This window comes from Lagenorhynchus albirostris, chromosome 8 (genome assembly GCF_949774975.1).
Source record: "Lagenorhynchus albirostris chromosome 8, mLagAlb1.1, whole genome shotgun sequence".
Lineage (NCBI taxonomy): Eukaryota > Metazoa > Chordata > Mammalia > Artiodactyla > Delphinidae > Lagenorhynchus > Lagenorhynchus albirostris.
This window is the reverse complement of record NC_083102.1, coordinates 82,793,546-82,865,634: the sequence shown is the minus strand read 5'-3', so window position 1 is coordinate 82,865,634 and position 72,089 is coordinate 82,793,546. Positions and strand designations below refer to the sequence as shown.

The following is a 72,089-nucleotide window of genomic DNA, read 5'->3' as shown; positions in this document are numbered from 1 at the left end:
TGTAATGTAATTGTTCTGCATTTCAGAAAGGTCATCCTGTCAGTTGGATGGAAAACAGATGGGAAGTGGCAAGAATGGATGGTGGGCGGACAGTTTAAGGAGCTGTGCCAGGAATCTCTGCAAGAGAGAGACTTGAAGTAGACAAGGGGTAGTGATGATGGAAAAAAAGCAAATAGTTAAAGAAATATTTAGGATGCAGCCCCATAGGCCTTGTTGAATAATTTGAGATGGGTAACAGGTGAAAGAAAAGAAGGGTAAAACCTGAGGTCTGGACTAAACAACTGAGAGATCACAGGAGGAGGGATAGATTTTTTGAGATTAATTAAACTTATTAAATCATGAGTTTAATTTTTTAATGGTATTTTATTAGTCTGTATATGTCCCCAAAGGCAGTTAAAATGTATATCCAGGGATCAGGAGACTGAAGCTGCCTAAAGAAAAATGAAGATGTGTAAGTACTTTGGATTTCTAATAGAGGGTATGTGGAGTAAGAAGACAAGATGGTCTAGATAAGTATCTTCAGTAAAAGTAACATTTACAGGAAAATCAGAGGAGTTTGAGAAGAAGCAAGAGAGAAAGGAGAAGGATCAGGGAAATATGGCATTCTGGAAGCTGAAAGAAAAGCAACTTTCTAGGAGAACCTGGTGAACAATCATTGGTGTATTGGTTTAATTCACAAATATTCTTTAAGTTCCCACTTTGCATCAAACACAACTATGGAAAACCCACATATGGGCTCCACCCTCAGGGAACTAACGGTAAAGTGCAGAAACAAATACACATCAAACAAGCACACACATAAATATTTCATTGTAAATGTAAGTTATAAAGAGTAAATTTATTATAAACAGCTATAAAAGGATGTAGCCTGTGATCTTGTGTCTGTAAGGTCTGGGAACCCCTGTCTCAAGATGTGAACACAGACTTAAAATTTGAAGAATAGGGCTTCCCTGGTGGCACAGTGGTTGAGAGTCCGCCTGCCAATGCAGGGGACACGGGTTCGTGCCCCCGTCCGGGAAGATCCCACACGCCACGGAGCAGCTGCGCCCGTGAGCCATGGCCACTGAGCCTGCGCGTCTGGAGCCTGTGCTCCGCAACGGGAGAGTCCACAACAGTGAGAGGCCTGCGTACCACAAAAAAAAAAAAAAAAAAATTTGAAGAATACGTAGGAGTCAGTAGGGCCTGGAGTGGGAGAGGGGCAGTCCTGACAGCAAGAGCAAAGGACGTACTGAGTGAGGGACCAGGGCCATGTGCCCTGAGCACTAGGACTTATCCTGAAACTATATTTTAGCATGAGAATGATCTAAGCTTTTAGGAATTTTAAAAAAGTAAAACTAATTTATTACTCTTAGGCAACCAACCATGCAGGGAGGGCAGACCTAGCTAGACAGCAATATTGGAGTTTAGAACTTGTCTGTTTCAGGTAGAGAGGTCATTGTGGGGAATGTGACCTTATTGCTTATTAATTTATTAAATACTTATTAATTCCATTACATGTGTGAGATACTATTGGGAAGGATGGGTGCCATATTATTTTTAAAAATTATCTTTATCATTATTATTGTTTTGATTTGAGGTATAATTTATATGTTCGTCCATTTCAAGTATGTAATTCAATGTGTGGTAACTTTATAAGTTGTTACATTAGTCTTTCATAATTTTTTTACGTTAATCAGTGCAGTTTTCCTCCCTTGGATGGCAAGGGATGATCTACCTGACTGCACTAGGAAATGTTCTTGTGAATCCTTAACTAGGGGCAGTGCTAGGTGCTAGATTCTTCTTCCCAGGAATAAATAACACTTCTGGCCCTCAACTGAACACTGAAAAGAGAAAGAAGTCACAAGTTTTACTAAGTCACATTTTAAGTGTTAATTAAAAATCCTTTACACATCATTCCTCTTCCTGTTTTCATTTTCTTTTAATTCTCAGTTAAGACAAGCTTACTCTGGTATCAGTATTCAAAGATGTGGCTGACTCAGAAGCTCAGGCCGGATTGGCTTGTGGGGATGGTTTACTCTGTTCATCTATAGATAAGAAAAGTAGCCACCTGGAAAAAATCAAGTGTTCGATGTCGCACACAGGGACAATTGGTGATAGAACTGAGATTTAAATGCAAGTTCTCAAGCACAGCCCAGGGTTTCCTACAGTGACCATGTCACCTTTCTTGGGGGAAAATGTAGTTCAGGGGGACTCGTGCCACAGATTCACAGTGAAATACCTGACGAGTAATTTGCTGTTGGAATCTCTGAGTTTAATGAAGAGAGGCCACAACAGTGAGAGGCCCGCGTACCACAAAAAAAAAAAAACAAAAAAACCCTCCCCAAAAACAAAGAAAAAACAATTGTACTATTACTAATGAAAAACGTGTTGGCAGTGGCAGTGCTGATAATAGCAAAATGTCACAGAGCACTCCTGTTCCTCTTGATGTGGTGGAGTGGCGGTTACAGAAAAAGGTGCAATAAACAGAATAATGGAATGGCTAATATTATAGCAGAATGGAATTTTACTCTGATTTACTGAAAAGATACACATTAATAGGCATCTAATTGATAACTATTCACAGAACATAAATGTTAGGCATCAAATTATTCTTTCACTGTAAGCTAATCAAGATTTTAGACACAATGCAGATGAATGGAAAACACACACTTTACAAAATTAATGGTTACTTAGATTTCAATAACAGTTTGAAAATGGCAGAAAATAAAAGCACGCAGAGACTAAATATCTGTATAATATCAAACAAATTTGGAGCTGTTTTAGTAGTGGTTTCTCACAAATTTGACTAAGATAGTGCAATTATAATTATCATGTACTGAGCTGGAAGCACAAAATGAGCTATGATTCTTAATAGGATTTTATTATCTGTTTCATTAATGTTATCGATCATCCAAATTCATTATGTTTGCAACATTTGTGTAGGAAAAAACACATGATGTAAGTGTGCCCCCAATGGCTATAGACTAGTTTGTAAAAATATAGAAAAGATCCAAATGTTTCAAATAAGGGCCTTAGCTGGTTATATTCTCCAGTGAATCCTGGCTCTATCTCAGGCAGAGGGTTCTCGCTCCTATTTTTAAAGTTATTCCAAATTAGAGGATTCACAATTTCTCCTATAGTTTTTACAAAGAATTTATTTTTAGCAGATACACGTTAACCAACGCTTCTACCTCTGATTCTGATGTAACAGTGAAAACACGTAAATCAACACAAAAGATTTATTTTTTCCTCATATACATGGTGTTTGATTATGTTAAGCCTGACTAATTCTCTGCAAGTACTTAAAAATACGTTTTGTGTTTAAAATAGGATATTGGATGAAGCAAGAAAATGTGTATTAGAACAGGCTTATAGCCTGAAAAAGTAGTTTGCCCATTTGTGTGATACACATGAAAACTATTTGTTTATAAATGTTGTTAATCAGTAGGATATTAGATAACTATAAGGTATGTTGTAGATTCCTCAGAATTTGAAACCCCCTTTCCATAGAGCATCTTCATAAAGTTGCCAACTTTTTGTATTTTGACACAAAGACATTGCCCAGTTAATACTCTTCTTCATTTAACTCTAGCCACTAGTCCCAAGATGCAAACACTTAACTTGATCAGTTCATGCTTCTGGAAAAACTCTGCAAGAACTAGTTGTTAGTGACCCCATTAGATGTAAGTCTGCACCAGATCTCTGAGGTAGTGCAGTGTGTCTACAATTGGGCAAATCTTAGAAAATAATGAGTTAGGATTAAAAATCTAAGGTAAGCAGGATTGTGAAACATTCTCAGGAAGAGAAGCTTCAAATAAGAGAAAAGGAAAATATCAGTATCATCACATTTGACCTTTGAATGACAAAGACTATTTCCTTGAGATACTATGAAAGAACACCACTAACTGTATAGTAAAAAGGTTGAATTGTCAATTGAAACATATATATATATATATATATATATTTTTTTTTTTTTTTGCGGTACTCGGGCCTCTCACTGTTGTGGCCTCTCCCGTTGCAGAGCACAGGCTCCGGACGCGCAGGCTCAGCGGCCATGGCTCACGGGCCCAGCCGCTCTGCATGTGGCATGTGGGATCTTCCCGGACCGGGGCATGAACCCGTGTCCCCTGCATAAGCAGACGGAGTCTCAACCACTGCACCACCAGGGAAGCCCTGAAACAGATTTTTTTTTTAACATCTTTATTGGAGTATAATTGCTTTACTACACTTTTGTGTTACTTTCTGGTGTATAACGAAGTGAATCAGTTATACATATACATATATCCCCATATCCCCTCCCTCTTGCGTCTCCCTCCCACCCTCCCTATCCCACTCCTCAAGGTGGTCGCAAAGCACTGAGCTGATCTCCCTGTGCTATGCGGCTGCTTCCCACTAGCTATTTTACATTTGGTAGTGTATATATGTCCATGCCATTCTCTCACTTCATCCCAGCTTACCCATCCCCCTCCCCGTGTCCTCAAGTCCATTCACTACGTCTGTGTCTTTATTCCTGTCCTGCCCCGAGGTTCATTAGAACCTTTTTTTTTTTTTTTTTTAGATTCCATATATATGTGTTAGCATACGGTATTTGTTTTTTCTCTTTCTGACTTACTTCACTCTGTAGGACAGGCTCTAGGTCCCTCCACCTCACTACAAATAACTCAATTTCGTTTCTTTTTATGGCTAAGTATATTCCATTGTATATATATGCCACATCTTCTTTATCTATTCATCTGTGGATGGATGTGTAGGTTGGTTCCATGATCTGGCTATTGTAAATAGTGCTGCAATGAACACTGTGGTACGTAATTCTTTTTGAATTATGGTTTTCTCAGGGTATATGACCAGTACGGGAATTGCTGGGTCATACGGTAATTCTATTTTTAGTTTCTTAAGGAACCTCCATACTGTTCTCCATAGTGGCTGTATCAATTTACATTCCCACCAACAGGGCAAGAGGGTTCCCTTTTCTCCACACGCTCTCCAGCATTTATTGTTTTTGGATTTTTTGATGATGGCCATTCTGACCGATGTGAGGTGCTACCTCATTGTAGTTTTGATTTGCATTTCTCTAATGATTAGTGATGTTGAGTGTTCTTCCTGTGTTTGTTGGCAATCTGTATATCTGCTTTGGAGAAATGTCTATTTAGGTCTTCTGCCCATTTTTGGATTGGGTTGTTTGTTTTTTTGATATTGAGCTGCATGAGCTGCTTGTATATTTTGGAGATTAATCCTTTGTCAGTTGCTTCATTGGCAAATATTTTCTCCCATTCTGAGGGTTGTCTTTTCATCTTTTTTATGGTTTCCTTTTCTGTGCAAAAGCTATTAAGTTTCATTAGGTCCCATTTGTTTATTTTTGTTTTTATTTCCATCTCTCTGTGAGGTGGGTCAAAAAGGATCTTGCTGTGATTTATGTCACAGAGTGTTCTACCCATGTTTTCCTCTAAGAGTTTTATGGTGTCTGGCATAACATTTAGGTCTTTAATCCATTTTTGTGTATGGTGTTAGGTAGTGTTTTAATTTCATTCTTTTACACGTAGCTGTCCAGTTGTCCCAGCACCACTTATTGAAGAGGCTGTTTTTTCTCCATTGTATACTCCTGCCTCCTTTGTCAAAGGTAAATTGACCATAGGTGCGTGGGTTTATCTCTGGGCTTTCTATCTTGTTCCATTGATCTATATTTCTGGTTTTGTGCCAGTACCATACTGTCTGGATTACTGTAGTTTTGTAATATACTCTGAAGTCTAGGAGCCTGATTCCTCCAGCTCCATTTTTCTTTCCCAAGATTGCTTTGGCTATTTGGGGTCTTTTGTTTTTCCATACAAATTGTGAAATTTTTTGTTCTAATTCTGTGAAAAATGTCATTAGTAATTTGATAGGGATTGCATTGAATCTGTAGATTGCTTTGTGTGCTATAGTCATTTTCACAATGTTGATTCTTCCAATCCAAGAACATAGTATATCTCTCCATCTGCTTGTATCATGTTTAATTTCTTTCATTAGTGTCTTATAATTTTCTGCATACAGGTCTTTTGTCTCCTTGGGTAGGTTTATTCCTAGGTATTTTATTATTTTAGTTGCAGTGGTAAATGGGAGTGTTTCCTTAATTTCTCTTTCAGATTTTCATCATAAGTGGATAGGAATGCAAGAGATTTCTGTGCATTTTGTATCCTGCTGTCTACCAAATTTGTTTTATCTAGTAGTTTTCTAGTGGCATCTTTAGTATTCTCTATGTATAGTATTATGTCATCTGCAAACAGTGAAAGTTTTAATTCTTTTCTGATTTGGATTCCTTTTATTTCTTTTTCTTTTGTGATTGCTGTGGCTAAAACTTCCAAAACTATGTTGAATAAAAGGGGTGAGAGTGGGCAACCATGTCTTTTTCCTGATCTTAGAGGAAATGGTTTCAGTTTTTCACCATTGAGAACGATGTTGGCTGTGGTTTTTTCATATATGGACTTTATTACGTTGAGGTAGATTCCCTCTATGCCTATTTTATGGAGAGTTTTTATCATAAATGCGTGTTGAATTTGGTCAAAAGCTTTTTCTGCATCTATTGAGATTATCATATGGTTTTTCTCCTTCAGTTTGTTACACATTTACTGATTTACGTATATTGAAGAATCCTTGCATTCCTGGGATAAACCCCACTTGATCACAGTGTATGATCCTTTTAATGTGCTGTTGGATTCTGTTTGCTAGTATTGTGTTGAGGATTTTTGCATCTGTATTCATCAGTGATACTGGTCTCTAATTTTCTTTTTTAGTAGTATAGTTGTTTGGTTTTGGTATCAGGGTGAAGGTGACCTTGTAGAATGAGTTTGGGAGTGTTCTTTCCTCTGAAATTTCTTGGAAGAGTTTGAGAAGGATGGGTGTTAGCTCTTCTCTAAATGTTTGACGGAATTCACCTGTGAAGCCATCTGGTCCTGGACTTTTGTTTTTTGGAAAGATTTTTAATCACACTTTCAATTTCATTATTTGTGATTGGTCTGTTCATATTTTCTATTTCTTCCTGGTTCAATCTTGGAAGGTTATATCTTTCTAAGAATTTGTCCATTTCTTCCAGGTTGTCCATTTTATTGGCATATAGTTGCTTGTAATAATCTCTCATGATGCTTTGTATTTCTGCAGTGTCAGTTACTTCTCCTTTCTCATTTCTAATTCTGTTGTTTTGAGTCTTCTCCCTTTTTTTCTTGATGAGTCTGACTAATGGTTTATCAATTTGGTTTGTCTTCTCAAAGAACCAGTTTTTAGTTTTATATTGATCTTTGCTACTGTTTCTTTCATTTCTTTTTCATTTATTTCTTATCTGATCTTTATGTTTTATTTCCTTCTGCAAACTTCGGGGTTATTTTGTTCTTTCTCTAATTGCTTTAGGTGTAAGTTTAGCTTGTTTATTTGAGATGTTTCTTGTTTCTTGAGGTAGGATTGTATTGCTATAAACTTCCCTCTTAGAACTGCTCTTGCTGCATCCCGTAGGTTTTGGGTCGTCATGTTTTCATTGTCATTGGTTTCTAGGTTATTTTTGATTTCCTCTTTGATTTATTCAGTGATCTCTTGGTTATTAAGTAATGTATTGTTTAGCCTCCATGTGTTTGTATTTTGTACAGTTTTTTTCCTGTAATTGATACCTAGTCTCACAGTGTTGTGGTCGGCGAAGATACTTGATATGATTTAAGTTTTGTTAAACTTACCGAGGCTTGATTTGTGACCAAAGATATGGTCTATCCTGTAGAATGTTCCATGAGCACTTGAGAGGAAAGTGTATTCTGTCCTATAAATATCAATTAAGTCCATCTTGTTTAATGTGTCATTTAAAGCTTGTGTTTTCTTATTTGTTTTCATTTTGGATGATCTGTCCATTGGTGAAAGTGGGGTGTTAAAGTTCCCTACTATGATTGTGTTACTGTCGAGTCCCCCTTTTGTCGCTGTTAGCATTTGCCTTATGTACTGAGGTGCTCCTTTGTTGGGTGCATATTTACAATTTTCCTGTCTTCTTCTTGGATTGATCCCTTCATCATTATATAGTGTCCTTCTTTGTCTCTTGTAATAGTCTCTATTTTAAAGTCTATTTTGTCTGATATGAGTATTGCTACTCCAGCTTTCTTTTGATTTCCATTTTCATGGAATATCTTTTTCCATCCCCTCGCTTTCAGTCTGTATGTGTCCCTAGGTCTGAAGTGGTTCTCTTGTAGATAGCATATGTATGGGTCTTGTTTTTGTAGGCATTCAGCCAGTCTGTGTCTTTTGGTTGGAGCATTTAATCCATTTACATTTAAGGTAGTTATTGATATGTATGTTCCTATTACCATTTTCTTAATTGTTTTGGTTTTGTTGTTGTAGGTCTTTTCCTTCCCTTGTGTTTCCTGCCTAGAGAAGTTCCTTTAGCGTTTGTTGTAAAGCTGGTTTAGTGGTGCTGAATTCTCTTAGCTTTTGCTTGTCTGTAAAGGTTTTAATTTCTCTGTTGAATCTGAATAAGATCCTTGCTGTGTAGAGTAATCTTGGTTTTAAGTTTTTCCCTTTCATCACTTTAAATATGTCCTGCCACTACCTTCTAGCTTGCAGGGTTTCTGCTGAAAAATCAGCTGTTAACCTTATGGGGATTCCCTTGTATGTTATTTGTTGCTTTTCTCTTGCTGCTTTTAATATTTTTTCTTTGTATTTAATTTTTGACAGTTTGACTAATATGTGGCTCGGCGTGTTTCTCTTTGGGTTTATCCTGTATTGGACTCTCTGTCCTTCCTGGACTTGATTGACTATTTCCTTTCCCATGTTAGGGAAGTTCAACTATAATCTCTTCAAATATTTTCTCAGAGCCTTTCTTTTTCTCTTCTTCTTCTTGGACCCCTATAATTTGAATATCTTGGTGCATTTAGTGTTGTCCCAGAGGTCTCTGAGACTGTCTTTAATTCTTTTCATTCTTTTTTCTTTATTCTGCTCCCTGGCAGTTATTTCCACCATTTTATCTTCCAGGTCACTTATCTGTTCTTCTGCCTCAGTTATTCTGTTATTGATTCCTTCCAGAGTATTTTTAATTTCAGTAATTGTGTTGTTCATCACTGTTTGTTTCCTCTTTAGTTCTTGTAGATCCTTGTTAAATGTTTCTTGTATTTTCTGCATTCTCTTTCTAAGATTTTGGATCATCTTTACTGTCATTACTCTGAATTCTTTTTCAGGTAGGTTGCCTATTTCATCTTCATTTATTTGGTCTTGTAGGTTTTTACCTTGCTCCTTCATCTGTAACAATTTTTTTTTCATTTTATTTATTTATTTTGATGTGTGGTGCTGTATTTCTGTCTTACTGGTTGTTTGGCTTGAGATATGCAGCACTGGAGTTTGCAGGCAGTTGGGTAGAGCTGGGTCCTTGGTGCTGCAATGAGGACCTCTGGGAGGCCTCATTCTGATTGATATTCCCTGGGGTCTAAGTTTTTTTTAGTCCAGTGGTTTGGACTCAGAGTTCCCACCACAGGAGCTTGGGCCTGACCTACAGCCTGGGAACCAAGATCCTTCAAACTTTGTGGCACAGTAAAAAACAAAACAAAACAAAAAAACGAAAAGCAGTACAGTATCAAAGAATAAAAAACAAAAAATAAAATTAGAAAGATAAAGAATATATTAGGAAAAATAAAACTATAATTGAAACAACTGCAACAAGGTCTGCAACTACGACAGAAAAAAGAAAAGAAAAAAAGAGTGGGAAGAGAGCAAGCCAAAAGGAGAGGTCACTAACAAAGTATAAAGAATAAAATAAAATTAGAAAAATATTTGTTAGGAAAAATAAAAATATAAAAGAATCAGCAAAGTAAAACAGACTGCCAATTTAAAAGAGGAAAAAAGAAAAAAAAAAGCCTTGGCTATGGGTGGGGGGGGCAGCATAACTTAGGCAGGAGTGGGGTTTGATGTGGTGTGGGACCTAGGTGAGTTGGGGGGGTGATGTTTGAGCATAGTGCGGGGCCTAGGCGGGGCCACGTGCAAGCATGGGGTGGGGCCTCTGCTTAGGACCTGCTCAGAAGGGGAAAGGAGGGCCTCTGGAGTGTGGGGTTCCAGAGTTTGGAGGTAGGGCCCTGAGTGAGGGTGTGTGGGCGGGGTTTAGGCCCGCTCGTTGGAGGGGGTCTCTGAGTGTAGAGGTAGGGCTCTGGGTGGGGGTGTAGTGGCGGGGCTTGGGGTCTGCGCAGCACGAGGGAGGCTCCAGGGCAGAGGATTAGGCCTGGGAGCCCAACAGGCTCCCTGATGCCTATGTGGACAGGGAAAGCGCTGGCCCCGTTCCCTTCCGTTCCTTCATGCGTCTCCCCCAGGGTCTCCCCTGTCGCTGCTGCCACTGGACTCCTAACCGTGGATGGGTCCCGCTGGGTGTAGAAACTCCTTCCCTTCCCCAGCCACCCCTCAGCGGTGCTGGTCCCAGACGTCCGGCCTTTACTTTTGCTCCCCCTTCCGTCCCTCCCACTCCCTCAGGACCTGCCGGCTGGAGGGGGCCTAGGTGGGCAGAGGCTCAGGCCTGGGATCTCAACAAGTTCCTGGGGGTCCAAGTGGGCAGGGGAAACCTGGCCGTGCTCCCGTTTGAGCCTCTGCCCTCCCAATGGTTCCCCCACCATCCCCCTTTGGGGGTGGGATCCCTTCCCCTCCCCCTCCCCCAGCTGCCCCTCAGGGGCGCCAGTCCCGTCCCACCTCCACTTCTCCTTCCCCCTCACTCCCCACGCCCCACATCCTATCTGGTCACTGGGGGTTCCTTCCATCCCCTTAGGTGCCCTAGTTGTGAGGAGACGCACATTTTGCGTCCTCCTAGTACGCCATCTTGACTCCACCCCCAGAAACAGATGCTTTGATTCTAACCAACTTTAATGTTTCTGGTCTCAGGGTGAGTTTCTTCCAGCTGAAGTGTATCTTCCCATATTTCCCATTTTGCTGCTTGCTTTAATTAACCCAAAATGCTGTGTATCCACTCCAACCCCTTTTTTATTAAAACATTTAAAAAGTAAAATCAGAAATAGACTCAATTTTTAAAGAGTGCAATCATTAAAGAAATAATGGAAACATTTATTTTATATTTTCCAACTAAAAATTTCTCTTAAAGTTGTCGTTTAGCATAGCAACTATTTGATTGTGAAGAAAAGTTTTTTAAAGTTCAATTTTAGGATTGGAAGGAATTGAACAGGTTTTTTTAAAATAAATAATCCAAACTGATCTCTAAATTTAGTTTGGTAATTTAACATTGTTTAAAGTTCTCAGAGAACAATATTCATAAATACATACTGATGCCTGTTAATTTTTGCAAAGATTGAAATGAGTTATATTTTTTTAAAAGACCATTTCTGACCTCACCCTTTCTACCTATGTTATCTAAAAGAGGAACCCTAAAGGTAAGTCAGAGTCAAAATCTAAGTTATAATAGTAGTATTTCAAAAAATATTCTTTTCTGGAACATTCTTTTCACACTGTTAGAGAAAACAGATTAAAGTAAAGCAGGAGAAAAAACAAAGCAACGGATGAAAGGACAGAATTTCTAATCTTAATTTAAGGTCTCAAAGCATTGACTAGCTCCTAGCAAAATGTTGGGTTGTTGTCCTATAGATAATGGATCTTAGCCAGAAAAATTTACTGAATACCTGAACTAAATATTTTCTCATACACTTTTTGTCTCTGGTATCTTAGGCTCCTTAATAACTTATATTTTGCAAAGAAATTTCAAATTAATTGTTCTTACTATAGTAACGTTTTTATTTGACTGTATTTGTTAATAACTCCTTGTGTTTTTGAAAATAAAGCCAGAAACACTCTAGTCAAGGCTACTGATCGAATAATGATCATTCTTGCATGATTAGAATGGAAATGTGTTACAGAACAGTGAAGTAGTGACACTGAGACAGGGCTACCGAAATCCGCCTGAGCTACAGATTCACAAATTGCTTAATTTATGTTCCTTTCTTCTCATCTAGTTACACTAACCTAATTAGCTGTCTTTTCAAAGAAGTTATAGATCTTAAGCACTGATCTCCTATTCTGATCTATATATCACCTTCTGCAAGTGGAGAGAGTAAATGATATCACACATGCTTAACAAGTATATGTTGTAAATAGTGCACACTTTAAAAAAGAAAAAGTCATCTTTTCTGTTTATAATGATTTTGTTTGTAAAGCACCAAATTAGCTTTTAAAGAGTAGGCTTTGACCACTAGCATCTGGTGTAACGTTTAGACAGCACAATACACTACTAACAAGAGGTTCAATGTTTCTCTTTTAAAAAAGTCTCCTAATTACTCACTCTTACTTCCTACTTCTTATTCACAAAGCTAAAACACACTAGTGCTAAGACATTGAATTATTTTTTTCTCTTGAGGTCTCGATTTATTGTCCCCAAACCATCAATTACAATAACGTTCCATGCTGCTCTGGAACAAAATGTAGGAAACAAGTACTCCATTGAGGACTTCGTTCAGCCTGAGCAGCCTTACACTGTGTTCTTGACCACACGTGGTCCCCTGTTTTCAGTCAGATTGGTACAAAAATATATCATTGGAATCCTCAATTCTAAAGGTAAATTCAGCATTAATGAGTTTTTTCTAAGGAAAAGTAGCAAATAAAAATTGGATGCATATGAAATTTCCATCAATAGATACATGTATAGTGAACATTGCATTTGCAGGTGGCTGAATAGGAGCAGTCAATAAAATAAACACCAGTAAAACACCACATGTATCATCTTTGAATAGTTTCTACAGTTACAGGCATGGTTACATTATCAGCAAAAATGAAGGCCTCTCAATGTCTGGCCAGTGGAAGTAATATGGAACACCTTGCTTTTTTTTCCATTGCTCTGTCATTAAAAATAGGCCACAGTGCAGAATTTACTTCCAAGCAAATTCAGTGTCACTGATATGTACAGTTATAGTGTTACCACAATGTATCAGTTTTCAGAACTGAGGACATCAAAGACACCCCAATCCTCAATATTTCAGAGAAGTCAAAACTCATCCACACGCAGGTGACAATACATTAAAATTTTTGTGTGAAAAATTTTGCCTTACAACACTAGTTATACAAGTTAATATCTATTAAAACTAAACACACAGCACCTTTTATATGTTGAAGAGTATACATCAGCAAGAGTGGAAGAAAAAAGGATTGATTAGAAGAGCACACAGTCTTTCAGATTCTCTTTATTATATCTGTAACAGCGTCAAACACGAACTTGACATTTTGAGTATCTGTAGCACAGGTCATGTGGGAATAAATTTCCTTATCTTTTTTTAAATCCAGGTCTAGAAACTGGTTCTTGATGTAGTTCCTTGCCTCTTCAAATGTATTTGGACCTTGTTAAAAAAAAATTAAAGAAGTAAACTTTAACTGCATTTAAAAAGCATCAAATTATAAGTAATATCAATAAGTTTTAGGATTTTCCTTTGCTATTTGATGTTCTCAGGATTGAAAAATCAAAATGGCAGTGGTTAATTATCAGAGGTTTACACAACAAGTTCCTGGGAACTATGCTTACCTCCCTGGGGGCTTCAGGTGGCTAAAATGTAACCTCTGTGTCAGAAAGCTCACAGTAGAGTAGAAACACTAATATATTTATATAACAAAGTGAGTGAGTAAAACCCGTATGTATGTCAAAGATTATGAATGTAAATGTGTGCATGGGTTGGGTGCATGGGTATTAATATGAACTAAAAGAAGAAAAGAATGGAAATTATAGATGCGTGGACTACATAATGAGGTGTTATTTGAGCTGGACCTTGAGGGATAGCTAGGAGAGACGAAAAACTGTGTGAATGAAAGCCAAAAAGTGAGAGGCACTTATTGTATGATTTCAGCTCTTCGACGTTCTCGGAAGGGCAAAACTACAGAAACAGTAAAAAGATAATGGTTTCAAGGGTTGAGGGCAGCGAAGACGTGGACCACAGGCATTTTTTAGGGCAGTGAAACTAGTTTGTATAACGCTGTAATGGTGGGTACATTGACATGACTTTGGCATAACCCATTGAATTGTGGAACACAAAGAGTTAACCCTAACCTGAAATACAGACTTCAGTTAATAATATATCAATATCTGTTCATCAGTTGTAGCAAATGTACCACACCCCTTCCAGATGTTTATATTAGGGGAAATTGTGGGAGCTGGCCAGAGAGGGAGTATGTAGAAACTTCTTTCTGTTTGTTTTTTTCATAAATTAAAAATTGCTCTGAGAAATAAAGATGATTACTTAAAAGAAAACATATAGCCCTGAATTATGATTCTATATTTAATCGGTAAACTTTCCGTACAGAAGCATGGTTATATTCAATCATATAATAAATATGTAAACATAATGTTTACAAATAAGAAAAATATAAGTACTCATTATAGATGAGCACAAACAGCTACTTTGACACAATTCAATACCTTTGGCACATCTGGGCTAGCCACATATCTAAGTGGTGAAATTGGGTTTATATTTGTGTTTAAATCATAAGTATTTCCATCTTACACAATTTCATTAACAACAGGGCATATAACTATTTACCAAAAAAAAAAAAAAAGTCTCCAAAAGAAACACAACCCTTTTAGAGAAACTGACATTTATATTCATTGGCTAAGAGGGTCAGTAATAAAACTCTAGGAGTTAGGAAAATTGGAAAAATAGATGTCACTCTTCTCATTCATTCAAGCTATTCCTCCGGAAACTTAATTCTGACTTTGAAGAGCCACTGAGGTCTAGTACAACATTACAAGGTTTCATTAGGAAATATATTAAAAAACGCCAATTTGGAATATAATTTACACTCCTATTATAATGTTTAAGATAATATAGTTTGCAATGTCATTATACATTACACAGAGTAACAACCCTGGTCTATCTAACGACCTCCCCTTTATTCATTAGAGCTTTGCTTTAATACAGGCAGTGTAGAGAGGGTTTCCTCTTTATTTGTAAGATTCTTCCCAGGTTGGATCATATACATGACTCAGAAAAGTATCATAAGCCTCAACCTCCTAAATATTACACATCAAAATCCAGATAGAAAAAATGTATCTCTATACACAATTTTACTACTATGGAAGTAAAAGGAAAGTATCTTATCAGTGTACTCTGGAAAGCAGATACCAAGATGCCCTTTGGTTACTTTTTCTTGAAAGAGATCTTTTTTATTGAGAAACAGGACAATGGAGATGGTTGCAAAGTACTTGTGATTACAGATACTGTTGAACAGGTGAAGGCTTTCATGCATTCTGTTCTGTTAGGTATAAAAGATGAAAATGTGTAGGATTGTTATTTGCAAGATATTAATGGTGGGCATTATGAACAAGGATGTAGAAGTAACATCTGTCTTTGGAAGGTCTTAACTGAGTTGGGAAATGGGGTATTCATATTGGAAAGCACAATTGCTTATTTTTTACCTTGACCGTGTTTTCCTTTTAGACTTACCACTTCTTCATCTTCCACCAAGAGCATATCATAGGCACTGACTGCAGCACAAAATATAATTCATGTAACTCCTTCAAGGAGGGAATCCATTTCTTTCTCTCAGATCTCTGTCCACCTGCATCAAGCATTCTTTAAAAAAACAAAAATAACAGAATAAAGAATCATACAAATATCTTCCAAAATTTACATTAAGATGAACATTTGGACTTATAACTGAATGCTCCCATCTGTTTAAAAGGTAGTCTTTCAGTTTTGACTGTTTATAAAGTAAGGCTTGTTTGACCAATTTGCAGCTCAAGGACTAGAGAAAAAGAGAACATTTATTTACTGGTTTTGGTATTCATGCAGCCTGGAGCAAAATAATTCACATACTGACTTTGAGCAACTGGAAAATTTACAGCAGTTTAGAGTTTTAGTAAGACATCTATTGGTCTTAGGGATTTTGATCAAAGTCTATGCATATTCTTAAATATCCAGAGCCCACAAGAAGATTGGAAGCTACCACAGTTCTGATACTATGATTCTTCCCTCTTCTCTTAGCTCCTCTTACCTCCATTCATTCATTCAATTATCATTTGTGTTCTATGTACTAGACACTGTGCTAGGCCTACCAACACAAGGATAAAAGGACATAGTCACTCTGTCCCCTATAAGCTGGGTAACCTTGGGCAAGTTACTTAACCTCTCTGTACCTTAGGTTCCTGATGAATAAATGATAATTGCAGTACCTATATTGTGAGGTTGCTTTAATGATTGAGTAAATACAGCATTTGTCTCAAGCGTTAAAAGCTTACATCATTTGAACTCCTTTCTGTAAGGTTCTTGGACTTTTCCTAACATAAAGTAAGGGAATTAACTTTTTGTCCGTGTTTTCACAATTTATCTATGTATTCCCTGTGTGTTGTCACTTGCTATTGTGTATGGTGGTTTTTTCCCATATACTTTTATTTTTCTATAATTTTATTTATAAATGTTCTTTTCTCCTTTATGGCTTCTGAATTTTGAATTGTTACTAAAATTGCCTTTCCCACTTAAAAAAAAAAAGGACTGGTCACTATCTTCAAAGAGCTTGCTGTCTTGTAAAGAGAAAAATACATTATTATAATATTATGTAATATTCTAATATATAAGGTAAAATGTGAGCCCAGAGGAAGATTTACATCAGCCTGAGGGACCATGTAACAGTTCCTTTAATATAAATCTACCTTTTTGCTATCTCAGGACTTTTGCGTAATCCATCTCCTTTCCACGTGACACAGTTCCTTTCTTCCTTCCATAAGGCTGCTTCTTTCCCAACTTTCAGGTCTTAATGTCAATATCTCCTTCACAAGTAACCACCTTGAATGTCCATGTAAATTCTTAACTCTTTTTATTGCCCATTTCCTTTCTATTGTATCACTCTCTTTATTTCTTTCACAGTAACTGCCACAATCAATAAATAAGTGGTTTATTTTTTCACATGTTTAATAGCTATCATCGCCCTAATAGAATAGTAGCCTCATGAGGGCAGGAACCTTATCTATATTAGTGATGCCTATATTCCCAGTACCAGGCACCGTGCCTGACACATAATAGACATTCAATAAATACTTGCAAATAAATGAATAGAATCCATGTTAATGGAATGGAGGGAGGAGTTTTACATAAAGTGCATGTACAAGTCATCAAGGAATGAGAGAACATGGCATGCTTGGGGCAAATAATTATATTTTTGGAAATGTGAAGATTAAGGTAAAAACATTGAGGTATATGGCCTGATACTTATTCATTTATTCAGCAAATATTTGTTTATTGAGCATTTATTATATTTCAGGTACCAGTCTTGAGAGATGATTCAGTCTTGAGAACCTTGTAAGTGGATGATGGTGGTGTTTATGTGTGTGTGTGTTTGCGTGTGGGTGTGTGAATACACTTAGGATATCAGTATCTGATAGGAAGTGTAGAGGGTGGGTTGTAATTTGAAATGGAGTGATCAGAAACTGCAGAAGATGATAGTTGTGTAAAAAGAATAGAGGCAGCAAGGGCAAAAGTTTTGAGCAGGCAGGAGTAAGCCTGAGGTGTTAGGCCAGAAATAGATTTACTATGTCTTTTACATTACATGAGAAGATTAGTTTTTATATTGTAGTCAATGGGGATCTCTAGGAGATTTGGGGGTAGGGAATTAACATTTGTTTGTTTTTGTTTGCTTATTGTTATGGTAAGTCACTTTGATCTGAGTTCAGAAGATAGATTTGATGAGGAAGAGACCAGAGGCAAAGGAAAAATTATGGGGCTTTCATAATAGCTTAATCCTAAGATATTAAGTACCAGGGAACATCCTAGCTGTACAGAGATTTCAAAGGTAATAACTATATTGGGATATTAAATGTCAACCAACTGATTTACTGAAGATAATGAAAAGTACAACACATTGTAGTGTTAGTACTTTACCTTTCACATAATCAAATGGAGAACAGATATATAGAACTAAAATTCCTCAAATATATATGTGTACCAATGCAAAATCACTCCATTTAATAGTAGATTGAAAGAGCAGTTGCTCACAATATTGAAAACAACCTTTAGGAATTCAATCGTTGTGTGGTTTGGAAATTTAAATTCAGTGACACTAAACCCTATTTTAAGTGCTGCTAATTACCAAATCCTCTGCAGTTTCAGACTTGTGATAAAAGTGGAGGAAGAGGACGGTATTGACTTTAGGTTATATTATGTAAAAATTAGCCAACAAATTTAATTTTTAAAATTCAGTAAGCATTCTTATGGAAGCAAGGATAATAAATACGCATTCAGACTTTTAAACTTTTAGCCAACAATTATTTAAACTTCACCCTAAACTTATAAGATAGGTACAATTAGTATTCCTGTTTTTTCATGAGCCCTTTAAGCAACTTGCCCGAGGTTTATTAATTCAACTGATATTTGAGGCTGCTGTGTGCCAGGTGCCGTGACAGGTCCTTTGTGTATGATAGTGACTCTGTGAACGTTGTTAAGCTTTGTTGTGAAGCTCGGTAAGTCTACTTAATTAGATTAGAGGTGTCTAACTAGTACTACATAGTGTCTACTGTTAGCTCTCAAACCCTCACCAAGTAGATTGGAATTATCTTTGTTGGGGAGTCTTCTTTCCCCAGGTCAGATAGTAACTCTTTGTGTTATCGAACAGGTGACTGGGCAAAACTTGAGAACTTTCCCCTTCCCAGTGGTTTTGTTGCATTCTTTATTTATTTTTTTGGAGTTTTTAAACTGTTTATTTTATTTTATTTTATTTTTATTTTTAAAATTTTTTTAAACATCTTTATTGGGATATAATTGCTTTACAACGGTGCGTTAGTTTCTGCTTTATAACAAAGTGACTCATTGTTGCATTCCTTAAGTGGACCATCTAGCTATCTCCTGAGTTTGATAATTCAGCTTCTCTGTAGCCTGCTGTTGATATTAACACCTATGTGTAAGAGATAGCTATTCTCCTCTTCAGTCAAATATACACAGTTGGTAAGGGGTATAAGTTATGTAATATGACCTTTAGCCTACTGTTCTCTCAACACATCTTACAGCCTCTAATAAGCATGTTTAAATATACTTAGCTCTCTCCCAAGGAAGGGAGGACAAAGTTTACTCAGTCTTTGGGTTTTATTCATGTTGGTAAAACGGCTTCTGAAAGTCTATCTTAGATTGCATGCTAACAATCCTCTCATGACTCACTTGATAAATAGTTTTTTTTTTTTTAATTTTCTGTGCAGATTGACATTAGGACATAGGTCCAGGGAGCATTGACCAGGTTTCTCTAATGCCATCTGCTATTATTGAACTGAAATGCTCATTAGCAAATCAGACCAGTGGCTGGAGTTTTGCTTTTATATTGATTCTCCTGCATATTACGTTAGGTCTAAGAAAGGTTACATTTTGTCTTGCTGCTGTTGTAGTAATTTGTTTTTTATACTTCTCTTTTCATGTTTAGCTCTTCATCTAAATTTTAATTTGGGGCTTATTTTAGAGGTGTAAGGCATTATAACGACTGAAAAAATTTGGAGATTCCCAAAGTGGAGCATGGAAGAAATGCAAATATACACTCCACCATAACTATTCTGAGAAAAACAGTAATAGAAATCAGAGGAAAGCCTGTATACTTGCTGACTGAATATCTGGATTGGTCAAATCTACTGGGGTAATTAATGAGGTGAATGGATATGTGATATAGCTTGAATAACCTTAATTCCCTGAGTAGTTAAGATAACTAGAGCTTTAGAGACTTTAAATGGAACTTGGAATTCTCATTTTGGAAAGGTTTTATTTATTTATTTACTTATGTATGTATGTATGTAATACATGTTTCCTTAAGTCTGATATTTAAGTAAGGATTCCTAAATAGTAAAGAAAACGGTTTTAAATGCCTGAAATGTATGATGTAACTAAAAATTCACAGGCTAGGCTTTTAAGCGACAAGTGAACATCAATTATTTGTTAAACTGCCCATGATATTTATATATTGCAAGCCATCAGTTTTACGGATTTATATTAAACAGTTGAGTTTTATAGTCCATTTTAAACAGTTGGGAAAATTACTGAGTTTTATTAGTTTATGTTAAACAGTTGGCTAAATATTTGGCCACACAAGATTATTTACATTTCATATCAGAAGAGACTATTATAGAATAATATGCCCTTTATAGTGTTTGCAAACTCATTGAATAGTCTAGGATACCTAAAAATTAATAATGTTACTGCAGCTAATTTATTTGTGAGATGTCTTTGCTCATCCTATAAGCATGTGACTCTCTTGGAAAAATAACAATTTCTGACATCATTTATATATTTGAGCACAGAAAAATAGGATCTAATCTGAGTAGAAATTTATTTTAAACTATTCTGTTGAATGGGATTTATTCAACATATTTGACTATATCAGCAATGGTATAACTTTTTAATTTTTTTATTGAAGTATAGTTGACATATAAAATTATATTATTTCAGGTGTACAGCACAGTGATTCAACTTTTATATGCATTATAAATTGATCAGCACAATAAGTCTAGGTATAAAATCCTAAGGTGGCTACGTATGTCAGGGCCAACAGGTAGATCTGTGTCACCACTACACAGCCACAGCAAAATGGCTTAACCAAGTCTTTCCCTGGTACCCAGTTCTGAAAATAGATTAGGGCAGATGCTTGCAGATAAAAAGTATATGCACAGAGGTCATTCTAAATCCCTTAATTGCTTTTTATTAAAAACAGAATCAAAAGGATTTACAACCACAAGGGAAGCTGGGTCTCTAGACTCCCGTAATTGTTAATACCATCATATATTTCCTACTAAATGTGTGTGTGTAACTTAAAATACCCACTAGATAATTCTCTGATTATTGAATAATATAATTTTTAAAGTCATCGAAGTAAATTCTATCATGAGAATAAATTAGACATCATCTTATATAGCTTATAATTTTGGTAACATTAACCATGAACATACCTGAAACAAAGGTATAGTTATACATGAGTTACTGCTCTGTGAGATCTAATAGAGAACAACAAAGCTAAGTTGGGATATAGCTGCTGGGTAGACAACCAGACTCACTGCTAAGCTGTCTCATACTCCCACAGAAATGAACATAGTGCACATGATTCAACTTGAAATTCAAAACAATTATGATTCATTTCATATCATGGATCCACTAAACACTGTTGCAAATAGTTATATAACAGGTACAAAACCTAAAGCTCTATGTTGTAATGGTTGCTGACCTCTTTTCCCTAGCTTCCGTATAGTTTTATGTCCTTTCAGTTCTATTTTTTAATCGTAAAGCAATTAGGAAGAAAGGACTTCTCTATAACTGATAAATCCTTGTAAATATGTAAGTTCTTTGCCCTGCAGAATTATTTTATAGCAATAAAAGGGCTCACGTTTGCTTTGCATTTTCTGTTTACTTCGTAACTTCTGTAAGGAGAATTAATTTTACCAGTTTGACAGTTGGAGTTCTGGTTTGATAAGAGCTCTAAGGAAATTTGCATTAAATTAGGTGATACATGAGGATGATACAGTACTTGGACAGAGAGCATTTTTTCATTTCGATGTTCCTGTTTAAAATTCTATAGTTCTTGAATTTAATATGTAAATTAAGTCTTTAGTTTTAAATAGTCTTAGGATGATTTATGCTATGTGAATACAAATCAGTGCTAATGTGAGTACCTGGGCACTTACAGAAACGAAGTTGTAAGGTACCTTATTTTTTACAATTCCTATTTTGAAATACTATGAAATGTTACACTGCAAAAGCCTGTGTGCTTTAGGATAAACCTATTTAACACTTGAAAAAAAGTGATTTAGCTGTGAGAATTTATTAACGGATTAATATATCTCAATTGCTGTGACTAAACTTAAAAATGTATTTAAATGATTAAAATAGTTCCTTAAAAGTACGTATAGCTGTGTTTTTTGTTTTATAGTAAAATTTAAGTATTTTCAAAATTTTATTGTTTAAATATTTGTTTTTAGAGAAATTCTCCACATTCTCTTCCTCATAGACAGTGCCTTTAATAACACACCCTCTTAAGCCAGAGAGAAAGCAAAACCTATTAAGAAAACAAAAGAGCTCAAAACCTGTTTTAGTGGGTGCGAAAGAGGTAATAGTTGCATAGTATAGAAAATGTTATGTCAAAATAAGTCTTAACTGAGCTTCACAATCCAATTCACAAGCATCTTACATTTTAGCATCAATACTGTAATAGAGAATTAGCAAGACCTTTCTCATTCCTTCATAAGGGCCGGTGATACATGAAAGTAGAATAGATCACTTACACAACTTAAAATGCTTTACAAAATTAACCAAAGACTTATAAAAGGACAGGAAAATGATGATACACCAATGAAAGTCTAGCATCCTAATGCAAATGCTGTATAATATTCAAAAATTGTTTTAAAAAATGTATGAATATGATATTGGTACTGAGTGAACTTGATGTTTCAGGAAATGAACATGATTTTCTGAGGTTTTGTGTGATTGGCAATCGTCGCATCTAGCCTCGTTTTAGAAGCACAGAGTGGTGAAGTACCACAGAGCCCTGACAACTGAGAGATGCCTCCCCAATAGACTGTCCTTTTATTCCCCCTTCCCTCTTCTCTTTGAAAGGAATTGTGAATGACCAACAACACTGGAGGAAGCACTTACTGTACAGAAAAGGAATGGTTTCCAGCCCAATTTACCTTACAGCCCATCAGTGATAAGCAGTGTAAGAAGTGTGATATTTGAAGTTAGGAAGATATGCATTTTAATCACATTTCTAGCACTTCTGTGTATGATCTAGGGGAAACCTTTTACTATGTTTTAGCCTCCATTTCTTGACCGTTTATCCTACGTAAGGATAGCAATGCCCATTCATCGTGTTACAGTAAGGGTGTGAAGGTAGTGTTCATAGGTGCCTGGCATAGTACCTTTATTCCTCCAGCCAGGATTGACTGTGTGCCTGCTCTGGGTTGGTCGGTGTGATAATCACAGGAGTTGTAAGCAAATATGGCCCCTGGCCTTCTGGAGCTCAGAGCACATGACGCAGAAATAGAATCAAAAAGAACAAACTGATAAAGAAACAAGGCAATTTCATATATTGGTATGTTTAAAAAGAGAAAAATAGTGTGATATTATCAATGGTGTAATGGTACTGGCTCACATTGGCGAGGCTAGAAAGAACTGCTTGTTCGTATTTCTTCCCAACTCTACATTTAGTGACATAATGTTGGTAGGTTGAAATTGGCTATTGTCAGGGTGTTTGCACCTGGGGACTCATCAAGGGCCAAAAATCAGGCTGCCCTCCCTCCCCCCACTCCTGAGAGCTTGTTCTTATGTGCTTACCCACACTCTACAGGGTATAGTAGTGACAGGGATATTAAGGGATGGTTAGTAGATAGGATGGTCAAGGCTCCATGAGGAGACAGCCTTTAATTTGGAAGCTTAATGATAAGAAGAGGCCAGTCTTTGCAGAGATCCAGGGTCAGAGCATTTTAGACAAGGAGAGCAGTAGGTGTGAAGACTCTAAGGCCTGGAATGTTCAAGGAATAGATGTATTAAAAAGATAATTCATGCTAGTGACTATTTCTGACAAGATACTAAATTGGTTGATGTTGTAGAGAATGACCAGGATTGGGTCATTCTAGGTGTTCAATGTACGGCATTAAGTGTTAAAATTGGCTTATTATGATCCAGACAGTCTAGGATCCAGAAAATTCCATTAACTTATGTAAGGTAAGCGAACACCAAGTTATAACTCTGTGCTGGTACTTCATTTCAGATAGTCTTCACAACAACCTCATGAGGCAAGTAAAGAAAAAGTAGCTTTATTCCTCAAAAACTGCTGCTAATTAATGGAGAACCTGGGATTGGGACCCTGGTAGGATTAGCCCCAAGGCCTACACTCAGCTTCTAGTCTGTTTCAGTGAGAAATTTGGAGAGGAGAAAGGAGAGTAAGAAAAGTGAGTGTGCCACAAATGCATGGACAGGCTTAGGAGGGGCAGAGAGGAGGAATTGGACTTGGGTTCTCAAAGGAAAACTCTGAAAACTGGACCAAAGATCACGAGTCTGGAGAAAGTAGTTGCTAAAGAGGAACTGTACCACAGTGATGACAAGCCCGAAGACAAACAGCTTACATTTGCCAAGAGAGATGTCCATCCCAGTCTTTGCAGTTCCTTTATCCTGGTTTGATCTTTGGTTCATCTTTCAGAAAATTAACTATTTGTGGGCCTGAAAATGAGGGGTAAATTTTGAAGGGCTTTCTTCCATATTAACTTGAAAATATCCTGGCCATCCATGTAATAACTATTCTAATGAGATATTATGTGTCAGTAGTTTTAATACTTAAAAAATATTAAACTTTGATCCCAGTGAAACAAATTTCCCTCATAAATGGATACAAATAATTCATGTCACATTTTTTTCATTTTTTATACTTTAAAAAAATATTCCCATTATCTCATACATGAATGACTGAACTATGTTTTTACTGACTTTTTTCATTACCGAGGGGTACATCTAAAACATGGTTTTAATGTTGAATATTCCATCTCATCCGAAATCATAGGGAGAAGTACTTAAGTGTCAAGGGACATTTTCTAACACTATGGTATGGATTTCGACTTCTCGGTATAGTAAATGAGTCATTTTACAGTAGAATTTCTAGGAGTGTCTTGATAATGCAACAGCAATGAAAATAATGGACTCATCTTTATACCCAAACCATGCTTATAAAATAGGCTTTGTTATTCCAATAAATAGCGTCACATTCAAATAATTCTCAATTATTTTCATTTTTTTTAAACTAAGAAAACAAATTAAGAATATTTCAAGCAAATGGGAGAGTAGGAAGGCACAGGAAATAGGATCCCTGGCACCTCTTGGTTAAATGTTATTTTAAATATATTTCCTTTCTTTTTTTTTTTCAAAGTAGGATATCAGTTTCAACTATGAGGAAAATAAAATCTAGCTCCCACCTACTCAAGACAGAGTCTTTTTTTTTGCAGTACGCGGGCCTCTGACTGCTGTGGCCTCTCCCGTTGCGGAGCACAGGCTGCGGACGCGCAGGCCCAGCGGCCATGGCTCACGGGCCCAGCCGCTCTGCGGCATGTGGGATCTTCCCGGACCGGGGCGCGAACCCCTGTCCCCTGCATCGGCAGGCGGACTCCCAACTGCTGCGCCACCAGGGAAGCCTGACAGGCATTTTTACTGGAGGGAAAGGATGAGGCTCAGGGTGAGGGTTGGCATGTAGAGCTACAGGAGGGCAATGAAAGACAGTGGTACTGAAAGTACCTGAGGCCTAGTGAGCACGCCCAAGGACTCACTGCACTTGACCATGGGTTAGAGCTCTTCTCCATGAAGAAATAATGTGTCTGGTGCATGTTTCTGTTGAGAGTTCAAAGAGACATTGGATCATACCTGAAATGCAAGTCTTTAACAGGAGAATTGAGTTCCAGTGATTCTAGTTGTTTTCACTTGAGAATGTGGAACATCTTGCTCATTTGGGACGTAGCCAGGAGCTGCTCTTCTGTCCAAATCGTTCAGGTAGCTAATAAGAAAAACAAACAAAATAGCATATATAATTTTAACTTTGTACTAGAAGATATCAGTATTGAGTACAAATGAATTTTTAGTTTAGAGCCCATTAAAATTTTGAAACTCCAGACTGGTACTTTTCCAACGCTGCTCCTCAGAATTACAAGAACATGGTGGCTGGGGTGTTGCAGAGCACTGGGTGTGACACACAGCTGACCTGTGGGACCTTTTTTTTTAAAGGCAACTGGATGAATGTTGCCTTAGCTTGTATTTTATAAGGACGATGTGATGGATTCACTAGCGTCTGAATAGACATTTGAGAAGAAAGCTCTCCTTATAGGACTTAGATCATCCCCCAAAATGCTACCTTGTAATGATAGTCACTAGACTAGTCTCAAAAGGCTGTTGTTTGTATGTAGACACTTCAAATTTTAAGAGAGAGACTGGTTTTAATATCATAATTTGATGGTGGTTGTGTTGTTTCTCCTGGATTGTTTCGTTTAAGAATCGGAATGGTTTTCATTAAGAGCCATGACTATATCTGGTTAGCTCAGTAACAGAAGAAACTTTTGACTTTCTTGCTGGTTCATGCTGGAACTAGTTCATGAAATTGCTGACCCACTCCCAAATCACACTCCTGGGGATAGAAAGCTGAATTTCCACACTGTATCCTCTCCAACCTCTTCTTCGCTTCCATCAGTGCCTCAGTGTGTCCTTCACTCTTCACCGGAGGCCATATTTAAAAACCCTACTGTTACCAGGAGAAGTACTGTCCTCCTCCTGCCCACAGGATCTCTCACAGGTGGTGAGAGGCAGGAGTGAATCCGATTAAGCTGTGTGGTCTAGAAGAGTCTGTTAGATTAGAGGAAACAAACTGTTCTTAGCTTCATCCTTCAAACCAGATCATGTCTTTGGACTAAAACAAACTGTATCACTGCTTTAAAAACAGTTGAAAATCACTTATTATACACTTTTGATACTAAGGCTTTAGGAGCTGAGCAATATGGCTATTTCTATAAAATTGTTAAATAGAGATAGCAATAGCCTGGTAAGGTTTTTATGACAAAATTGCCCATTATATTGAACCAAGTTTATACATATAACCTAAATAGGAAGATCATAATGGGCATGTATCCATCTAGACAGAATTTGAGAGGTATAATCTAACTGAATATTAGTTATTACTCAACAGTTGACGTTTTCAGGGAATAAGCTGAAGGGCTGTTATGCGTGAGCGCCTAGCACAATGCCTTGAAAGCCAATGCTACTTTATTTTATTTTTTAAATAAATTCAACAGCAATATAGATAATTTATTCTTGGAGGAACTTTCTGATTTTAAGCTGAAATAAACTAAGAATTGCCAAGTACCTCAAAGGGATTTTGGCCGAGGACCAATAGACAGTCACACTTCAGAAACACATATATGTATAATGTGAAAATTTATCACCATGTTTTATTCTAATAAAGTTTAATTTTATTAAAAAAGACAAAGAAATATCAGAAGAAAGTATTGGAAAAATGTTCTAGTTTATCTCTTTTCGATTTTTGAAGCCAGGTCCTTGGTGAATTTCCTGTTAACTCAGGGCTGCATATGTGGTAGTATACTACTGGTCAGCTCATGCAGGAGCAAAAACCAAACCAAACCGAACCAAACAAAAACATACCTGCCATGATAGAGATTAAATTCATTTTAATGATAGCTGAATGAATGCTTTGGTAAAGACACATTTTAATGTACTTTTATTTGCATGCATAAATGATCTCAAGCAAAGCAGAAGCAGTAGCAGGGTGACAAATTTGCATTTAAGATGTTCATTTTAATAAACAGATACAGAATTTGGGTGCTCAAGCCTGTGGTCTAAAACAAACCAGAGGCCCTGAATACATCCAGCTTAAATCACTTAAAAAATATCTGATTCTTTTTCTAATCATATAAAAATAGTATTCTCCTAGTAAAGTCCATGTTGAATCTTAAAACGTGGAGTTTAAGTCACACACTGGACAGCCCAATCAGCAAACCATGAAGTATTAATTAAATGTTTCCCACTCTCATGACCCTTTTCTTTCAGTTTGCTAGTACTGATTAGGGGAGAGGTGTTACGTAGCCAACAAACAACATTCTCTGATTAGGACTCACCTCTTTGCTGGCCTCAACTTAAAGGGTTGCTAGGTTTGAGAGAATAACAGATACCTCACTTTCACACAAAAAAATGGATGGATGGATGGATGGGTGGATGAATAAATAGACGGAAGGAAAGAAAGGAAAAGAAGGAGGGAGGTAGAAAGGAAGAGAGGAGAAGGAAAAGAAAGACCCCTGCCCTATATAATGCATATGAAATAAAATGGATGTGTTATCAATCTGATAGTGTATTTAGTTTTAAAACGTGAATGTAATTAAGTATTTGAAAGAAAAAAATTGGCTGTTAATTTTTGGAAGAAAGCAATGGCCATTTAACTATTTTTCTTAGCAGGCTTTTACTTAATCTTCCCTTTAAGAATCCCTAAGGGAAAAGAAAGTTAACATTTAAATTTTTAAATTTTAAATGAAAACTTTCTTTTTCCTGTCGTTATTCTAGGGTTCTTTGCAAATCGATGTGGGTGGTTAAAAATCATTACATTACTGGCAACGTTCACAAAAATGGATGCAAATAGGTATTGTGTAGATTTGTTAAACTTGAAGAACAGACAGATGCTTTTAATATGAATCTGAAATGTGATAGTCCCAGTGTAAAATATATTTTATGTGTCAAAACAAAGAAAAAAGCTAAAATTAAAGATTAGAAAGTCTAGGAAAAACAATAAAATGTCGTTCTATTTGCCCATTTTGGGTATACAATGTGTAAAATTTTTTGTTATCAAAGAGCAAAGAATTTGGTAAACATAATGATAATATAATTGCAAATACAAGTTACATTATTTTAAGGGAAAATGTTTAACCAGTAATGTGTATCTGAAACTAAATGTATGAATTACAAGTGTTGAACTATCCTTCTCTTCTTCTCTCCTCAGAACATTGCTAAGCAACATTTTATGAGAATATTCCATAATTCAGTTTCTGATTGTGACTGCCTTTATCAATGATTCATATCAAAAAGCAATGTTTTATACTATAGCTTAGTATTAAAACATTGTTGATGTAATCACAGGATGATATCCATTCTCTAGGTCATCAGAGAGATAAGAGCAGGACTTTTCTCCAAGGGCAATATGTCCATTGGATTTTGGAATTTAAAATGAAAACGAATGAGCAATCACAGAAGACTGTTGTTATGTTTTCCTAGAACTTATATGGTTTGTTTTCTCTCCATAATCCTCCTACTCGTTATGCTTAAAAATCTGAAGCATCATGCACGTCTTACTGTTCTGTCCTCAAATAATCTTTCATTTGTTTAACTTTTACTTAACTGCTTTTTAAAGTACTGCTAGCATGTTCTGTTGGGAGCCTCAGAAGAACTGCTATTTTTACCCTTTTACACATTCATATGCATGGACAGAAATATAGAATAAGTATTTACATTATATTTACATGCATGTGCACACGTGCTTATAAGCATGTAACTAGGGGACAGGTCAAGGACCACTTACTAAAATGGAAATTTAAAATTGTTTTGATAATGAAATTATAAACATTGTTACAACATCCTAATTTCCTTATGGCTAAAAGTTGTGAAAATTATATAATCTTGCTTGAGACTCAAAGAATCCCACAATATACAAATGTTTTTCAAATCAATACATAACTTTCTTCTAAAATGCTATATCATGCCCATCAAACCAATGGAGCTAAAGCATGTATCATTAATAAGGTTATTTTAGAAGATGATTTTAGTAACTTGAATAGAGATGAAGTGAATAGCCCAAGACCTCAGTGTGCATGTTACCAGTCTGTGTTCATGCTGACCTTAGTGTGTAAGGATTAAATCTTTTTATTTGGGAGAAAATATTTACAACATATATATCTTCTCAGACATAGAGGTTCAAAATTAGTTATTTAAAATGCTCCTGTGGTTATGTTTTTTACATCTTATTTACATCATCTTGATCTTTTTTTCTTTCTCTTCACTTGCTTTTTAGTATGATAAAATGTAAAGCCATTTACTTTCATCATTTGTGATTACAAATGTAGAGCATACAGAGTTACAATTCTTAAATGTAAATGTTTCAGCTACAGTTCCTGTCAAACCGCATTCACTTGCTAAGCTGCTGAGTCATTGACCTGATATTCAGATGCCCTTTCAAAGCAGGCCTGAATTCCTGGATCTCTCCACAGTCGTTTTATTACCTCAGCCAATTCAGGCATCATGCTGCCATCTTCCAGGGTATTTGTTATCGCATAAAGTTGTCTTTGGTCTTTCTATAGCATTGTTTTTGTGAGAAGGATAAAAATACGTTGTTATTTGGGATCACATATTCATTTTCTTCCAATAGAGCATTTCAATTTGTTGATTCTTATTTCATTCAGTAATAATTTTATTGAGCATCTAGTCACTATATTTTCAGGTTAATACGTTAGAACTCAAGTTCCGTATAAGGATTGGCTCATGTCCAGAAAAGTTTTTCATTGCAAAAACTGTGAACTATTACGTGGAGAAATTAGGATATTTTGGTATATATCACTGACTTCTAAATGTGATGTAAAAAGGGATAACAATATTTTAGTGTGAGTCCACTGAGCTTCTAGACAACCAAAATGCTAGTGTCAAAGGGTAATGAACCTGATCTCGTCAGACACATTGTCTTCCTTTGATTATGGCCATATATTTTCCAGGAAACAAAAATACCAAGTAAGAATTAGAGTAAAAAAGGAAATTAAAACTCAGTACTCTAAAATTATAGTTTAAAAAATGTATTGATGTATAGTATTATTTGCGATCATGTACCTCTTTGTAATCATAAAAATTAGCAATGGTAAACTTTTTTAAAAAATTAATTTTATTTTTGGCTGCGTTGAGTCTTCGTTGCTGCAAGCGGGCTTTCTCTAGTTTCAGCGAGTGGGGGCTACTCTTCGTTGCGATGCGCGGGCTTCTCATTGCGGTGGCTTCTTCTGTTGCAGAGCGCAGCCTCTAGGCGAGCAGGCTTCAGTAGTTGCAGCGCACGGGCTCAGAAGTTGTGGTGCATGGGATTAGTTGCTCTGTGACATGTGGGATCTTCCCGGACCAGGGCTCAAAGCTGTGTCCCCTGCACCTGCATTAGCAGGCAGATTCTCAGCCACTGTGTCACCAGGGAAGCCCAGCAATGGTAAACATTTTGATCCACCCAGTTTTTGAACATCCTTGTGTGTTGTCACTTGCGTGCCTTTGGGGCAAATCGATAGGGCAGAGTTGAGACATCATTAGGAAAAGAGATGGGATGGAAGTAAAGTAAAAAGAGGAAAAGGAGAAAAGAAAAAGCAAGCATTGTGTTACTCCTGATGGGATATTTGGAAGTGACAAGGGCAGAAGGAAATAAAAGTTTGAGTAAATAATGTAGTCCACAGTTTACTTAAACTAATAATCAAAAACTGGTTTATGACAAAAATTTTTGATTAAGAATCTGGATTTCAGACTAATTCAGTTATTGACCATGATGCTAGACCAAGCAAATGAAGAAATCTGGGCTCAAATCTTGGTTGTCAGACTCCAAAGCTCATGCTCTTTCTTGCTCAAACTCTTTTGAGTGCATATGATTATAACAACTCACATGACATTTAGCACTTGTAATATTTTAAATAATCCTGACAACAGTAGTCACATAGACACAATATTTTCTCCGTCTTACAAATGACGAATCTAAAACTTGGAGGTAAATTTGCCAAATCAGTGAAGACAATAAGCATTGAAGAGTCAAACCCAAACGTATTCTCTGCAAAATCAGGTGGATACCAGTGAAGTATGTCCAATAAGAACCTGATGACTTTCTGATATAATTCAATTTATTATTATTTGAAATCTATGACAGGCTTCTGTCACCATTTTACTAAAAATCTGCTCTTTGCATGAAGAACTAAGGGTATAGCTCTCATTGTTAAAGAGAGGCTCTGTTGAGACTAAAAACCTTACTTCATCTTTCTTCAATCGGATTTTATTGCCAAACCAAACTGATCAGATGACCACTAGGCCACAAACTTTAACTGGCCCAAATCAAGGGCTTTGATCCTATTTTATTGCATCAACAAAAGGTGAACTTTAAAATCCTTCTTCCCGATTAGTTTGATGTGATAGGAAAGTGCAAATTAGTGAAATATGATCCGATCACTTTGCTGGCATCATCCTATTTGCTTCCTTCCACACTAAAGTGCGATTTAGGACAAATGATGCAGCACAACAGCTGCTCAAACAGTATTGTCCCTAAAGGGAAAAAAATCACATGCCTTGTAAGCTTTACAAAACAAGCTATTATATACTCTTTCATTCTTTTAAATGGTCACCATTTTTAATTTACATATACTTTATTCGTCGAGGTATCAAGAATATAGTCTCACCATGAGCATTTAAATGTCCTGAAGTCCTCTTTGATCATCATTTATTATTAGTTTCCCCAAGGGCAAGCCATCCTGTCAGTTTGGTTTTGTCTTTCAAGACCTTTTATATTTTAGTGTACTGCATGCACAGGTAAAGTTGATGGTAGTGACTTTCAAACCAGGCTGCACATTGTAAACATGTGGGGTACTTTTAAAAAAATGTCAGTACCAGGACCCCAACCCAAACAAAATGAGTCTGAATCTCCAGGTGTCACGGTCTGCAAAGGTAGCTTTAAAAATCTCCTAGGTGTCTCAAATGTGCAGCCTGAGTTGAGAATACCTGGCAACGTATTTTTTTTTAACCATAAATAATATTGTATTAGACATACTGCAATTCAATTCTTGAAGTTCTTCTACAGTTATCAAAGGGTTGATGATAATTAAAGAGTCCAAATTGATATTGTTTAAGGGAATGGGCCCACCAATGAAATTTGAATTTTTGAAATGCATCACACCAAAATTAACAGCTATTATGAAGTCTTCTATATAACAGCCAAGTTGATTGAACATCAAACTCCTACCTATTATCTTCTAGATTAAAAAAAAAAAAAAAACAAAACTCCAGTAATTTCCCGTCAAACTCAGAATAAAATTCCAAATTCCTTACTGTAGCTCACAAGGCTCTACATTTTTAGCCACGTCTTCCTTTCTGATTTTATTTCCTGCCTCCCCCTTACCCCTGCACTTTTGTCCCTCTTTCCTCAAGACACACTGGACTCCTTACTACTCCTTGAACTCTCCAAGCCCCCATTTCAGAGCTTTTGAGAATGGCTGATCTCTTCGTGTGTTTGCTGTGGCTCACTTCCTACTTCACTGAAATCTTCCCAAATCTTCATCTCTTCCCAAATACCACCTCCTCAAGAATGCCTTCCCTACCACCCTTTCTTTCATTCTTTTATCACTTTCTAGCCCCTTAACCTCCTTGATTTTTCTTCATAGCACTTATTGCTACCTATATAGTACACAGTTCTTTATATCTTTTATATTACACTATAAGCATATGAAGGCAGAGATTTTATTGTTTTGTTCATTTCTATATCCTTAAAACCAAGAACAGAACCTAACACATAGTACATGTCCCTGAAATATTGTTGAATGGATGAATCAGTAAAATGAATATACTAATTAGCTCAGACCTTATGTTCTAGAGAAATTTTAAGGAATGTCTAATAATTTTCCAAAAGTTTCGAATAATTCACAGTGGGTATGAGTGGCATCCTAAAGAAATTTGTTTTCCCTATCATGTATTTGGAAAAGCTTGGGAATTATGGTGGTTCTAGAATAGCTCATTCTCTTAATGTTGGATAGTTCTAGAATTATATTGCGTAGAAAGTGAAATACATGTTTCCTCAACAAGTTACTCAGACTTTCTTCATCAACATTAGTGACCTCAGATGATCCTAGAACCTTGTGGAACTCATTCTGAACCCTAGAATCATATTTCAAAATGTTGCAGAAAAAAATATTGATATATCAATGGAAGGAAAGGATATCATAGCCTAATAATTTTCAGAACTGTCAGGTTCAGAATACCAAGTTTTAACTATAGGATTTTCAGAGCCGTTGCTTACAAATACTGTTGGTAAATTTCCAGTAAGTTGTTATAGTACATATGTATCCCAAACTTATTTGATTACAGAACTTTTATTATAGAACATCTTGAGGAATCAGTGTTCTTTAGTTGAAATTATAGGATTCACTTCATAGGGTGCTATGTCGAAGATGGTCACAACACCCAAAATGTGTAATTAAAGTGGTGTTAATTTTCAGCATCCTTTTATGTTGGTCTAGTGATTGCTTTAGATGCTCTAAAATAGAATATAGGAATATTCAGAGAGAGTAAATGCCTTTATTATTTCCCCCTCTTGTTTCTTCAACTTTACCCTCTTTAAAGTTATATACTCATGAAATTAGTTTATCAAACATTAAACCAAAAGAAACAAGAATGACCCCCCTTTAGCTGTATTCCCCTTCAACTACAGATTCTTTCTCTCTCATACTCTTCAGCGATAGTTCTTTAAACTCTATTCTCATATCTACTCATTTCTGAACACACTTCATTGGAGTCTGCATTCACAACTTTTCTGAAACCTCTCCCATAATCTCTACATTATCAAATCCATTAGATTCTTTTAAATATACTACCTTCTGGACCTCTTCAGACCTTTCAATTTAGATCACCTTCCTTTGGAGCACTTCACTCAGATTCCATGATTCCATATTCTCCTGGTTTTCTTCTTACTGCTCCATCATTTTCTCCAAAGTTCCCTATTCCTCTCAAATGACCGGAAACTGTTGGAGTTTTTCAATATTGTTACCTAAGTCTCCATTCTCCTTAGTGCCCTTCTCTTCTCAATCTGAGCACTTGATCTCTTCCATCCCATCCCCTTCCTTAATGTAAATTATATGCCTTAGTGTAAGCGTATGGCAGTAACACTGAGACTTAAGTCTCTAACCAAATATCCCCTTTGAACTTCAAATGCACATTTTCAACTGTTCATACATGTGGATAGCTCGCAGAATTACAAACTCAGTATTTCCAAAGGGAAATGTATTAGTTCCGCCCCATCCTCATTAGTACAGTCTTCCCTTTCTCAGTCATTCTCTCTGCACATGACAAGGATTTAGCTCCATAGCCAGCTGTGCTGCTCTTTTGAAATAGCTCATGCTTTGTAATTACTTGTTCAACACCAGACTTTCTTCTGTAGAGGGCAAATACTATTTCCATCTCATTTACTGCCGATTCCTCAGTATATTCCTAGTCAGATGTCTGCCATATCAATAATAGTTTAATGAAAAAAAACTTTTTCAGATGGTATTGGATGTGTAGACTTCAATACGTAAGTGTTAACGAGCCTCCATTCAGTGCGATTATTGGAAAGTAAAAATACCTCATATTTACTGGGAGCTTAACGTTCTTCAATACTTTGTGTTTATGTGGGTTTCTTATGGTTTTGCTTCCTCCTGTAATAGTCATTGTAATTTAATGATGAAAGCACTAACACTGTGTGGATGAAAAATCTGAAACCTAAGTAACGTGTCCAGACTTACAGAACCAGTGACTAATAAAGCTCATGTATATTTTCGGTTAGGATACTTTCTGTCTTTGAATGGCAATCTGTGTGATGATGTACAAACTGTATAAAATAAATTGAAATATATAAGCTGTATAAGTAAATTGAAAGCTAAATTGAAAGCCATAGGACACCAGATCTCTGAAAGCCACACGTAAGCAAAGTGCTTAGCAATTATCTGTTGAATAAACAGTTTAAGCCAGGTAGAGAGTGTGTTAATCTTAAAATCAGATACTGAAGAATGCGATTGAAACTGCTATCATCTACATTAATTGAAATCAAAATATGAGCTATATAGTACCTGAAAACTGTGATGCTTGAGGACATAAGTACTCCTAAGGAGTTATGTCAATTGCTTAGTGCTGCTTAAGTTACTGTTTACACATTTAATGTAGGGTTTGAATAAATGACATTTATTTCTATTTTGTAGTTAGCATAATGGCAGCCATGTACAGAGTCTATTTTCACTCCACCTGCATGCCAGATCATTAAGACTCTTAACCAACACATTTCAGGTATTTAGTGATGACTGGCATCACTGATTGGCAAACATTGGGCTGCATGAAACAAAAAATATATTTAAGTAGCAGTGGGCAAGGTAGTGATGCAAATAAATGCAATATTACACATGCAAATTCAAACATTGCTAAATCATCCTCAAAGGATTGCAGAAGGAAAACCTGTTTGAGGAACTATTATTGCTTAGAAGGGAGAAAATAAAAGAAATAATCCTAATTGTTAAAAATCCTTGTATAGGGAAAAGCACTATAGTGGAAGCCAGGAGAAGCGGGTTTTGCCCTAAACTCTGCCTATTTAATGCAGGTCAACTTGCTAATCCTCTCTGGCCCTTCGTTTTTGTTTACATCTTTAAATAAGGGGATTATACTTGGTTGTCTCTTAAGGGTCAGTCATTAGCTTTTTACTTAGCAAGGTTATTTCTTTTCAAGAGAAAGATTTCAATATTCCGAGGACAAAGATATACACAGAGTTCTGAAACTTTTTGTGGTGTTTATAACATGACGTCTAGAGGAAATGAAGTAATTTAACATAACATTCACATCTTGTCCTATCACTTAAGACGCACTGGAAAATAGGAGTGCCTACTTTCTATTTATAACAGTAACGAAGGCATCCTCTTTAATGGCGGTAATTACCCTCTGTTAAATCCATTGTCGCTGTTCCATGGTGTGTACCTGCCGCTGAGTTCTCAAAGTTGAAATGCCTAGACGTTTAATTTGGCTGAACTCTTCTTTCCCTTCCACTCATTCAAACAGAGCTCAAAGTTTTACCACTAGTTTTGGAATACACACCTATTGAAAGTTAAGGTCTTTGTGTACGCTAATCACTTTTTTGCATAATATGTTCTTGTTGCTTTCTGGTTTTTTTTTTTATTGCTTTTAAAAGTGCTTGTGTGTTCATTAGGCATCATTTGAATGACATATTACTAAGGATTTGCGTTGCATCCATACACATAGAGGCTTTAGCATAGGGGGGAAAAAACAACACAAATGCCTCCCAAGATATTAGAACCTTCAAATACAAGAACTCTTAGTGAAAGGAGTAAAGGCAGTACCTATACCTATTATTTATTGTTTTTAATATTTGATTGCCAGTAATGGCTGTATTTCTACTTCAAAAATGGCCATGTTTGTCCTGCTGTAGCAAGCAATTAAATAACTTAAATAAGTGAATAAAATAGTCAATTAAAGGCTGTAGAAAAAAAAACAGTAAAATGTCTTTATGGATAGATCAGGAGTAAGTTCATTAAAGAAATCCCAGTTCTCTGTCAGAAATTGAAATTAGAATATTACTTTAATTAGTAAATTTAAATGGCAATTATAAATAAACCTGGCATCTAGGTTTTCTTCCTGGAACAGATTCTGATCGCTATACTTTTCTCATAGGATGAGGAAATACCTTTCACCAGGCAAATTGACAAAAGCACAGTTAACAAAATCCAGTTGTAGTGGGACTTAAGCAATATTGCTTTTTAAGGGCTGCAATTGATGTGAGACAGAGCTCTCTACCTGGAAGTTCATTCCTAGATCTGTTCAAATTAATAAGTATTTACTGGGCATTTTCAGTAACATATTTCATGCACTGAAGAGAATGAATGAATTATAAAAGTCCCTCCTCCCTAAAAACAGACTAGTGCACCATTGCCCCATACAGTAGCCACCAGACACGTCAATTAAAATTAAGTAAACTTAAAAGTTTAGTTCCTCAATCACACTAGCCACATATGGAGAGCACAGGTGTAACATTCCTGTCACCACAGAAAGTTCTACTGGAGAGTAGTAGATTACAGGAAGATAGGGCATGAAATTCTATTTTTGTACAGTGTGATAATGTTTAGCAAAAATACTGGCAGGTGGTATGATGAACTAGAAAAAGTGATCAACTCTGTTGGGAGTGGTTGTAAGCGATCAGGGAGACTGCCTGGCAGCAGTGATGATCAGCTGATTTTTCAAGGATAAATAGTTACTTCCAGAGAGTCAAAAGGAAAACGAACATTTTAGGCAGAGGGATCTGTGTGACCAAATAGATGCTGACAATCGTCAAGCTTTCAGTATGTGCCAAACATTGTTTTAAGTGCTTTCTATGTCTTATTTCTTACAGTAAGCCTTCATTTAAAGTAGGTAAAATTATCACCTACATTTTACAGGTAAGAAACATAGGCATAGATACATTAAGACACTATCCCTGACTTAAAATGTTAGTGTGTAGTACAGCTGTTCAACAAACACAGTCTGCTTTTAGAGCCTGTGATCTTAGCCACTAAGCTGTATTGCCACCCATAGCATGCTAGTGCACAGGACTGTTTTAGTCCAGCATTTCTGAAGCAGGAAGTAGGAAGGGGGAAATTGTGGGATGTTAGGATGAAGAGATAGGCAAGAGCTGGATTCTGAACTGTTGATTTACCACATCTAGGAGCTTCATCTTGATAGTATAGGCGAAGCATTGAATTTATGAAGGAGATACAATCATTTTTTCAGGGATCGGTTGGTGGCAGTGTGGATAATGCAGTGGAAGGAAGAGAGGGGGAAGTAGAAACAGCACAGCAAGATGCCGTTATTAATCCAGGTCAGAAATGCTGAGGTTTTGAACTAAGGCAGTGACAGTAGAGTTACGTGACATGTTGGGAAACATACCTTATGCAGATGTAGCATAACTTGGTAAGAGAGTGAGGGGTCAGTATAACTACACCTAGATTTATTTCTTTAGAGGCTGTGATTTCTTTAGTTGCTGTGATTCATTGTAGGGGACTACAGGCCAGATGGGCAGATAAGTTTAATGTTGTTTATTCTGATTTAGACCTATCCACAGAATATAGAGGTAGATATTATCTGCTTCCCTAGTTCAGACAAAGTTGTCTGAGTTTGGAAGAAATATTCTGGTACAGTCCCCTTGAAGATGATTGTGAAAATCAGTGGACTTCAGCGATTTTCATGTGATGAAGCCGTAGAGTAAGCAGACAAGAGGGCCTGATACAGTAGAGACACCAACAATGAAGATGTAGTCAAAGAATCGCGGAGGATAGTAGAGTTTGGAGGTGAACTGGGAAAGGGAGTGAACCTAGAAGCCAGGGTAAAGTTTTAGGAGGGAAAAACTCAATGAAGTCAAGTGGAATTAAAATAAGGACTCATCACTTCCTGAAAAATGGCAATTAGGAAATCATAACTGACATTTATAAGGGCAATTTCTGTGACGTGCCAGAGGCAAGAGCAATGGAAATGGTTGAAGGACAGATGGAAAGTGGAAGAAGAGAGCTAGTGTTCACTGTGCTTTTGTTTTAAACATCTTTATTGGAGTATAATTGCTTTAAAATGGTGTGTTAGTTTCTGCTTTATAACAAAGTGAATCAGTTATACATATACATATGTTCCCATATCTCTTCCCTCTTGCATCTCCCTCCTTCCGACCCTCCCTATCCCACCCCTCTGGGTGGTCACAAAGCACCGAGCTGATCTCCCTGTGCTATGCTGCTGCTTCCCACTAGCTATCTACTTTACGTTGGGTAGTGTATATATGTCCATGCCACTCTCTCACTTTGTCACAGCTTACCCTTGCCCCTCCCCATATCCTCAAGTCCATTCTCTAGTAGGTCTGTGTCTTTATTCCTGTCTTACCCCTAGGTTCTTCATGACTTTTTTTTTCTTAAATTCCATATATATGTGTTAGCATACGGTAGTTGTCTTTCTCTTTCTGACTTACTTCACTCTGTATGACAGACTCTAGGTCCATCCACCTCATTACAAATAGCTCAATTTCATTTCTTTTTATGGCTGAGTAACATTCCATTGTATATATGTGCCACATCTTCTTTATCCATTCATCCGATGATGGACACTTAGGTTGTTTCCATCTCCGGGCTATTGTAAATAGAGCTGCAATGAACATTTTGGTACATGACTTTTTGAATTATGGTTTTCTCAGGGTATATGCCCAGTAGGATTGCTGGGTCATATGGTAGTTCTATTTGTAGTTTTTTAAGGAGCCTCCATACTGTTCTCCATAGTGGCTGTACCAATTCACATTCCCACCAACAGTGCAAGAGTGTTCCCTTTTCTCCACACCCTCTCCAGCATTTATTGTTTCTAGATTTTTTGATGATGGCCATTCTGACTGGTGTGAGATATTATCTCATTGTAGTTTTGATTTGCATTTCTCTAATGATTAATGATGTTGAGCATTCTTTCATGTGTTTGTTGGCAGTCTGTATATCTTCTTTGGAGAAATGTCTATTTAGGTCTTTGCCCATTTTTGGATTGGGTTGTTTGTTTTTTTGTTATTGAGCTGCATGAGCTGCTTATAAGTTTTGGAGATTAATCCTTTGTCAGTTGCTTCATTTCCAAATATTTTCTCCCATTCTAAGGGTTGTCTTTTGGTCTTCTTTATGGTTTCCTTTGCTGTGCAAAAGCTTTGGAGTTTCATTAGGTCCCATTTGTTTATTTTTGTTTTTATTTTCATTTCTCTAGGAGGTGGGTCAAAAAGGATCTTGCTGTGATTTATGTCATAGAGTGTTCTGCCTATGTTTTCCTCTAAGAGTTTGATACTTTCTGGCCTTACACTTAGGTCTTTAATCCATTTTGAGCTTATTTTTGTGTATGGTGTTAGGGAGTGATCTAATCTCATACTTTTACATGTAGCTGTCCAGTTTTCCTAGCACCACTTATTGAAGAGGCTGTCCTTTCTGCACTATACATTCCTGCCTCCTTTAACAAAGATAAGGTGACGATAGGTGTGTGGGTTTATCTCTGGGCTTTCTATCCTGTTCCATTGATCTATCTGTTTTTGTGCCAGTACTATACTGTGTTGATTACTGTAGCTTTGTAGTATAGTCTGAGGTCAGGGAGCCTGATTCCTCCAGCTCCGTTTTTCATTCTCAAGATTGCTTTGGCTATTCGGGGTCTTTTGTGTTTCCATACAAATTGTGAACATTTTTGTTCTAGTTCTGTGAAAAATGCCATTGGTAGTTTGATAGGAATTGCATTGAATCTGTAGATTGCTTTGGGTAGTAGAGTCATTGTCACAATGTTGATTCTTCCAATCCAAGAACATGGTATATCTCTCCATCCATTTGTATCATCTTTAATTTCTTTCATCAGTGTCTTATAATTTTCTGCATACAGGTCTTTCATCTCCTTAGGTTGGTTTATTCCTAGATATTTTATTCTTTTTGTTGCAATGGTAAATGGGAGTGTTTTCTTGATTTCACTTTCAGATTTTTCATCATTAGTGTATAAGAATGCAAGAGATTTCTGTGCATTAATTTTGTATCCTGCTACTTTACCAAATTCATTGATTAGCTCTAGTAGTTTTCTGGTAGCATCCTTAGGATTCTCTCTGTATAGTGTCATGTCATCTGCATACAGTGACAGCTTTACTTCTTCTTTTCCGATTTGGATTCCTTTTATTTCCTTTTCTTCTCTGATTGCTGTGGCTAAAACTTCCAAAACTATGTTGAATAAGAGTGGTGAGACTGGGCAACCTTATCTTGTTCCTGATCTTAGTGGAAATGCTTTCAGTTTTTCACCATTGAGGATGATGTTGGCTGTGGGTTTGTCATATATGGCCTTTATTATGTTGAGGAAAGTTCCCTCTATGCCTACTTTCTGCAGGGTTTTTATCATAAATGGGTGTTGAATTTTGTCAAATGCTTTCTCTGCATCTATTGAGATGATCATATGGTTTTTCTCCTTTAATTTGTTAATATGGTGTATCACGTTGATTGATTTGAGTATATTGAAGAATCCTTTCATTCCTGGAATAAACCCCACTTGATGATGGTGCATGATCCTTTTAACGTGCTGTTGGAGTCTGTTTGCTAGTATTTTGTTGAGGATTTTTCATCTATGTTCATCAGTGATATTGGCCTGTAGTTTACTTTCTTGTGACATCTTTGTCTGCTTTTGGTATCAGGGTGATGCTGGCCTTGTAGAATGAGTTTCGGAGTGTTCCTCCCTCTGCTACATTTTCGAAGAGTTTGAGGATAGGTGTTAGCTCTTCTCTAAATGTTTGATAGAATTCGCCTGTGAAGCCATCTGGTCCTGGGCTTTTGTTTGTTGGAAGGTTGTTAATCACAGTTTCAATTTCAGTACTTGTGATTGGTCTGTTCGTATTTTCTTTTTCTTCCTGATTCAGTCTTGGCACGTTGTGCATTTCTAAGAATTTGTCCATTTCTTCCAGGTTGTCCATTTTATTGGCATAGATTTGCTTGTAGTAATCTCTTATAATCTTTTGTATTTCTGCAGTGTCAGTTGTTACTTCTTTTTCATTTCTGATTCTATTGATTTGAGTCTTCTCCCTTTTTTTCTTGATGAGTCTGGCTAATGGTTTATCAATTTTGTTTATCTTCTCAAAGAACCAGCTTTTAGTTTTATTAATCTTTGCTATCGTTTCCTTCTTTTCTTTTTCATTTATTTCTGATCTGATTTTTATGATTTCTTTCCTTCTAACTTTGGGGGTTTTTTGTTCTTCTTTCTCTAATTGCTTTAGGTGCAAGGTTAGGTTGTTTATTCGAGATGTTTCCTGTTTCTTAAGGTAGGATTGTATTGCTATAAACTTCCCTCTTAGAAGTGCTTTTTCTGCATCCCATAGGTTTTGGGTTGTCGTGTCTCCATTGTCATTTGTTTCTAGGCATTTTTTGATTTCCTCTTTGATTTCTTCGGTGATCACTTCGTTATTAAGTAGTGTCTTGTTTAGCCTCCATGTTTTTGTATTATGTACAGATCTTTTCCTGTAATTGATATCTAGTCTCATAGTATTGTGGTCAGAAAAGATAGTTGATAGAATTTAAATTTTCTTAAATTTACCAAGGCTTGATTTGTGACCCAAGATATGATCTATCCTGGAGAATATTCCCTGAACACTTGAGAAAAATATTTATTCTGTTGTTTTTGGATGGAATGTCCTATAAATATCAATTAAGTCCATCTTGTTTAATGTATCATTTAAACCTTGTGTTTCCTTATTTATTTCCATTTTGGATGATCTGTCCATTGGTGAAAGTGGGGTGTTAAAGTCCCCTACTATGAATGCGTTACTGTCAATTTCCCCTTTTATGGCTGTTAGTATTTGCCTTATGTATTGAGGTTCTCCTATGTTGGGTGCATAAATATTTACAATTGTTATATCTTCTTTTGGGATCGATCCCTTGATCATTATGTAGTGTCCTTCTTTGTCTCTTCTAATAGTCTTTATTTTAAAGTCTCTTTTGTGTGATATGATAATTGCTACTCCAGCTTTCTTTTGATTTCCATTTGCATGGAATATCTTTTTCCATCCCCTCACTTTCAGTCTGTATGTGTCTCTAGGTCTGAAGTGGGTCTCTTGTAGACAACATATATATAGGTCTTGTTTTTGTATCCAATCAGCCAATCTGTGTCTTTTGGTGGAAGCATTTAGTCCATTTACATTTAAGGTAATTATCGATATGTATGTTCCTATTACCATTTTCTTAATTGTTTTGGGTTCGTTATTGTAGGTCTTTTCCTTCTCTTGTGCTTCTTGCCTAGAGAATTTCCTTTAGCATTTGTTGTAAAGCTGGTTTGGTGGTGCTGAACTCTCTCAGCTTTTGCTTGTCTGTAAAGGTTTTAATTTCTCCATCAAATCTGAATGAGATCCTTGCTGTGTAGAGTAATCTTGGTTGCAGCTTTTTCTGCTTCATCACTTTAAATATGTCCTGCCAGTCCCTTCTGGCTTGCAGAGTTTCTGCTGAAAGATCAGATGTTAACCTTATGGGGATTCCCTTGTGTGTTATTTGTTGTTTTTCCCTTGCTGCTTTTAATATGTTTTCTTTGTATTTAATTTTTGACAGTTTGATTAGTATGTGTCTTGGTGTATTTCTCCTTGGATTTATCCTGTATGGGACTCTCTGTGCTTCCTGGACTTGATTAACTATTTCCTTTCCCATATTAGGGAAGTTTTCAACTATAACCTCTTCAAATATTTTCTCAGTCCCTTTCTTTTTCTCTTCTGGGACCCCTATAATTCGAATGTTGGTGTGTTTAATGTTGTCCCAGAGGTCTCTGAGACTGTCCTCAGTTCTTTTCATTCTTTTTTCTTTATTGTGCTCTGCAGTAGTTATTTCAACTATTTTATCTTCCAGGTCACTTATCCGTTTTTCTGCCTCAGTTATTCTGCTATTGATCCCATCTAGAGTATTTTTCATTTCATTTATTGTGTTGTTCATCATTGTTTGTTTCATCTTTAGTTCTTCTAGGTCCTTGTTAAATGTTTCTTGCATTTTCTCTATTTCCAAGATTTTGGATCATCTTTACTAGCATTATTCTGAATTCTTTTTCAGGTAGACTGCCTATTTCCTCTTCATTTGTTAGGTCTGGTGGCTTTTTACCTTGCTTCTTCATCTGCTGTGTGCTTTTCTGTCTTCTCATTTTGCTTTTCTTACTGTGTTTGGGGTCTCCTTTTTGCAGGCTGCAGGTTCGTAGTTCCCGTTGTTTTTGGTGTCTGTCCCCAGTGGGTAAAGTTGGTTCAGTGGGTTGTGTAGGCTTCCTGGTCGAGGGGACTAGTGCCTGTGTTCTGGTGGATGAAGGTGGATTTTGTCTTTCTGGTGGGCAGGTCCACGTCTGGTGGTGTGTTTTGGAGTGTCTGTGGCCTTATGATTTTAGGCAGCCTCTCTGCTAATGGGTGGGGTTGTGTTCCTGTCTTGCTAGTTGTTTGGCATAGGGTGTCCAGCACTGTAGCTTGCTGGTCGTTGAGTGAAGCTGGGTGCTGGTGTTAAGATGGAGATCTCTGGGAGATTTTCGCTGTTTGATATTATGTGGAGCTGGGAGGTCTCTTGTGGAGCAGTGACCTAAAGTTGGCTCTCCCACCTCAGAGGCACAGCACTGACTCCTGGCTGCAGCACCAAGAGCCTTTCATCCACACAGCTCAGAATAAAGGAGAGAAAAAGTAGAAAGGAAAGAAAGCAAGAGAAAGAAAGAAAGAAAAGGAGGGAGGGACGCAGGAAGGAAAGAAAGAAAGAAGGTAAAATAAAGTAAGATCAAATAAAATAAAGTTATTAAAATAAAAAATAATTGTTAAGAAGAAAAAATTTTTTAAAAGAAAAAAACCCAAAAAGTGGATGGATACAACCCTAGGACAAATGGTGGAAGCAAAGCTATACAGACAAAATCTCCCAAGCATACACATACACACTCACAAAAAGAGGAAAAGGGGAAAAAATCATAAATCTTGCTCTCAAAGTCCACCTCCTCAATTTGGGATGATTCGTTGTCTATTCATGTATTCCACAGATGCAGGGTACATCAAGTTGATTGCGGAGATTTAATCCGCTGTTCCTGAGGCTGCTGGGAGAGATTTCCCTTTCTCTTCTTTGCACAGCTCCAGGGGCTCAGCTTTGGATTTGGCCCTGCCTCTGCGTGTAGGTCGGTGGAGGGTGTCTGTTCGCTCAGACAGGACGGGGTTAAAGGAGCAGCTGCTTCGGGGCCTCTGGCTCACTCAGGCCGTGGGGAGGGAGGGGCACAGAGTGCGTGCGGGGCAGGTCTGCGGCGGCGGAGGCCAGCGTGACGTTGCACCAGGCTGAGGCGCGCCGAGCGTTCTCCCGGGGAAGTTGTCCGTGGATCCCGGGACCCTGGCGGTGGTGGGCTGCACAGGCTCCCCGGAAGCAGGGTGTGGAGAGTGACCTGTGCTCGCATACAGGCTTCTTGGTGGCGGCAGCAGCAGCCTTAGCGTCTCATGCCTGTCTCTGGGGTCCGCGCTTTTAGCCGCGGCTCGCACCCGTCCCTGGAGCTCCTTTAAGCAGCGCTCTTAATCCCTTCTCCTCGCGCACCAGGAAACAAAGAGGTAAGAAAAAGTCTCTTGCCTCTTCGGCAGGTCCAGGCTTTCCCCCAGACTCCCTCCCGGCTAGCCGCGGTGCACTAACCCCTTCAGGCTGTGTTCACGCCGCCAACCCCAGTCCTCTCCCGGCGCTCCGACCGAAGCCGGAGCCTCAGCTCCCAGCCCCCGCCCGTCCCGGCGGGTGAGTAGACAAGCCTCTCGTCCTGGTGAGTGCCGGTCGGCACCGATCCTCTGTGCGGGAATCTCTCTGCTTTGCCTTCCGCACCCCTGTTGCTGTGCTCTCCGCCGCGGCTCCGAAGCTTCCCCGTCCGCCACCCTCAGTCTCTGCCCGCGAAGGGGCTTCCTAGTGTGTGGACACCTTTCCTCCTTCACAGCTCCCTCCTAGAGGTGCAGGTTCCGTCCCTATTCTTTTGTCTCTGTTTATTCTTTTTTCTTTTGCCCTACCCAGGTATGTGGGGACTTTCTTACCTTTTGGGAGGTCTGAGGTCTTCTGCCAGCGTTCAGTAGGTGTTCTGTAGGAGTTGTTCCACATGTAGATGTATTTCTGGTGTATCTGTGGGGAGAAAGGTGATCTCCGTGTCTTACTCTTCCGCCAGCTTCCCCGGTGATCCCTAGACCTACTTTAAAACAAAGAGATTAAGTCTCCTGACTCGCATATTAATGCTATAATGTTGCTTTCTTTTTTTAAAAAAATTATTTTATTTATTTATTTTTGGCTGTGTTGGGTCTTCACTGCTGCACGTGGGCTTTCTCTTGTTGCGGCAAGCGGGGACTAGTCTTCGTTGCGGTGCGCGGGCTTCTCATTACAGTGGCTTCTCTTGTTGCGGACCATGGGCTCTAGGCATGTGGGCTTCAGTAATTGTGACACACGAGCTCAGTAGTTGTGGCTCATGGGCTCTAGAATGCAGGCTCAGTAGTTGTGGTGCATGGGCTTAGTTGCTCCACAGCATGTGGGATCTTCCTGGACCAGGGCTCGAACCCTTGTCCCCTGCATTGGCAGGTGGATTCTTAACCACTGCGCCACCAGGAAAGCCCTGTTGCTTTCTTTTTAGGTATGCACTGGTAATGTCAATATCAAAATGATATCAAGACATAAGTTATTTTAAAATCACTTACTTTAAATTAATATGGAAGAAGTGAACTTTCATAAGACATATGGGTTTGCAGTGTCTGCTTGTCATCTGTTGGTGGACTGTTGGCATAAAAGATTTTTAGGGTAACCCTTTTTGAAGCAACTTGATTTTATTACATTCACTATTCCTCTTTCTCATTGAGCAACAACAAACTTACCTGTCTCTTCCACATTACAACCCTTCAAATACGCTAGACAGAGAGTAGAAGAATGTAATAAGCAAACTCATGCTTTGGAATTAAATAAAAGTGAGCGTGTACTCATTGCTGACTTTGCATGTCTTGATCAAAATTAATTTCTGAGAGTATCCTCTTTCATAAAATTGGCTTATTAATATCTACCTCTTAGGGTTTGGGTAGATTATCATATAAAGTACCTGGTGCATACTCTAACTTACAGTGAGCTCTCAACATTCTCTATTATTTGAAGCATGCCGCACCTTTTTTCCAAGAGACTTTTCAAGTATAATATGTTCCACTCCTTTAACCCTTTCTGGTGGAACATGAGTTTTAGATTCCTTACCCTCTGAACCACACTCCATGCAAGAGCCTATGTCCTTTTGAAACACTGTCCTACTGAAAATGGTGCCATAGTATCAGGTGATTTTATTGAGAGCACTGATATTCTGATGTAGAAAGATAGGGGTGCAACATAGGACTGCCTCAATCCTGGTACTTATTTCTAAATAGAACACTTTTCTTAATAGAGACCATGATTAGTTTGCCTCTTTTCTTCTTCTTTTCTTTTTTGTTTGTTGGGGTTTTTTTGTAGCTTTATTACTTTTTTTTTTTAACCTATATTGAGCTTGTAGCAGTTAATTTGTTGCTACGTTTTTCACATCACATCTTAGTAAACAGATTCTCCCACATACTACATGTGTATACTACATGAGTATAGTTGATTTTGAGCCTCAGTTGAAGAAATCTGTTAAATTCCATTTTGCTCATTTGGGCCAAGCATTTCTGCTAGTTGAGATCACTTGGAATATTGACTTTCCTGTCACTATATCCTTCCAAATCCTGAATCTTACTCAAGTGTGAAATGTTGCCTTATCTATCTTTACCCAAATCCCTGATAAGAGCATTGAAGAGGAGAAGGTCAAGGGCAGGAAACTGTCAGACCCATTCATCATCATAAGTCCTTGTTCACTGTCTGTAGTTAATGATGCTAAATGTTCCCCATTAGATATGACAGTTACTGCAGGTTTTTGTACATACTATTTATCCTGTTTAAGGAATTGCCTTCTATTCCTAGTGTGATAAAAGTTTTTATCTGGAATGGATAAAAAGAAGTTTATTTAGTGTGTGTGTGCGTGTGTGTGTGCGCGCGTGTATCTCCTGTCATAATCGTCATCTTTCTACTTTGGTAATATGAATATATTAATCTTCTAATAGTATTTCAACAAGGCATTCTTTAGATAACATCCTTCCCACCTCTAGCTCTTTTTTTTTTTTTTTTTAGTACATCTTATACATTGTTGGAATCAGTTTGCTAATATTTTGGTTTGGTTTTTGGATCTCTGTCAAGGAGATTGGCCAAATTTTGTTGTCAAGGTTATCAAATAATGCATTGAGAAGAATTTCCTAAAAAAGTTTATGTGATTTTAAAGTGATATGCTCATGAGATATCTCATAGAATTCATTTGTAAGGAAATGTACATGAATTTACAGATACATTTGTATATTTCTTTTGCCAAAAAAATGCACTTATTTTTCCCAAATTTTAATTTTAATAATCTTATAAACCTATGGAAGTTTGAGAAAATATTAGAAACATATTTTATACCTTTTATACCCTTCACCTTACCAAACACTTTGTCATTTGTCTTGTTTCATATATATATAAAAATTTACACAACACATGTGTATGTGTGTATATAGCTATATATATACACATATTTATGCTTTGATTTGCTGAACCTCTTGAAAGCAGTCAGACACTTCACCCATAATACTTCAGAATGTGTCTCATAAGAATAGGCCATTTTCCCGGAAAACCAGAATACTATTTTCACGATTGAGATGTATAAATCCAAAATGTTATCTAATATATACTCCATATTCAAATTTATCTGTTCCAAATATTCCACGCATTTCATATGTCTTGGGCCCAAGATCCAATCAAGGCTTACACATTTCCTTTGGATATTATGCTGTAATATCTAAACTCTTAATTTAGAATATTTCCCTTGTTATATTGTTGTTATTTTGTTTTCATGACATTGGCATTTTTCTAAAGCCTAGGACAATTTATTATAAAATGTTCAATATTCTACATTTGATGGTTAGATCTAGTGTAAATATTTTAGCATAAATATGATATAAGCAATATTGTCTTTTTTCAGTGAATCACATCAGTAGTCATATGGTGTCAGATATATTTCTATTACTATTAGTATGTCCAAGTACCTGTTTCTGTGATACAGTAATGATAAGCATTATGAAACTGTAAAATATGTCATCACCCAAACAAGCATATTTCATTTGTGAGAAAGAATGTTGTGGCTATGTAATCTTTTCTTTCTAATGAAATTTTATTTAAATACTTTCAATTTTATACTTGCTCTAAAAATATCTGATAATATTATATTTAAAACATTATTTACATAAGCCTTCTTAGATTTTGAAGTATTTTAACAGATATGTGATCTTTCTTATCTTTTTAATATACTTTTTAGACTAAAAAAAGGGGGAGAAAACCCTGAAATATAGAATTCTGTGATTTTTTTCCCACACAGGCCTGCTTTAAATAGAAACATAGATGATAGATAGAAAGATGGATTGATAGATAGAATTTATCTAAGTGTTCCTTAATTGTGGGAGTGCTTATGCACACACATTTTGTATAAATTAATGCTTCAAAAAAAAGGCCTTGGTTAATTATACAGTGTGTAAAGGTTGGCCTTTACACACTGTATATCTGGGAAAGGGAGAACAGAGGATTGAATATATCAAATTGACAGCTCTCACTTGAGTTTATCCCTCCTGCTTTCCAGACCCATATATTCATCTATTTAATAGATATCTCAACTTGATTGTTCTAGAAACATCACAAATTTGAATGTCTCAAATTAGTACTCCTTTCATTTCTTCCCTAACCTAAACTTTGTCCTCTCTTTCACATACCGATGAATAAAATAATCACTATTCCCAATTCTGCTCTTAATCATTCCTCTTATTTAACAATCACAGGCAGTCAAGTCACCAAGTTCTATTGATTTTTGTCTTTTAATGTCCTTCAAATCTCACTTTCAAACTTATAATTTCTGCCTTAATTTACAATCTCATCAAGTGTTTGCAAGGAAGTGACAATTTCCTAAATGGTCTACCTACCTTAACCACCCTCATGAAATCTTTGTTTTATAATAGAGCCAGGATAGTCTTTGACAAAAAATCCAAGTATTATTATTCTCATTTACATTATTAAAACCTATCAAAATCTTGATTGACTTAAAAAACAAACTCCTGTCATCCACCAGAGGGCAGACAGCAGAAACAAGAAGAACTACAGTCCTGCAGCCTGTGTAACAAAAACCACATTCACAGAAAGATAGACAAGATGAAAAGGCAGAGGGCTATATACCAGATGAAGGAACAAGAAAAAACCCTAGAAAAACAACTAAATGAAGTGGAGATAGGCAACGTTCCAGAAAAAGAATTCAGAATAATGATAGTGAAGATGATCCAGGACCTTGGAAAAAGAATGGAGGCAAAGATTGAGAAGATGCAAGAAATGTTTAAAAAAGATCTAGAAGAATTAAAGAACAAAAATAGATGAACAATACAATAACGGAAATGAAAAATACACTAGAAGGAATCAATAGTGGTATAACTGAAGCAGAAGAACAGATAAGTGACCTGGAAGAAACAATGGTGGAATTCACTGCTGTGGAACAGAATAAAGAAAAAAGAATGAAAAGAAATGAAAACAGCCTAAGAGACCTCTGGGACAACATTAAATGCAACAACATTTGCAATATAGGGGCCCCAGAATGAGAAGAGAGAGAGAAAGGACCTGAGAAAATATTTGAAGAGACTGTAGTCGAAAAACTTCCCTAACATGGGAAAGGAAATAGCCACCCAAGTCCAGGAAGCACAGCGAGTCCCCTACAGGATAAACCCGAGGAGAAACATGCCAAGACACATAGTAATCAAATTGGCAAAAATTGAAGACAAAGAAAAATTATTGAAAGCAGCAAGGGAAAAACGACAAATAACACTCAAGGGAACTCCCATTAGGTTAACAGCAGATTTCTCAGCAGTAACTCTACAAACCAGGAGTGGCATGATAAACTTAAAATGATGAAAGGGAAGAACCTACAGCCAAGATTACTCTACCCAGCAAGGATCTAATTCAGATTTGATGGAGAAATCAGAAGCTTTACAGACAAGCAAAAGCTAAGAGAGTTCAGCACTACCACCAAACCAGCTCTACAACAAAAACTAAAGGAACTTCTCTAAGTGGGAAACACAAGAGAAGAAAAGGACCTACAAAAACAAACTGAAAACAATTAAGAAAATGGTAATAGGAACATACATATCAATAATTACCTTAAATGTGAATGGATTAAATGCTCCAATGAAAAGACGGAGGCTTGCTAAATGTATACAAAAACAAGACCCATATATATGCTGTCCACAAGAGACCCACTTCAGACCTAGGGACACATACAGACTGAAAGTGAGGGGATAGAAAAAGATATTCCATGCAAATGGAATTCAAAAGAAAGCTGGAGTAGCAATACTCAAATAAAATAGACTTTAAAATAAAAAATGTTACAAGAGACAAGGAAGGACACTACATAATGATCAAGGGATCAATCCAGGAAGAAGATATAACAATTATAGATATATATGCACCCAACATAGGAGCACCTCAATACATAAGGCAACTGATAACAGCTATAAAAGAGGAAATCAACAGTAACACAATGATAGTGGGAGACTTTAACACCTCACTAACACCAATAGACAGATCATCCAAACAAGGAAACACAAGCTTTAAAAGGTACAGTAGATCAGATAGATTTAACTGATATTTATAGGACATTCCATCAAAAACAGCAGATTACACTTTCTTCTCCAGTGTACACAGAACATTCTCCATGAAGATCACATTTTGGGTCACAAATCAAGCCTTAGTAAATTTAAGAAAATTGAAATCATATCAAGCATCTTATCTGACCACAACACTATGAGATTAGAAATGAATTACAGGGGAAAAAACGTAAAAAACACAAACACATGGTGGCTAAACAATACATTACTAAATAACCAAGAGATCACTGAAGAAATCAAAGAGGAAATCAAAAAATAGCTAGAGACAAATGACAATGAAAACACGACGATCCAAAACCTATGGGATGCAGCAAAAGCAGTTCTAAGAGGGAAGTTTATAGCTATACAAGCCTACCTCAGGAGCAAGAAAAATTTCAAATAAACAATGTAACATTACACATAAAGGAAATAGAGAAAGAAGAACAAACAAAACCCAAAGTTAGCAGAAGGCAAGAAATCATAAAGATCAGAGCAGAAATAAATGAAATAGAAACAAAGATAACAATAGCAAAGATCAATAAAGCTAAAAGCTAGTTCTTTGAGAAGATAAACAAAATTGATAAAGCATTAGCCAGACTCATCAAGAAAAAGAGGGAGAGGACTCAAATCAGTAAAATTAGAAATGAAAAAGGAGAAGTTATAACAGACGCCACAGAAATACAAAGTATCCTAAGAGACTACTAAAAGCAAATCTATGCCAATAAAATGGATAACCTGGAAGAAATGGACAAATTCTTAGAAAGATATAACCTTCTAAGACTGAACCAGGAAGAAATAGAAAATATGAACAGAACAATCACAAGTAATGAAATTGAAACTGTGATTAAAAATCTTTCAACAAACAAAAGTCCAGGACCTGATGGCTTCACAGGTGAATACTATCAAACATTTAGAGAAGAGCTAACACCCATCCTTCTCAAACTCTTCCAGTAAATTGCAGGTGAACGAACACTCCCAACGTCATTCTATGAGGCCATCATTACCCTGATACCAAAACCAGAGAAAGATACTACAAAATAAGAAAATTACAGACCAATATCACTGACGAATATACATGCAAAAATCCTCAACAAGATACTAGCAAACAGAATGCAACAACACATTAAAATGATCATCCACCATGATCAAGTGGGATTTATCCCAGGGATGCAAGGATTCTTCAATATATGCAAATCAATCAATGTGATACACCATATTAACAAATTGAAGAATAAAAACCATATGATCATCTCAACAGATGCAGAAAAAGCTTTTGACAAAATTCAACACCCATTTATGATAAAAAGTCTCTAGAAAGTGGGCATAGAGGAAACCTACCTCAAAATAATAAAGGCCAGATGTGACAAACCCACAGCAAACATCATTCTCCATGGTGAAAACTGAAAGCATTTGCTCTAAGATGAGGAACAAGACAAGAATGGCAACTCTCACCACTATTATTCAGCAGTTTTGGAAGTCCTAGCTGTGGCAATCAGAGAAGAAAAAGAAATAAAAGGAAGCCAAATTGGAAAAGAAGAAATAAAAGTGTCACTGTTTGCAGATGACATGATACTATACATACAGAATCCTAAAGTGGCCACCAGAAAACTACAAGAGCTAATCAATGAATATGGTAAAGTTGCAGGATACAAAATTAATGCACAGAAATCTCTTGCATTCCTATACACTAATGATGAAAAATCTGAAAGAGAAATTAAGGAAACGCTCCCATTTACCACTGCAACAAAAAGAATAAAATGCCTAGGAATAAACCTATCAGGGAGACAAAAGGCCTGTATGCAGAAAACTATAAGATACTGATGAAAGAAATCAAAGAAGATACCAACAGATGGAGAGATATACCATGTTCTTGGATTGCAAGAATCAATATTGTGAAAATGACTATACTACCCAAAGCAATCTACAGATGCAATGCAATCCCTATCAAATTACCAATGGCATTTTTTACAGAACTAGGACAAAAAATCTTAAAATTTGTATGAAGACACAAAAGACCCTGAATAGCCAAAGCAGTCTTGCAGGGAAAAAATGGAGCTGTTGGAATCAGACTCCCTGACTACAGACTATACTATAAAGCAACAGTAATCAAGACAATATGGTACTGGCACAAAAACAGAAATATAGATCAATGGAACAGGATAGAAAGCCCAGAGATAAACCCACACACCTATGGTCAACTAACCTATGACAAAGGAGGCAAGGACATACAGTGGAGAAAGATAGCTTCTTCAATAAGTGTTGCTGGGAAAACTGGACAGCTGTATGTAAAAGAATTAAATTAAAACACCCCTTAACACCATACACAGAAGTAAATTCAAAATGGATTAGAGACCTAAATATAAGACCAGGAACTGTAAAACTCTTAGAGGAAAACATAGGAAGAACACTCTTTGATAGCAAGGTATTTTTTGATCCACCTCCTAGAGTAATGGAAATAAAAATAAAAATAAACAAATGGGAGCTAATGAAACTTAAAAGCTTTTGCACAGCAAAGGAAACCATAAACAAGATGAAAAAGGCAACCTTCAGAATGGGGGAAAATATTTGCAAATCAATCATCGAACAAAGGATTAATCTCCAAAATATATAAACAGCTCAGGCAGCTCAATATTAAAAAAACAACCCAATCCAAAAATGGGCAGAGGACCTAAATAGATATTTCTCCAAAGAAGACATACAAATGGCCAAGAAGCCCATGAAAAGCTGCTCAACATCACTAATTATTAGAGAAATGCAAATCAAAACTACAATGAGGTATCACCTCACACCAGTTAGAATGGGCTTCATCAGAAAATCTACAAACAACAAATGCTGAAGAGGGTGTGGAGAAAAGGGAACCCTCTTGCCCTGTTCTTGGGAATGTAAACTGATACAGCCACTATGGAGAATAGTATGGAGGTTCCTTAAAAAACTAAAAATAGAATTACCATATGATCCAGCAGTCCCACTACTGGGCATATACCCAGAGAAAACCATAATTCAAAAATACGCATGCACCCCAATGTTCATTGCAGCACTATTTACAGTAGCAGATCATGGAAGCAACCTAAATGCCCATCGACGAATGAATAAAGAAGATGTGGTATATATATATACAATGGAATATTACTCAGCCATAAAAAGTAACTAACTTGAGTCATTTGTGGAGACGTGGATGCACCTAGAGACTGTCATACAGAGTGGAGTAAGTCAAAAAGCAAATATCGTATATTAATGCATATATGTGGAACCTAGAAAATGGTACATATGAACTGGTTTGCAGAGCAGGAATTGAGACACAGATGTAGAAAACAAACGTATGGACACCAAGGGAGGAAAGAGGCGGGGTTAGAGGTGGTGGTGTGATGAACTGGGAGTTTGGTATTGACATGTATACACTGATGTGTATAAAATGGATGACTAATAAGAAAAAATAAATTAATGAAAAATAAATATTAAAAAAAAAAGAGGACTTCCGTGGTGGTGCAGTGGTTGAGAGTCAGCCTGCCGATGCAGGGGACATGAGTTCGTGCCCCGGTCTGGGAAGATCCCATATGCCGCGGAGTGGCTGGGCCCGTGAGCCATGGCTGCTGAGCCTGTGTGTCTGAAGCCTGTGCTCTGCAATGGGAGAGGCCACAACAGTGAGAGACCCGCGTACCGCAAAAAAAAAAGGAAATTGAATACAAGAAGAAAGAAAAGTGTAGATTTCCATGTTCAATGATCTAATATTATCCTTAGCTCTGGTTATATGTGAACATATATATGAATTAAAAAAAAAGACAACTCAAAAAAAACCCAAACTCCTTATGAGATGGCTCTTTTTCAGCTCTATTTTCAAATACCAAATGTATGTCTGTGGTTTAGTCACCATGACCAACATACAGAGATATTTTAGGTTCTGACTCTGTCATTCTTCCATGCATTATGCATGCATGCTTTCCCGTGCTAAGCTGTTGGAATTCAAGAAGAGCAAAAGCATACATGCTCTCTGTTTTCATAGAACTTAGAATGCAGAGAGTAATTTAAAACTGACAAAGATAAAAAAGAAAGGGTGGAAAGAGTGTGGAGAAAAGGGAACCCTCTTGCACTGTTGCTGGGAATGTAAATTGATACAGCCACTCTGGAGAACAGTATGGAGTTTCCTTTAAAAACTAAAAATAGGACTACCATATGACCCAGCAATCCCACTACTGGGCATATACCCTGAGAAATCCATAATTCAAAAAGAGTCATGTACCAAAATGTTCATTGCAGCTGTATTTACAATAGCCTGGAGATGGAAACAACCTAAGTGTCAATCATCGGATGAATGGATAAAGAAGATGTGGCACATATATACAATGGGATATTACTCAGCCATAAAAAGAAACAAAATTGAGTTATTTGCAGTGAAGTGAATGGACCTAGGGACTGTCATACAGAGTGAAGTAAGTCAGAAAGAGAAAAACAAATACTGTATGCTAATGCATATGTATATGGAATCTAAAAAAACAAAAAGGTTCTTAAGAACCTATGGGAAGGACAGGAATAAAGACACAGACGTAGAGAATGGACTTGAGGACACGGGTAGGGGGAAGGGTAAGCTGGGACGAAGTGAGAGAGTGGCATGGACATATGTATACTACCAAATGTAAAATAGGTAGCTAATGGAAAGCAGCCGCATTGCATAGGGAGATCAGCTCAGTGCTTTGTGTTCACCTAGAGGGGTGGGATAGGGCGGGTGGGAGGAAGATGCAAGAGGGAGGAGAAATGGGGATAAATGTATATGTATAGCTGATTTACTTTGTTATAAAGCGGAAACTAACACACCATTGTAAAGCAATTATACTCCAATAAAGATGTTTATAAAAAGAAAGGAAAGGTTCTGTTCTCCTGTAAACTCATTTGTCATCTTATAAATTGAATTACCTTAATTAGTTCTCATTTTCTTCTCTATATAATGAAAATACTATTTCATAGGGGTTCCTCATAGATTGAAAACAATAACAGAAGTAGTGGAGAAAAGAGAAATGTGAGACCCATTCTATCAGAGAAGAGCTAAAACTAAACTTTGTAACAGGCTTTGGAAAATGGAAAGAGAATGATTACAAAGAAAGGAGCTAAAGAAGATTGAAATATCATGTTGATCTAATGGGAAAGAATATAATGAGGGATCTCATTTAAAACATAAAAGTTTGAAGATGATTGGAAACAAGATAAACTTGGAAAATAATTTTGAGGTCTCCCAAAGTATACAATCAGGTTATTGATAAATAACGGAAATTTGCAAATATGGATCAAGAAATTGGACAAATTGTAGTCATTCTTGTAGAAGTGATAGTTAAGTCCTGATATGAGGTCCCTGAGAGAGTACAGATTGAAAAACACAAAGGCCCAAGGACAAATTTTGGTGAGTGAAACCACTCACAAATGGAGAGAAAGGAAGCAAGCTTCGGTGAAGTGGGGAGTAAAGGGATATAAAAAATGAGAAGGTATTTCAGTGTTACAGGAGTTAAAAAAGAAGAGAGATTCAGGTATTGAGGTCTCAGTTTTGTGAATTTGCAGGTTATCAGGAATCTGTGAGAGATCATTTTTTAGTAGAGAAAAGGATATACAAGTTGCTTTGCAATTAACTGAAGGGAATGTAGAGAGTATAGAAATAGAAGCAGTGACCATAGACTATTTCTATAAGCATTTCAATATAATAACATTTTAAAAGATAACTCTATAAGGTGAATTCAAAGGGAGTCAAAGAAAAGAGTAAAAGCTTTTTAGGCAAATGGAGAGAAATATTATATGCCAAGGGGAAGGAGCTAGCAGAGAAGAATTTTGAAAATGGCAAAGAGATAAAATAATTCATAAAGCAAAATTCTTAATACAGAAGGGGATAGAATTTTTAGCATAAAGGCTGAAGTTAGCTTTAAATTAAAAATGGAATACCACCAATTCCTTAAAATTAGTTGAAGCAGAAGAGAATAAATGAAAGTTAATGAGTTTGGAGATGATGAATTTGGAGAGATGAGTGATGTAAATTCTTACACACGGGTGGTCATCTAGGGTGAGGTGGGAAGAGAGGAAGTTCTAGAAGAAAATGATGTTGGAAATGTAGAAAGAGCTGCCTTTTGGAATATTTTAGTAGAAAAGTAGGAATAAGTAAAACAATTATTAGCCCAGCTAAAGCTAAAAACAGGAGGTTGTCAGCCAGGAAGCTGACAATGATAAATCGTTTTATTCTAAAACATCTGGGAATGAAGGAAATTAGGAGTTTACACTGGAACCAGGATGAGCACTGAGGGCTGAAAAGATGTTAAATAACATCACTTTGGAGGAAATCGGTTGGGAACAGTGTATTAAAACAATAATAAATGGAGAACATTGAGGAATTATCCAGGTTTGGGGTTGTGAATGCCAGTTAAGGTAGAAGATTAAGGGGACAGAATATTTTAGAGTTTTAGGAGGCGCACAGGTATAATGGCTGACTTTGAAGGAAAATATATGAAATTAAAGAACAAATTCAGTAACTGTGAACAAGTATGAGATAGTCAAGAATCCCATGCTGGTCAGAGAGTGAAATTTCCAGATACCTTAAAAGAGGAGCAATTCTAAATAGCAAATTTGTTCTATTTGAATATAAAATATTGAGGCAGGAATTAAACCTTCGAGTTCTACCTTATTAGCATCAGAATCTAGTAGAGAGAATGGAGGTTTTCATATCTTGATTAATTTCACGCTCAGTTTCTCCTTGAATTCTGCTTCCTTAGGTGCAAATTCTACATTGATGTATTTGGAGGAAACTTAAATAAGGAGATGGATTCTGAATTTGAATCTAAATCTTAACTGTAAGTATATTTTATTTTATGTAAAATATATCATGGAGCCTTTACACCATCAAATGTTTCACTACCCTCTTTCCTTTCTAACACAATGGAGGGGTAAACGATTTTCGTTAACTGCTCATGTTGCTTATATGAATGTTTTTATAGGTACAGTATTGCTCTTGAGTCAATAATTCAGGTTTGAATAAAACGAATATGAAAATGTTCTGTGATATAACTAGAGAGGTTCTGTTAAATTATAGTTAATGAGAGCTATTCTCAGCAAGACAGGATGTTTAATCTCATTAACAAATACCATCATTTGGCTAAATATGAAGTGCCTTAATGAATGGTTTGCATCTTTTATGTGAGAGACTTATGAGCCTATGGTTAATGTGTCCTGATTATTTGAGATAAATTAATCTAAAACAAACAACCAAATATATGCAAAACATTCGTCTAGGTGCTTTTTTCCTATTAGAAAAAAGAGACGTTGTAAAAAGCTATTTGATGCTGCCAGCTGCCTTCTTTATAAATAAATACAACTGCAACTATTTGGCTTTTCCTCTGGAACTTTCAAATTGTTATGGTGCAAATAGTTCATTGCTTTGAGACGATTTGAAATTCTCCAAGTAGACCTTTTCTTCCTGTTTTCTCTCCATTTACTCTAAAGCAATTTTAAACATTTGTATTAAAAATATTTGTGCACCTACAAGATTGATATCTTTAGAAACAAAATAAAATATTGTAAAATATTTTAAAACAAAAATGTATTGATATTACAGAAAGGAAAGAATGACTTTAATTTAAAAAAATGGAAACCTTATTCAGAAATAAGTTCTACATGTTGTTCACAAGGTTCTTATCACTAGTGATGAGAAAGAATTTTTTTTTCTTTCTAATTCTGCTAATTCTTCTTTGCAAGTTTTAAGTGTAACGTAATTATTCCAGGGGATCTGTATATGATCACATCCACAGACAGGCATTGACTCTACTGGTGTAATAGAAATTCAAAACAGAGCTTCTTACACTTGTTGAATTTATACTCTAGCCAGTGACTCAGGAACACCTCCAGTTTTCTGCATCCACTCCCACTCATATATAGAAATACTTCTTAAAAATAAAGACCTATTTAAACAAATACAATATAAATAACAACTTTGATATGAATCTTATGTCCTCTTTCTTCCTGATGTACATAAGAGGAAGAAAACCTGTATACATTTACTGACATTCAATTTATTTGAGATCTAGGAATCTGTTATACAGTAAGAGTAAACCACGTTTGTCTAGATTTTTACAATTCAGCAAATGCTTTGACACCCATCATTTCTCTGAGGTTATGTGTCTAGCTGAGGTCATTCAGAGAAGTGAAAAAAGCATAACACTTGATGAAAATATTAACAAATCAATTTTACCTCAAATGGCTTAAAAACATATTCTACTCTATCAGAATTGTAAATTGTATTCTCTCCACTCTGCCAGGTGGATAAACCTATTTAGCAAATTCTGCTTTGCAAGTTTTATTTTATCAGTTATTTTCTAACAGGCTTTTACATAGTGTCAGAATTATTATAATTCTCCTACTGTCATACTAAAACAACGGAACATCTTCTAAAACATCCACTTGTTGAATAAGTGGGCCAATTTGGAAAATTTGATGTTGATTAGTAAGTAAATATAAACATATTTAAAGTAGATTGAGAAATTTTAGACTCTGTCCAGGTTCATGTTTCTAAGAGCCAGATGACTAGAATAATACTTTTAAATGATAAAACTTAGCTGGCACCATTAAAAAAATGATAGTGTGATGCTTACAAGATAGCACATAAAAAATAAAAAATAAATGGTTTTAGAACTAAAGGAATAGAACAGCAGTGATGAACAGTCCATGACAATGTTGGGGATCACTGGCTAAAAGCTCATTACAATATCATAACTAAAAATTGTAGAGTGAATGAGGCAAGGTTTCAGATATGAAGAAAGAACGAAACTAATTTTTTCTCTATACTTCACAGCTTTGAATCTAACTAGCTCATGTGATAGAAATTTGTAAAAGTAAAAAAAAAAAGTAATGTAAATAAATAAATTTGAACTGAAATTTTTTCTTTTCTTTTTTTTTTTTTTTTTGCGGTACGCGGGCCTCTCACTGTTGTGGCCTCTCCCGTTGCGGAGCACAGGCTCCGGACGCGCAGGCTCAGCGGCCATGGCTCACGGGCCCAGCCGCTCCGCAGCATGTGGGATCTTCCCAGACCGGGGCACGAACCCGTGTCCCCTGCATTGGCAGGCGGACTCTCAACCACTGCGCCACCAGGGAAGCCCTGAACTGAAATTTGAAATAATAAATATAAGGAAAGGGGACAGGAAAAACAGAAACATGATCCACATTGATTTCACAATGAAATGCCATGTATTTCTTTTGAATAGAATACAAGTTTAATCAAACATTTGTAAATTAAGATTTTAAAAAAAGTAACATAGGAAGCTTACAAAAGAGAACAGCTTATTCATTAACATTTGTTTTTCTTATTAAAATGCACTCTTCCTGGGGCACCTTTACAGGCTAATTTTTTTTTTTTTTAAGTATGTGACATTATTGTCTTGATAGCAGTTATCAAATGAGCCAGGAATGTATGTCATCTCCAGTGTTTCCTAGAAGCCTGCTTCCAGGAACAGATTTTGCATCTCTTCTATAATTTTACTGAATGTCTGAAAGGTACAATAAAAGGGAATCTGTCTGCAAAGTGATCCTTTAGTTGTAAAGTGCACTTTGATGTAGATAGCTCTTCAGATTAAGTGAAACCTTGTATTCAGTAATACCAAATGGTACATCTACTTTACAGCACATGTTAAATTTGGAAAGTTGTGTTAAAGCACCTAGAAATCTGTTGGTTAACAAGAGGATCAACATAAAGAATGAATTCTGTTGAAACTGTTTTTCAGATTTTTAATTTTTATAAAAATAGAGCTAGACTCAGGGACTGATTACTACCAACGCTTACCTGGTTAGTCCCACATGACGTCCGCTCACTGATGAACTTAAAAACAGTTGTTCAGACCAGACTGATGAGTGAGAATCATTGTCTCAATGATGGGAGAAGTTAGACAGATTTCATTAGTGAGGGGATTTGAGGGTAGGAAGGTTTTGTTTAGTTCCACTGAATGCTTTTATGATATCTTAATGACGCCAAATTGAATATAAAGATTATAGGTTAGAGAATTTGCTTTCAATTCAAAACATGAGAATTGAAGCAGAGTTGTTACAAAGCTTTATGGTTTTGAACTTGGACAACTTAATCATTAGATATAGAACTCATATAGAGTCCAGAAGGGAAAATTTAGTCAAGTGTTTGGACATCGAAATGTGAAAAGCTAAAGAGAATTTGATTCATTTTCTGTAAATAAGATGTGACAGAAAAGTTCAGGGACATGTTGTTGGAACCAGATGAATCCAAGCTTATTGTATGGTAACATTGGGAACGAATTTGTGCAATTGTCATTGTTTTAGGAAAGTTAAAGGTGTAATAATACCATTAAGATTCTTTGATATCTTTTTTATTTTTTATTTAATTTATTTTTGGCTGTGTTGGGTCTTCATTGCTGCGCGTGGGCTCTCTCTAGTTGCGGTGAGCCGGGAGCTACTCTTATATTTCTTATAAAATGTTACCCTTTCCTCTTTATCTAGCCCACCACTTTAATCTAAAAATAATTGGTATATTGAAAATGTCTATTCTTTTGAAATTTTCTTCAAACATAGGGATTCTTAATGTAGTGTATCATTATTCCTGTGCCATTGTTCTTAGTACAAGAAGGACACAGAATGCATTTGCAGGAATGCTTGGTTTTCCCTCTCACCTTTCGTTTTCTCTATGCCCGCTTATTACTTTGACTCTTGATCAAAGCCTCGGAGAATACTCTGGAGTGTTAGGGGAGGTCTGTTTTCTGGTTTCGTAAGGGCTGACCCCTACATCTTTCCAAATTATCAACCTCTCTTGGTGGTTACTTGCAAGTGCTGTGGGCAAGTGTGAGGCCTCAGGACTTGGGCATAAAGGGAGAAAACGTTTCCTTTCCTTGGAGGAGCAAGTGCTGGGAATGCTATAGTTCGTTTCTGAGATACTTTTGCTACTGGGAGCAAATTAGACACAGTAAAGGGACACACAGACACACACACATACACACAAATGAGAGCATTTTGTTGTGTGAAAGATTCACAATTCTGAAATAAAATGAAGTCCTTTTGTGTATAACTAAGAGTAGGAGAAACATACAGCTATGATTAAAGCTGTTTTGTATTCTTTTCATAGGTCTTTATGTTATTTCAAAAATATATTTATCTTCTAGTGACTATAACATGTTAAAAATTTTTAGAAAAATGTGTGGCATCTAGATTATTTTCGTTCTTTCAATTCGTTAAACATTTATTAAGTTTATAGTTGTGGTAAAATATTGTGCTGAATTTTGAGGGAATAAAAGAGAGAAGAGATGTAACTCCTGACCTGAATGAATATTTAAATATCCCAAAAGGATTTAAATGGAGTATTTTTCAATCATACAGACAATATTACAGGCAGTATTCAGAAGCCTAAATAATATTATTAGTATAATTTAAAGTACTTTATCATTACTCTCCCAATAACTTGAGACTAATTGGTTTTAACAGTACAAGTAATTAAATAACATATTAGTGTAGATATCAAACAACTCAACATATTTTCAAACAAAATGACATAAATCTTTATAACTTGTAATTAAAGGGTTGTTTTCCATATAAAAAGTTGGTATTCACGAAATGACTAGGGTACAATAAAATAATAAATGTGCATGAGATTTTTAAAAAAATAATAAAAGATTATTGACATAGAGAAATTGAAACATCTAGTAAATATTTGTCTCTGTGCTTAACAAAAGACATGTAATAAAATGCTAAACAAACAAGTAAATATTTATAGAGCACACAGAGTCACGTTCCAAACACATTTTGATAATAAATCTCCCGTATGGTAATACCCTTGAAATTAAAGTTTGAGAAAAGTAAATAAATCACAATTGAAAAAAAATCAGGGTTTTAAAGGCAAAAGAAAAAAAAAGCTATTACCTAATAACAGCAACTTTACAGTTCTTGCATCTCGCTCAGCATCTTCCTGAAGCTTTTTCTCCAGTTCTTTTGATCTTTTGCCTGACTCCTTGCTCTCTGAACTAATTCCACTTCCCATCTTGTAGTGTTTGATACTTGTCAGTTTATTTGCTCAAAGTTTTTGAAACGTAGAGCACAGCTCTGGTTTGGACATAGGATGTAAAAGCAATGCTCTGCTGAAATACCCAATAGCCCATTCCCTCATTTTCTAAGACTCTGCTTTGACTAAGGAGATGCTTTCTAGCTGTCACCTGATCAAAGGGTAAAAACCATACAACGCTATGGCAGCTAAAGAGAAAATTCTTTATGCTTTCAGATTAAATGATTACTTCTGACGCATCTTCAAACCTACTCTTCTTCCTTACAAAATAGCATACAATAATGTAGAAAGTTGTCAAAATCTGTACACTAAAGATAATCTGAAATGAACAGTTCAAATAGAATGTTTCTCACTAATAAGCAATCTTTATTACATGATTTAAAGTTATAATTACTAATGAACAAGCTTGTGTCTTGTTTTTAGATATATGAGTCTTGAAATTCTTCATAATCACTCTAATATCACTATCAGAATATTTATATTGAATCACGCAAATTTATAGCCTTGCTACGCTTAGATTATGACTCAAAATGACTGAGACTTAGTATCTGTCAGCCAACTAGAAAACAGCTTTTTATTTAAAAAACGGAAATAAATACATGCAGTTCTTACATCTGTACACATTGCTGTGTTGCCAAACATAGAATTCAACACACAGTGCCCTTAAATTACTTATTTTGGTCTCTTAGGATCGATTTCTGTAAATTGAGCTTTTACTGCTTGTGAGAAAGTCAATCCATCAACATTAATTGAGGATCCGCTTGGTGTAGACACTGAAATGTGTTTGATTCAAGCAATACATTAACTCTTTGGGGCCATTAAGCAACAGCTGCTGTGCTGGAAGGACTTTGATTGATTTGGTACTGAGGGAACAAAAAGCAATATTCTTTGTAACCGTAGGTCATTTGGTTTCTCCTGAAAAGTAAGAACAGTAAATACACCTAAATATGTTCCATGCCTTTTGACTACCCCAGTAGATGCCATGTCCTTCTTGATGAGCTGCAAGCTTGGGGACAGAGAGTCTGTTGTATAATTTTTTGTTCATATGAAGCATAAAGTGCTTAGGTAGTCAAGTGATGTTTTCCTTATAAACAGAGTTGGCTACCTGTGGCAGCAGGCAAATCTCTCAGTGCACATTTTGGGACTTGTGAACACGCCTAACTGGGAAATGTTAGAATATAGTCAGTCCATCAGCATGTTGGTGCTGTTCTTGTGGTACCATGGGCAAAGTCTGAACGGGTGGATTTTTGCATATTCATAGAACAAGGAACTAGGCTGTCCAATTCAATACATAGTCCTGCTTTGTTTACTTTTTCACATACAATGTTAGGCTGTCGATACATAAGTGTAGTCAAAACTTTCTGGATTTCATCCATCCAAAGCCATTTTATGATAGTGTAAGGATGTGGAAAGGTAGGTATGTGAGGGTCCATGCAAATCATGTGGTGTTGCTTTTAGAATGCAAAGGGCCTGCCCCAAGGGAACAAGATTTGCAATGACTGCTTTATTTATACTCATCCACGAACACGGAGTCTATGCTAACTGCAACACGAGATCACAAACGTTAAAATCTTTTATTTATTTTTCTTATAAATTTATTTTATTTATTTATTTTTGGCTGCATTGGGTCTTCCTTGCTGCGCGCAGGCTTTCTCTAGTTGCGGCAGGCGGGGGCTACTCCTAGTTGCAGTGCGCAGGCTTCTCACTGCAGTGTCTTCTCTTGTTGCGGAGCACGGGTTCTAGGTACACGGGCTTCAGTAGTTGGAGCACACGGGCTCAGTAGTTGTGGCTCGCGGGCTCTAGAGTGCAGGCTCAGTAGTTGTGGCGCACGAGCTTAGTTGCTCTGCGGCGTGTGGGGTCTTCTTGGACCAGGGCTTGAACCCGTGTCCCTGGCATTGGCAGGCGGATTCTCAACCACTGCGCCACCAGGGAAGCCCCCGTTAAAATCTTTTTGCCTTTTGTTTTTACGTAAAAATTGAATGTAAAGTACCTTGAATATAAAAGACTCTTGTATGTTCCATAGCAATTATGAACGGATAAGGTACTTCGTATAATTGCATTCAGGTAAATATACCCCATAGCTTTTTGGTGGGGACATACCCTGGCTTTGAAAGGGTATGTGTTTTAGTAGGACTTCCTAAGTGGGTTACTGACGAAAACAGACCAGCTCTTTCAGGAGTAGAGTTGTGCATTTTCTGCACTGTATAAAATTATGAATTTCCACTTTTCTGTGTAACCCAGAATGTTTAGTCATCAACTTTATGAGATTATTATGTGATTTTTTTCATCAGTGACTAAAATAATCTTGACATAAAATTCAAGATGTGTCTATATTTAAGGGAGGGAGGCTGGAGAAAGCCAGAGAAAAGAGAAAGGCTTCTTTCCCATCCCTTTCTCCTGGGTGCCTGGGACACAACTTCAATAATGACTTGAGGTTAATACAGCTATTAATCCATGATGCTTCACTTGGGATTATGGCTTTCTGGACCCAAGAAAATGATGACAATAAAACAGTAAATTCTGCTAGAGTGAGCACAACATCTTATTAGCTTGGATGTCCTCCACAGTATTTGGCACAGTGCTAACCAGAGGAAATGTTCAAAAATTATTTCTTTTTAAAAAATTGATAAGAGACCTGGGGCCTTTTTGGTATGTGCTCTGCTGAGGTGACAGTATGGTTAGCATTTCTTTCCAAGGTTCAACGTCATAGTGGGTCTATCTCAACAGCCTAGAAATTTTAGAGTGACTCAAAAAATCAACAAAAAAGCCCAGTTTTAGTCAGAAGTTATGTCAATATCTATTGATACAATGACAACTGTTAGCCCAATATTTACCCCCTTTTTTTTTCCTCAGCCTTAAAAATAACACCAGCACACTCCCTTTCTATTGTTCAACCTTGCTCCATAGTGAGGGAAAGTTGATAGACAATGTCAATAGGAAAAGGTAACTAAATTCGATGTTTTTGTTCAAGGAAAAATGTGACCATAAATTTTGTTCTTTAAAACAGAAACATAAAGCTATTCAAGACCATAGCATGTTAGAGTTTCATATATTGACCAGCTAAAAAAGGCAGATTACTTTGTGTACACATATACACACACACACACACAGATACACACGTATGTGCATGCCCAACCCAAACACACACACAAAGCAAAACACACTGTTGGAGCATCATGGTCTTTTAAAATAGTCATTCAAAAATGACTTCTAAGAACATTGTTGCCTTTAAAAAAAAAAAATCACAAACCTGATTGTCAACATCTTCTTTGGGCAACAGGCTGTGCTAGAAAGAAAATTGAGGAGGTGAAATACAAAGAGTGAGTCCTCAATGCTAAAGGTCACTGAAATACTGCAAGTTTATATGGTGTCATAATTTTTCCTCTGTTTTGGATCAGGTTCTCTGAATCTTCAGACTGGGACATTAGCCTTTAAACAGTTTGAATAATCACCATTTTACATTTATATTTCAACATCTAGCTTGAGATAACGTGTGATTATTTACCATTTGCTTTTAGTATTGAGATGTCAACCTACGTTTTTAGAGATGTCTCTTTTGCCGGTATTACCGGATCTAAAATAGTCATCAAGCTGGATTTCCCCTGAGATTGTGACATGTGGCTGACATCAATAAGTGGCTTCAGTAGCTCAGCTCCTTCTGAAAATTGTCAAATCAGGTTGCCATCTGTATTATTTATTTTTTTTCCATATCTAATAGGAGGTGTTGACTTCAGGCATTGGGTCCCTGGGTGGTTTGAGTCCTGGCTCCCTTAGCGATGACCTTTATCCTTGTGTATTCCCATGACATTTGAGGCAAACTATCCCTTCTTTGCTAATTGTACTCAGATGTGCACTTCCGGGAGCTCTGTGCATGGTATTTCCTCCAGAGAGCTCATGTCTTTGGGAACTTCCTGAGAGCAGTCTTTCCATCTTGAGGGAATAGGGCAAAACTTGGTGTTTCAAGTTAGCACATTCAGATGGTGCAATAAGTTTACAGTGCCAGCCTTAAGCAGCTCTTATATCTTAAGAGGTAGTGCAAATACATATTTTTATTCATTGCAGTTGATTTCTACCTTTATTTTGCTACATACTCCTCTTTATGGATTAGGATGTAATTATATACCATGATTATTGGAAATAAAAAATGTTACAAGCCTAACTGACAAAGTAGATAATTATTTCCTGTGGGACCTCTTCCTGTCCCAAATTCTGTCTCTTAAAAAAAAAAAAACCTTTTATATTTCTTTAATGCAACATTTCCACTACATACTCGCTTAATCTTACTCCTCAGTAACTTCAGTCCTGATGATTTGCAACCACCTCTTATTTAGCTTTCCTGATTCTAGTCTCTACCCTATCCCAGTCTAACCTGTCTGCTTGTGCCATGTTAAATTACCTCAAACTCAAGTTTCATCATACTACTTTTCGTGTTGAAAAAGAACTTCTTATTTGTCACTGTCTCCTATATTAATCCTACCACCATGCACTCAATGAGATAGTCAGCACCACCCAACTCTCCAAATGTACTTCCCATGACTTCTCATAACACATTCTCTGTTAGAGCTGGGCTTTCACCTGCTTCCTAATTAAGTGTCCCAACTTAGCTTTCACTCATGCTTTTTTTTTCTCACTAGGAATATCTTGATCTTCCATGGCTGACTTTTTCTCATATAATCATCCTTTAAGAGAGAACCTAATGTGTATATTCTCCAATATGCTTCACATCTACTGTCCCCCATTAGGTGATTGTTTACTTTTCAAATCCCTAAGAGGAATCTGTTGCCGATCAGTTTGTCCATCCTCATTAACTAGGCAGAGTATTTTGCAGTGACCATGCTCTCTGGTACCTCTCTTCTGTTTGTAAGCTCCAAACTGAGAGTACATAGAAGAAAATCTTGTTTATTGAAATAATTAGTAAATAGTGAGTGATCAGTAGATAGATGCTGTTTGACAGCTCTTTGCTCCATCTTGGAAATGCACGATTCTCCTTCCCAAATGATTGCAAATGTGAAATATTACCTCTAGAATGGCAGGGATTCATTTATTCAACAATTGATATATTTAACATTGTTAAGTACCAGGCATGGGAGATTCAGCAGTAAACAAATTAGATGCCTCCTCTCACAGAGCTCAAATTCTAGTGTGTGAGTGCATAGGGGGGTTCACACAGACAATAAACACACTAAATATTTCAAGGATATAGAATTATAGATGGTGACAAGTGTTTAAAAAAGAAAACAGAGAATGGACATAAGGAGTATGGGGGTGGTGGTAAGGATGAGCGATTCGAATTTTATGTAATACATCCAAGAAAGACCAAACTGAAAAGGTAATTGTTTTAGGTCAAGTTCCATAAAAACTGACTTTTATATGAAAAAGGCATGCAGAAAGTTGACTGGAAAGTGTTCTTTGGAGTACTCCATGTAAGTGAGTGAAGGAAGCAATATTGGCAAAAGGAGAAATTGGAGTGCAGTGGAGTTGCAACAGGGAACTTAGCCAACCCTCTGGGGAACTTCAAAGCTGAGATGGTCCTTCATATTTATACTGAAATGGAGCACAAAGACTGGGGCACTCCACTCCATTTAAGGACCATGACAGCTGGGGACTGGGTGGGGCAGTAAAAGAAGCTCCCATCTGATGTTCCTCACTATGCTAACTCTTACTGTACAAGCCAGAGAAAGCAAAATGGGGAGTCTGCCATGTATATTCATTCCAACTGTGATATACACTCATTACAATTATACATTCAGGGAATTGAGAAATAATTACTGGCTGGGTCTGGGAATCCACTGGGCCCACTGTGACATTTATGTGGTCCAGGATACACTTATTACCTGGTTCCCATATGTCTTCACTCTAACATGAGGGCCGCAATGCTACTGCTGGTCCCCACGTATCAAAGTCCAATCAGACCTCCTAGGATTTGTTTAGTGAATCTTCATTTTATACATTTGTCATGGTGTTGAAGATTTCTCCTTCATGAGGATCTTTCAGTATCTGGGATCTAGCTCTGAGAAATAGCTCAGTTCTGGAAACAGAATAAGGGATCAAGACATTTTTTGACATTATCCCTCTAATAATTATCCTTGACTCTTGGGGTTGTTTAAATTCAGCGGTACTCATATGGCCTGTTCACTTATTTTGGTCTTAAGAACACTCTGTTGTATTAACTATTTCCATAGGTCTCTGCATATCAGGCTCTGCTGGCTGCCACTTGACCTTTACTCTCTTTATAATATTACACCTGCTTTGGTGCTCATAATTAAATGCTGGTACCTGGCTTCTATTATTTTGGGGTCTTATAATGCCCATTGCTTTGAGGAAACCTAGGTCTGTAATTGCATTTTCTTTCATCAACCCCTGCCTATAGAGAACCATCTCAATAATGCTGAAATTCCTCCCCCCACTAGTGCATTCCTTACTATTTTAATACATGGAAATCTGTTTGATCATTTCCTAAAGTCTGATTATTTTTCCAATCTAGGAAGCCAACTTCTCTGAGCCTTTTGTTGCCTTCCTCTGCCATTTTCCCTGGGACAACACTATATCTAGGCTTCTAAGAGCCATCTTAGAAAATATGTTGGTACTGTTTCCTAGGGGGTCGGCCTCCTGTATCATAGGAAAGTGCTTCTGTATGATACTTCTCCTTTATCCAGCTTTATGTTCCACCTTCCTTTGATCTAGCACCCTTAACATCCAAATATATATAGGTATGTATATAAATATATACTCACCTAGCTCCTGCAAGTACATGTTGGATAGTTTCTGGAGCTCTTTTGGCTTGTGGGCTCTTTCTTCTGGTAGCAGGTCCAGAACTTCCCTGGTCAGATTATGTCATAAGTAGATTATAGTCATTAACCTGGTCTCCTGAAGCAGTGGGTATAGATCCTCATTAGATTGAGTATTACCTTATAAGACAAAGGACTCTGCATTGTCTTCATGCAAGAGGGGGTGTTATTTTTAGAAGGGAATTGTGTGACACTTTCGCCAGCTCAGAAGGTCCAAGTAGAATCTAAGGATTCAAGACTTTTTGATGCATCAACTCAGGCATCGCTATTCTAATTATCTAGGTCCCATTCCTTTCCATGAAGACCTTGACTTTGGTGTTACAGTCTCGCCAAGGTTGAAAATTCAATCTTCTGTTGGACTCTCCTGTCTTTATAATTAAGTCCTATGCCTGATCATTACTTTTTCCACCTTCATCTCTACAGGAGATCCTCTGACTTTTGGACTTTGCATTAAGTTTCTGATTAATCACCCTTGGCCTTCCATTGTCATTTTTCAGTGAATTAATAGCTCCCAGCAACAGCCATGATGCTACCATCCTTATAATTTCTACTTGCCCTAACTCTTTCAAACACTGAGATTTTTCTTACTTATATATCGTCTCTCACTGATCTCCAGTCTCAGATTACTACCAGTGAAATTTTTTAAAAACTTAACTGCTATTGCAAGCCGGGGGCTATCAGTCATAAACCTACCACCAGTAATGGGGCCCTAATTGCCCAGCTGGCTGAAGGTTGAGAGTGGGTGGTGGGTAATCTAGTTCCAATATCCATTTACAGTCTGCTTCTAAGGGACCACTCCTGGTACCAACTCTCTCAGATTACGTTTCCTGGAAACAGAATCTGAGGCAGATTTGCATGAAGAAGAGGGGTGGAGAACACCTTTGGCAGATACACCTGTATGGAAGGAGGGAGGCAGAGCTTGGCGGTAGGAAAGGGTGAACTATATGCAGTTGTAACAAGGGCTTCAACTGATCCTTTGGGGAGTCTGTAACTGGAACGATTCTTCAAAGTTGTACTTGAGAAGGGAGATTAACGTTTATACTCCCAAGTTGCCAGTCATTGGGTGAGGGTTGCTTTCAGGTGAGAGTTATAGCCTTGGGCAAGGCAGCTCCTTTTGGTCAAGGAGCCCTCCCTGGAGAGGTACTCAGCTGCCAACACTGCCGGTAGCTGGAAGAACAAGTGTCTCAGTCGTGAAAGGAGCTCTTAGTGGTGCAGCAGAATGTTCACTTCAGTAACATTTGGGCAAAGACATCAAAGAGATGAGGAATGAAAAACACAGACATCTAGAGAAAGACAAATGTGAGCGAAGGGAATAGTAATTGTGAAGGCTTTGAGGCAGGCATTGGCCTAGTGTGATTGAAGAATCACAGGGAACCAGGGTGGCTGGAGTAGAGTGAGTGCAGGGACAGTAGTAGAAGACGAAAAGAGTGAGTGAGCATAGGGTCGGTCCTTCAGATTATTGAGGGACTCCTAAATTAGCTCAGGACTTAACCCTGTGAGAGTTTGGAAAACACTGCAGGGATTTGAGCAGGGGAATAAATTGATAGAACCAACATGTTCACGGGAGAATTATGGATGACATGTTGAAAATTAGGAAAAATTCGCGGTAGTCCGGGTAAAAGGCAATGTGATTTAGGCTGGATTGTTGCCATGGTAACAAATGGACAGATTTCAGACACATGTTACAGGTAGAACTGGCAGGGTTTGAGATGCAGTGTTTAAGAGAAAGAAAGGGGCTTGAGTAATTTTAAGAATGGAGTTTCTACATATTGAGATGAGGAATACTATGGAACAAGCAGATTCGGAGGAGAAAGATCAGG

At 36.9% G+C, this 72,089-nt stretch overlaps 1 protein-coding gene across 1 annotated transcript; it reads right to left on the bottom strand.

Moving 5' to 3' along the window:
- Window positions 1–13,102: 13,102 nt before the first annotated feature.
- GNAT3 (G protein subunit alpha transducin 3) lies at window positions 13,103–63,460 on the bottom strand. Its single transcript, XM_060156184.1, is given in 10 exon segments — window positions 13,103–13,137; window positions 13,140–13,289; window positions 15,036–15,189; window positions 15,381–15,463; window positions 15,466–15,509; window positions 25,293–25,312; window positions 25,314–25,422; window positions 29,607–29,764; window positions 58,162–58,226; window positions 63,343–63,460. Coding segments are annotated over 10 exon segments (936 nt in total).
- Between the last annotated feature and the right edge of the window lie 8,629 nt (window positions 63,461–72,089).